At 37.8% G+C, this 72,089-nt stretch overlaps 5 protein-coding genes across 10 annotated transcripts; 3 read left to right on the forward strand and 2 right to left on the reverse strand.

Moving 5' to 3' along the window:
• Positions 1-10,367: 10,367 nt before the first annotated feature.
• Positions 10,368-29,883, reverse strand: LOC109168394 (probable polyol transporter 6). 3 transcript variants are annotated; one of them, XM_019317406.1, is made up of 3 exons: positions 29,525-29,698; positions 27,773-29,169; positions 10,368-10,378 (listed from the first exon to the last, which is right to left on the reverse strand). In XM_019317406.1, exons 1-2 carry the CDS (start codon positions 29,619-29,621, stop codon positions 27,791-27,793), a joined length of 1,476 nt encoding a protein of 491 aa, XP_019172951.1. In that variant the 5' UTR covers positions 29,622-29,698; the 3' UTR covers positions 10,368-10,378; positions 27,773-27,790. The 3 variants fall into 3 exon arrangements, with proteins under 3 accessions (XP_019172951.1, XP_019172950.1, XP_019172949.1); XM_019317405.1 differs by lacking the exon at positions 10,368-10,378 and adding an exon at positions 29,846-29,883 and having other exon boundaries at positions 27,570-29,169; positions 29,525-29,688; XM_019317404.1 differs by lacking the exon at positions 10,368-10,378 and having other exon boundaries at positions 27,570-29,169.
• On the forward strand, positions 17,737-21,114 carry LOC109168396. The gene is made up of 4 exons (XM_019317409.1): positions 17,737-18,077; positions 18,190-18,405; positions 20,643-20,783; positions 20,895-21,114. The coding sequence occupies exons 1-3, from the start codon at positions 17,817-17,819 to the stop codon at positions 20,706-20,708; spliced, it is 543 nt and encodes a 180-aa protein (XP_019172954.1). The 5' UTR covers positions 17,737-17,816; the 3' UTR covers positions 20,709-20,783; positions 20,895-21,114.
• A 5,657-nt stretch (positions 29,884-35,540) lies between the features above and the next one.
• LOC109168395 (probable polyol transporter 6) lies at positions 35,541-37,726 on the reverse strand. 2 transcript variants are annotated; one of them, XM_019317408.1, is made up of 3 exons: positions 37,712-37,726; positions 37,409-37,572; positions 35,541-37,073 (listed from the first exon to the last, which is right to left on the reverse strand). In XM_019317408.1, the coding sequence occupies exons 2-3, from the start codon at positions 37,503-37,505 to the stop codon at positions 35,695-35,697; spliced, it is 1,476 nt and encodes a 491-aa protein (XP_019172953.1). In that variant the 5' UTR covers positions 37,506-37,572; positions 37,712-37,726; the 3' UTR covers positions 35,541-35,694. The 2 variants fall into 2 exon arrangements, with proteins under 2 accessions (XP_019172953.1, XP_019172952.1); XM_019317407.1 differs by lacking the exon at positions 37,712-37,726 and having other exon boundaries at positions 37,409-37,578.
• A 15,475-nt stretch (positions 37,727-53,201) lies between these two features.
• Positions 53,202-54,536, forward strand: LOC109168404 (transcription repressor OFP7-like). Of its 3 annotated transcripts, none has more exons than XM_019317429.1 (2): positions 53,202-53,545; positions 53,666-54,536. In XM_019317429.1, exons 1-2 carry the CDS (start codon positions 53,275-53,277, stop codon positions 54,349-54,351), a joined length of 957 nt encoding a protein of 318 aa, XP_019172974.1. In that variant the 5' UTR covers positions 53,202-53,274; the 3' UTR covers positions 54,352-54,536. The 3 variants fall into 3 exon arrangements, with proteins under 3 accessions (XP_019172974.1, XP_019172973.1, XP_019172971.1); XM_019317428.1 differs by having other exon boundaries at positions 53,202-53,538; positions 53,659-54,536; XM_019317426.1 differs by having other exon boundaries at positions 53,202-54,536.
• Positions 54,537-63,502: 8,966 nt separating this feature from the next.
• LOC109168422 lies at positions 63,503-64,366 on the forward strand. Its single transcript, XM_019317447.1, has one exon. It carries the CDS (start codon positions 63,503-63,505, stop codon positions 64,364-64,366), a length of 864 nt encoding a protein of 287 aa, XP_019172992.1.
• The last annotated feature ends 7,723 nt before the right edge of the window (positions 64,367-72,089 follow it).

The following is a 72,089-nucleotide window of genomic DNA, read 5'->3' on the forward strand; positions in this document are numbered from 1 at the left end:
GGCCCAGTCTGCCCTTGCCTAGGGCCGGGCCTGTTTATGTGTTGCAAATATAGTGCAACTGTTAGTCTTTTAATACTCAATCTTCAGGATTAATTTGAGCAAATGTCACTCCCCCTGAAGATAACAATCTTCAAGTATTTCACCACTCTTCTAGAGTCTATGTGAGTAAAGAGATATTGGTACCATTGTTTTGAATGGTACCAAGTATGACAATATTTGCTAATAGACTTGCTGCTGTTACAATCCTTACCACTTCTTATTGGTGTCCATAATCATAAAACAAAAATATAGTAAGTAGAATGATAAAATGTAATAATGTGGTGTAACAATCTGTATAAAGCACATGGAATCAACACATATATTCATATGTTGCTTTTCTTACTTTCTCTAGAGTCACATTGACTCGCAATGACTCGCTTTCTCTCTTTACTTGTACTCGTGGGTGAGGTAGGAACTTCACCATAATGTGAAGGGACATATTTGGGCTCGACATCTAGCCGGCCTAATACTCATCTCGCCCACAGAACCACTCTCTTGGTTCTTTTCTCAAACTCTGTGGAATCAGGTATCGTACTTGTCAGTGTGCACACCCCCTAATCGGGATTTCAAGCCTGGCGGGTAGTATCCTACCTAGTAACTCGGGAATATCGACCTTGTTACTTCACATCAGATCGCAATGTCCGTTTCTTTCTTTACTTTCTCTTTTCTTCCGAAAGGACATAATCATAATGAGCCTCCAAAATCTTGGATTACTCACACTAAATACATACAGATATAACTCATGCATTTCAATCTTATGCAACAACTTTACCTATGCAAACTTATGCACATAGCTTCTCAACAACTGCTCTTTTCTCACAAATTGGAAATCAAATATCATGCAACTTCTCAATGCAACTAGATAATGATTTTCCAAAATAAATATAGGTTTTTGAAAGAATACTTAGGCTTACTTAGAGCCACTAATGCACTTTAGTTCATGATATGCTAAGCATGCTCTTTATTATAAAGAATATCACAATTTCTCTTTGATTATAAGTCAAGCAATTGTTATGCTACTTCATGCTCATCACTTTAATACTTAGCAAAACTTCTTGGCAACACATAGCAATAATGATCATGCTCTTTAAACTCAAAATTTACTTCATGAACTTATTTACAGTAAATGGAATTCAAGCCTGTACATTCTACAATCTCATTTTCTTGGCAAAACTTTTCAAATACTCACAATGGATACTTAGGCATGCTAATCAAGCAAACTTTGGCAAATAATGATCATACTTCTTAATCCAACAATCAAATAATTATCATACTTCTCATACAAATAAATGAGAGTAAATACTTCAAATTTTCAATCACTGTAAAAATATACACAGCATACTTCTAAGCATGAAACAACATACTTTTTACTATAATTTACTCATTTCTACTCCAAATTCAATGAAATCAAATTCCACTTGTGTGTCGTAACGATCCCGAGTGTCCGTGCCTCAAGGGCCCGCCGAGTTTCGATCCGAAACGACACGTAGCTGAGCCACAAGGGCCCGACCACTACATTGCTATAGACTGGCGGAGCTTGCGGCGGGGCTTGAGAAGCCCCGCCACTTGGCTTTCGCCAAGCAGCGGCCTAGGGCCATGGCTCATGCCATGAGCTGTGCCTCCACGGGGCTGGCCATCGGTCATTGTCTAGGACCGTTGGCTAGCTCCGTGACTTCATCTGGTGCACATTGTATGTGCACCAGTGAGGTCCTTCTTCATCTGTAATGCTATTTCAGGCAATCCAACACATCCAAATCCTCAACAACACATCATAGATCAACAATAGAACACTTAATAACTCAACCACATCAATAATCTAGCATTTCTACTTATTTCAACATCTATTTTGACTTCACAGAGTTTATAAAAAGAGGTGTGAGTCCATGGGTTATACCTTTGTTGTTTCATTTTCTTGTTGAGATTCCTCCTTCTTCCCAAGTCAGCTACAACCCCCTTCACCACCTATATTCCTCAAACAAACCATACAACAAGCTTTAAGAGCTAGATACTCAAAGATGGAAGCTAGAATTCAATGAAGCTAGAAGAGGAATGGATGAATGGTGGAGATAGGCTTAAAACTTATTGTGCTTTCTTTGGTTTCTTGCAGAGCTTCTAGGTAGGAAAGACAAAGAAAGGAATCAATAGGCAATGGCTGCAAACATTACATTTTATAGTGACACTAAACCCTATGAGAATCAACAATGATTGGTGGAGGGCAAAGTGGTTATTTGGCTTAGCTTCCAAAAATATCAGGCAATGAGATGGAGTTTAGTGGTTCACCAAGCTTCATGGACCATGATCTAGAATCATAGTTTAAAATAGTCTTCGGGTCAAAATGCATTTTTCCAAAAATACTTTATAGACCACCACTTAATTTAGGTTTTTCAGATTTCTCCCGGTTTCACTCAGATTGACTTTTGGATCAAAATCTTGGTACGCGATGTACCCGAAAATTTAGGATTTTAGATTTAAAATAAGTCCCGTTGTTGAATTTATTTAAAAGTGGCTCAAAATAATTTATTCAAACACCGATTTTATCGCAAAAATTTTATAGAGTGAAAAATGGCTATTTTGGAATTTCTTAAAATCGAATTTATAAAATTAAATTTTGGGTTGTCACAGTACTGGATCCAGATTGTCATATAATATAAGCAATTTGAAGGCAATTGCGTTGTCTACAAGTTATACCATTTTCGTAAAATCCCCCCCCCCCCCCACCACATATATATAGAGGGGTTATGGTGCGGTAATTTGCTTAGGTGCGGATGTGCAGTTTAATTTGAACCATTGATCAAATCAAGATCACCAGCTCAAATCACGCACATTAAGCACAAAATCCACGCACCTTATGTTTCAACAACTACTCAAATTAAGCACACAAACCACACACCTTAAGCACAAAAACCATGCACCTTAAATTTGACCTATATGCAAAAATTACCAAATTGCCACTGTTTGTGTGTGTGTGTGTGTGTGTTTTTTTTTTTTTTTAAATAAATTTTGTTAACCATATACGTTGATTTAAACAAGATCAATGACTCGGAATTAACCACACAACCGCACGGGAACTAGATTATATATATATATATATATATATGTTAGTGTTTTATTCTTTTGAAAAACCCCAATATGTAATTGGCAATATTATTATGGCAAATTTAGATAGGGTTTAGTATAGGGTCTGACTGTCTTCGAAGAGTCAAGAAGACTGATTGATCAGAAAAGTCAACAGAAGCGTCTCTGGATCAAGCCGTCAAAAACCTGTTAAAGGAAAGTTTCTATAAGCTGGCAGACGCGTTTATGAGGTGACTATTCTAAAAAGAATATCGGCGAATCATCTATAGGTATGGATGAAATCTCCTTAAAGAATCGAGATTGATTTGCTACATAGATCATACCTATTCCAACCAGAGATATTTATCGAGTGAAGCTAAGCCAAGAAGTATATATACTTATATACTTTCAGAAGTTAGGATTGAATTGATTGAAGTCGCAACTCTCGATATTACAAGATACACATCTCTGGTTTCTCATGCATATTCTCAAGACTGAAAGTTCATGGTGATTACGAAGATGAACTTGAGAAGAATCAACTGTGCATAAACAGTGGACGCGAAGATCACTCAGTTGTGGGAACAACGTGGGACTGCGTCAGTGAAGCGGATAACATCAGAGTTAGCTCTCCATTGAATGGATTTCATTAGACTTCTGGATGCATAGCTTTCCAACTTCAACAATCCACTAAACCTTTGTAGACTGGGTACTGACCTTGTGTGGGGCACTTGGGTGAGATTGTTCTTCTCTATCTTTGTACATTGGATTATGAAGTAGTGGATTGGACGCATCGGTGATCGTCTCCCAGTTGTAGATACACACTGTATCGAACTAGGTAAACAAACCTGTGTGTTGCTTTTACTTTCTGCCTTAGTCTTCCGCTTTACGATATCTGTTTATCTATTTGAATGAGTGTCTGATCGTAATACTGTATTAATCAGTCCACTATCCAGTTGGCAAGAAAGTAAACCAATTATCCTAGATTAAGAGAATATGCAAAATTACAATATAGGTTTAGGATCAAGTGCACATGCTCATTCCCGTGTGAAAATGCGATTGGTGCACTTGAAGGCTCAAAACCATGACTTGATGGTAAAAAATATGCACTTGAAGGCAAAAAAGTTGCATTTGAAGGCAAATAGATGTGCAATTTGATGCAATTTATGGTCCCAAAAAGGGAGGTTATTCAACTTAAGTGTTATTAAACCAATTACTTATACAAATCGTTTGTAAATCTCACAAATTTTATTGAAAATTTAGTAATATGTTATTGAAAAAAATGCACAATATATAACAAATACTCCCTAGAAGTTGTGCACTTGAAGGCAAAATGGTCCACTTGAATGCTAAGTTTTTTTTTGTTTTGTTTTGTTTTTTGTTTTGTTTTTTTTTTTGTTTTTTTTTGTTTTTTTTTGTTTTTTTGTTTTTTACACAATAGTAAGACACACATACACTTTTAGGCATTAACTTGAGCACTTGAAAGCATAAAGAGGATCACTAGAGGCAAGGGAGAAAAAAAAAGGACACTAAAAGGGAAAATTGGAATGAAATTAATTATGCACTCTTAGAATGGAAAACATGCACTTGAATGCTACAAAACGTGCACTTGAAAGCTAAAAGATTTGCACTCAAAGGCACAAAGATGTGCACTCAAAATAGAAACTAAGTACTGAAATAAAAGTGATGCACTCGAAGAAGAAAAAATATGCACTTGAAGAAGGGAAAATGTGCACTCGGAAACAAAACACAAGCTCAATTATTTGCTCAAAATTACAAGAATGCCACTGCGCGTTTTTTTTTAATTATCTTCAATCTGAACTGTTGATTTGGACTACATCTATGGTTAAGACTTAACCCTATTTTTTACCTAATGAGACTTTTTTTTATTTGATCCTTATATATCCTTTTATATATATATATATATATATATATATATATATATATATATATATATATATACACACACACACATATATATACCTTGTTCTATCATTTGTGTGATACTTTGCCTTTTCAAATTGCAGTATTTTTACTTATGTAATACTACACATACTTTCAATTTATATTACATTTTTTTTACTACTCTTTTTGTTTTGGAAAAATGGTCAGATAAGCTCTCGAACTTTAGCTGAAAAGTCAATTAGCCCCCTCAACTTTTTAAAGGTACAATGACACCCATCAACAATTTATTTTGATGTAATAAAGCTCAAAAATCAGTTAATGACTTGTTATCACAAGTCATTAATGATCCGACCATCCTTAGGTAAATTTTTTTGGCACAAAAAGTGATCGGCGACTCGGTCTCCGGTCACGGAAAAAGAAAAATTTCAGAATGTCAATCCAGAAGCGAAGCTCTTTTTGGAAATTTCATAAAGAGTTAATTCCACCAAATGTCCTTTGTCTTTAGTGACAATTTCAAATTTAGTCCGAGACTATCGTTTTTGCCAATTAACATCCCAAACTATTATTTTTTGGACACTTTTAGTCATTCTCATGACTTTTCATATTTTTAGTAAGGGCATTTTTGTTTCTTCATATTTTTCTTTTTGTTATTTTTCCAATTTTAAACGGTTTTATTGGTCTAGAACTTTATTGGTTTAGAACTTTACTAAAACCAGTTGAAAAATATGGTTACTAAAAATCAGAGGTTACCTAAAGTTCTAAACCAATTAAATTGATTAAAACTGGAAAAATAATAAAAGAAAAATATAAAAAGACAAACATAGCTTTACTAAAAATAGAATTTTTTTTAGAAGGACTAAAACTGTCCAAAAAAAATAGTATGAAGATGTTAAATAGCAAAAAGATAATCTAGGACAAAATTTAGAATTGACACAAAAAACACGGGACCTCTAATGAAATTAACTCTTTCATAAATTAGTGAATATATTTACCGTTCTCGTGCTACTATGCAATTCAAAGCAAAAACGTTAGCCGAATTTGAATTGAAAGTTTGAGATGGATAAGAAGAAGATGTACGGTATCTTTCATTTTCTTGCCATTAATTATAATTGTGTCCCGCGGAAGAGCTGGAGCTTCTCCATTGTAGCGGGGTGTAGAGCAACGACAGAGTTATCATTCTTAACCGCCTCGTCAACAACAAGCCTATTCGGTGCCTTCTTTCTCTCCAAAATTGCGTCTGGGTCGCTTTCTCCTTCTCCGTGATCGGCGAACGGTAGCCGATCACTTTTTTGCTTGAAAACTCACCGGAGGGTGGTCGGATCCCTAATGACATGTGATAGCAGATTATTAATCAATTTTTGAATTTCATTGCATCAAAATGAATTGTTAATGAGCGTAATTACACATTTAAAAAGTTGATAGAACTAATTAACAGCTAAAGTTTGAGAGCCTATTTGACCATTTTTCTTTTTATTTCCAATCAATAAATGCACACCATCAATTTTACTCTATAAGGGTCAACTGGTCAATATATAATTTTCTTCTTTACACCCTCAATGGGCATTTGTTAGTTAAATAAAATTGACAGTGTACTATTATTGTTATAATAATTGTATATGTATAGGAGGTTTGGATTGCAAGTGTAAAGACTAGATAACAAACTAAACAAAGACACAAGGGTCAGTACTCAGTAAGCTAGGGGCTATAGGGATATCAATTGTACCGGTATACAACGGGAAACCTGATTTTTAGTCCTTATAAAACATAAATGAGGACAAAAATAAGGAATTAGAGATGGGGATAAAGACAATTTTGAATTCTCGGGGACGGAGGGGGAGGGGGGATGATGAGTACTCTCCCGTCCCGTCCCATATATATATATATATATATATATATATATAGATTTTGGATCCAGTGAGACCACTGTTGTTAGGTGAGATCGTGAGATTCGATCCTGACCTTCTATTTGTATATTTTAATGGTTTAGATTTATAGTTTGTTTTATGTGTAAATGGCTGATATGGAATATTCTTAGGGGTAGTGATGTAATTGTACAAGGGCATTTATTGTGCGGTCATGGTCTAAATCAGACAAGATTTTTATTTCCTTGTATTATGTGTTCTTTTGCATTCTAAAATCTCTTCTTCGCATAATATTCTCGGTGAAAGCGCAGAAGAGGAGACGTCCCAGCATCGTGAAATCCTTCCCTCCGGTGGTCGTAGAAATCGAATCTCCATGGCCGACTCGTCAGTCACGCGGTCTAAGCGTCGAAGGTGTACTTCGTCCATCATTGGTGTTAGTAATAAAATTATAGTTATGTTATATTATAGTTTATATATTTGTGGCTGTAGATTAATTGGTTATTCTAATCTATTGTATAGGAGACTTTGGTGGTAGCTTTCCTATAGGACTCTAGCTTGTAATCTCTTTCTGGTTGATTTGAATTTGTTCTCTCATCTGGTATCAGTTAGCGTTAGGCGTTTTCCTATCCTAATTTTTCTCCTATACCCTACCATGTCGACGAATTCCTCCGAGCGTACGGTGACAACCACCACCATACCTGCTCAGGCCACCACAAATTCATTAACCGCTGCTCATCACTTCGTATCAATTAAACTAAACACTCGAAACTTTCTCTTCTGGCGTACGCAGATCGAACCCTTCTTACGTGGACAAGGCTTGATGGGCTTCATTGACGGCGGAATTCCTTGTCCTTTGGCGACCATTCCCGCAGCGATGCAACCAGGTGACTCCGGTGCCACCGCTGCCGGCTCCACGGTGGAAAATCCGGCATACACTGCCTGGGTTCAACATGACCAATCGATCCTTTCTCTCCTGATCTCGTCACTCTCCGACGAGGTCATGCATATAGCTGTTGGTCGGGATACCGCTCGCGACATATGGACCTCCATCACGGCGACACTAGCGTCATCCACGAGAGCCCGGTGCCTCAATCTGCTTGGTCAGTTCCAGACTCTCTGGCAAGGTAATAGCACAACGGCATATCTCGGTAAGGCGGAGATGACTCGCCGGTCGGCCTCTCTCCCTCGACGAGCAAATTCTGTATGTGCTTCGTGGCCTCAAACCGGAATTCCAGGCAATGGCCAGTTCCCTCACGGTGACAGAAACTCCGGTCAGCCTCTCTCAGCTTGCCGACCTTCTACAGGCGCAAGGACTTCATTCATGCCGACGAGTTCCCACCGTCTGATCACAATGGAGCAACCGGCTCCCCGATGGCCCTCTACGCCGGTCGCGGAAGTCAGTCCGGTGGCGGTTCTGGATCTGGCAGACGGCAGTCCTCGAACAACCGTGGTCGCGGAAGAGGGAAAGGCGGCTAGGGCCGTAGACGGGGCGGCAATCTTCTCTGTCAAATATGTCAGAGTCACGGGCATACCGCCGTGTACTGCTACAAGAGGTATTCAGAACCTGCTCCGCATGCGAACATGGCCATATATGTTGGCTCTCCGGCAGAAACTCAGGCGGACGCACAGTTCCCGGATACTGGCGCGTCGACACATGCTTCGCCGGACGAACAGATGATCGGACAGTCGGAGGCCTACACCGGCGGAGACGTCCTCAAAGTGGGCAATGGCGTAGGTTTGAATGTCTCTCGTGTTGGTCATACGGTTATCCCATCCAATTCTAAATTGTTAAATATGTCCAATATATCACTTGTCCCGAAATTGTCGTTATATCTTTTATCGGTTTATCGTTTTACTAACGAAAACGATGTCTATTTTGAGTTTCATAAAGATTCTTTTTTTGTGAAGGACTGCACTACCAGGGTAGTTCTTCTTAAGGGATCCACAATTGGCGGTTTATATAAATTGTTGGTGCCGCGGTCGCATTTTGCCTATCTCACCGCAAGAGCGTCGCCCTCAATTTGGCATCAACGGTTGGGTCACCCGCATAAACAAACCTTTCAACGAATCTTAAAACACTGTCCGGTCACGTCAAATAAAGCTTGTTCGTCAGAAGTTTATTCGGCATGTCAACTTGGTAAGTCGGCCCGTTTCCCACTAGATAGAGTTCCTACTTCAAGTTTAAATATTTTAGATTTGTTGTATACGGATATCTGGAGTCCGTCCCCCATTATTTCAGATTCTGGCTATCGCTACTTTGTTTTATTTGTAGATGACCGTACACATTTTTGCTGGTTTTACCCCTTACGGTTAAAATCAGATATATATAAAATTTTTGAATTGTTTCGGGTGATGGTTGAACGACGGTTTTTGCGTTCTATCAAAGCCATTCAGTCCGACCTAGGTGGCGAGTATCGTCGCCTTCATAAAGTGTTTGAATCCCTAGGCATTATACATAGACAGTCGTGTGCCTATACCCACTAACAAAATGAGCGAGTTGAATGCCGAAATAGACATATTGTCGAAACTGGTTTGGCCCTCTTAGCCGAAAGCTCAGCCCCACTAAAATGTTGGGATCATACTTTTGAAACAGCAACTCATTTAATTAATTGCTTACCTTCGTTGGCTATTTCATTCCAAAGTCCTTATTATCGTCTACACAAAACACCCCCCACCCGTCGATTTGAAGGTAAAGCTTTGTATGTTTTGGGCTTTGTTTGTTGAGCTTTGGGTCATCTCTTGCCATGCCTAGAAGATCAAGTTTGGCTAGGAAAGCGGAATGGGTGGATGCCCACTACCTTGTTCTTGAAGGTAAAGCTTTTGACCCGGAATCTTTTCCTAGTGCCCTGTTGGATATGCTTAGATTCCAAGGTTTGTTGGATGGGTTTCTCGCCATAAGGGCCGAGACATACCCGAGTCTGGTTAAAGAGTTTTATCGTCACATGGTTGTGACAAGGGAATGTGATAAGCTTGATATCACTTCTAAAGTGAGAGGTGTAAAATTGGTGCTTTCTGAGAAGAGGCTGGCTCAGCTTTTGAGTTTGTCTGCTACCGGAATTGCTCAGTACAGTGGTCATGCTTGGATTAGTACGGATACCATGGGGTACCGTGACTACTTGAGCTATTTGTTGGGCCGTACGAGTGGTTTCACTCAAGCCTCTAGGCCGGAGAAGAAGTGGTTGTCTACGGAGCAAAGGATTTTGGTAATGTTGGTATCGGATTGTTTGTTGCCTAATAACAACAAAAGCAGTTTGTTGGGAAAGTTGGAGTGCACCTTTGCCTTTTGTCTCAAGAATATGGTTAAGTTCAACTTGCCAGCTTTGATGTTGCAACACATGGTGTTTTGCCGGGATCACAATCGGAAGAGCTTACCGTACGGGATGGTGTTGAGTTGGATCTTGGTTAGGAAGGGTGTCAGTGTAGATGGGTTCCTCCCGAAGGCTGTGGGAAAGATGGTGTTGGATGCCGCCAACCTTCGGAGTTGTAATCTGTTTCAGATGGATGATGGTGAGTACATCACGCTGGAGGAAGTTGCAAGGAAATCACCCGAAGAAATGACCGAGTTGGCAGCTGAGCTTGGCATTCATGCCGGGAAGTTGAGCCTCGCCGTTCAGAGTTTGGGAGGTGATGAGGAAGCCGAGGATGAAGCCGATCGTGAGGATGTGGTGGGAGCACCGGAAGCTGCCGAAGCTGAAGAAAGTGATTCGGATAGTGAAGAGAACCGACGAAGAAGGGAAGCCCGCACGAAGAGGGAGCATGATGCCATGGCGCACGAGGAGTGCGTTGTCGCCTTGCTTCGCCAGCAGAACCGTTTGATCGAGGAGGGTTTCGCCTTTATGAAGACGCAGTTCGTTGCCGTGCATCAGAGGCTAGACCAGGTTGAGGCCAGTTCGAGCCACAGAGACGAAGATGAGGAGGAGTCTGAGGAGGCCGAGGAGTCTGAAGAGGCCGAGGAGTGGAGAGTGAGGAGTTCTAGCTAGTGTTGTGGTAATCCCGTTTCCTTTTTGCCGTTGTTAGCTTGGTGGTAGTTTGTTGTTTGCCTTGTGTGTTTGCTTGCTTTGCTTGCTGCCTTGTTGTTAGCTAGCTTAGAAGTTGGTGGTTGGAGTTGGTTGTCTAGTTCTTGATTGTTGTCTAGCAGTCGGTGTGAGTTTCAAATCTAGAGTTCGTGATGCTCAATTCAACCTTTGTAAACTCTTGACAATTCTTGATTTGATATAAGCCTTCCCTCTTGTTTGGAATTCTTGTGAAACCTTTTGAGTTTTGACCAAAGAGCTTGTTATTGAACCTCTTGTCACAATGTTGTTCCTATCACCGTTTGTTTTAATTCGTCGTACCCAAGCTTCGGGGACGAAGCTTCTTTGAAGGGGGAGAGGATGTGACACCCCAAAAATCCAAATTCGATTCATGGATTAATTGAGTAATTAATCCTATTTCAATTGAATAATTAATTTCTAAAATCCTGAAATTTAATAGTTGGGGACTTGTATTTGACTAGTCAACTCCAAAGTCAAGTTGTACCTTGAGCCTTGAAGGGAGTTCCCTTGTTCCTTACACTTTCTAAAGTTAGTAAGGGTATTCTTGACCTTTCACCAAGTGTTAGTATTGTAACCTAACCTAGAAGACATCTCCATTTCACTCCTTACACTTTCTAAAATATTAACTCTACCTTCTCTCTAGAAAGGTGAGTAGCTTTTCCTTCAAGCTAAGTTGAGACCTTGCCAAGACTTCAAGATTTGCTTCCAAGATTCAACCTTTTACCTATTTGGGCATCTAGGAGGGTAAGATCTAAGTCCATCTTGTGTTTTTGCGCAAATTATGCCCAGGAAATGTGTTCATCGTGAATGGTGAACACAAGTCCAAACGACGTCGTTTTTACGCAAAAAAAAAAAATCACGGATGTGGAGTTAACGGCGCCGTTTGATCAAATTATGAATTTTTTGTTATGAGATTATGAATGTAATGAAAATTCATAATCTCATAACAGAAAATTCATAATCGCATAAAAGTAAAATATTTATTAAATTATGAATTTTCTGTTATGAGATTATGAATTTTCTGTTATGATATTATGAATTTTCATTACATTCATAATCTCATAACAGAAAATTCATAATTTCATAACAGAAAATTCATAATCTCATAACAGAAAATTCATAATCTCATGGTTCCAAAGTGAATGTGTAGGCATTGTTCCAAAGTGAATGTGCAGGCATGGATTCATAATTTATGAATGTCCGTGATTTCGGACGGGAATGTGTAGGCATGGTTCCAAAGTGAATGTGCAGGCATGAATTCATAATTTATGAATGTCCGAAATCATTGCTCACCTCAAATTAAAGTGAAACCGCGAAATGTGAAAATGAAGAAGAAAAGTCACGCAATTAATTAAGGAAAAAAAAAGATAACGGTGTACTAACACCGTTGGAACCGTGGTGAACACGGTTCCATGGCATAACGATTGGTGTTTTTGGTTCCATCTTAGATGTCTTTTTCTTAAAAGTAGGATCTTTATGATCTTTTGGTTTGTTCTTGAAGTGGGTTTGGAAAGTGAGCCTTGTGGGGAGCTTGTTGAGGTGTAAAGTGAATTCTTTTAGTCTACAAGAGGTAACTCATGCTCTACAAAACCTATTTTGCTTACCTATATGTGATTTCTTGGATTCTACATGTGTTTTGCTATGAAATGTGAGTGTTTATGCATTTGTCTTGTGAAAATGCATATCTAGAGCTTGTGTTTAGGGTTCTTGTGTGCCATTGCTTGGCATTTTCTTTGATTCAAGTCATTTTGTTGTATTGGGTGAGATTTGGCATGTTTTGGACTTGAATTTGAGCTTGGAGTTAAAAATCTCCGAAGGGATTATTTTGGGCACATGGATGTACCCGCGGGCGGAACGGCGGGCAGAGCCCTACCCGTCGCCCCACCCGCGGGAATGTGGCTTGTGGGTGTTGGTACCCGTGGGTCCACCCGCGGGGTACATGTTGTGGTTGTTGGGGGATTTGTTCCCCGTGATCCTTTTGACTCGGTATTTGGTCTTTTGACTTCCCGTTGTTCTTTTGTGGAACTATTTGAGTGTCTTCTTGATGTTTCGTATGTCTAGAACTATATGGTAGGTATCCATGTAGGACTTTGGTGTCTTGAATCGTGCTAAGTGTTCAACATTGTGTTTCGTTGAACCGTGATGTGTCTTGTGTGTTCCTCGGAACTATCTTTGGTTTCCCCGTTGATAAGCATGCTAGTTTGGTGTCTAAATGCTAGCATGTGTGTTGTTTGTACCTTCCGTTTGGTTGATGATAACTTGTGTTATTCATCGTTGTTGGTGTTGGGCTGTGACCCATTCCTTGATTGAGTATGTTTCACACCTTCGTTGTAATCCGTTGATTGATTCCTGTTGAGGTGTGGTGTGTATGGCTTTACCTGGATTGCACGATTAGTGGTATAGGACACTAGTCACCAAGGTATTGCAGCGGTCCTCGTGGTGGCCGTGACATGATTATGGAGTTGTGGCCTGAGTGATGGGTCCACGTATTTCTTGGGAAGGCATGTGTTGCCGTGTGTGTGTACGGTACCTTGTGTACTATGAAATTGGTGGTCTCGTTGGTGGTCGTTGGTGGGGGATGACGGTCCCGGAGGGAAAAGGTTGGACTAAGAAGTACAGGGGTCCTGGAGGTAATGGTTGGAAAGAAGAAACAAGGTTGGTGGTAGCCATAAGGTTGGAACAGGGCATAAGGCAGGCATACCAACTCGTGATGGGTGATGTTGCGAGGGCTATTGTAGCCGGTGTTGTGTGTTCTTCTCTTGTGACGTGTGTAGTCACGGAGGCATGTGTTGCCTTGGCATGTGTTGCCGGGTGTGTAAGTCTTATTCTTTGGCGTTGTGCTTGTCGGGTTTTGATCTATTGAGTGATGATAGATCATGCCTTGACCCTTTTTTGAGTTGTGTTGTTCTTGTGGTCTTGGGATGTGTTCCCGTGTTGTTTGTTGAGAGTGTTGAGTCTTATGTTGGCTATTGATCTTGGTTTTGACTTATATACATATGTATTCCGTTTCAAAAATGTTTTTTTTTTTTTTTTTTTTTTTGTATATATACCATATCTATGTATGATACTTAACGGTATTGGTCGGTTACCAGCATTATTCGCTGACCGGGCGTCGTCCCAATGTTTATCTTTGTGTTCTTTCAGGTGATGTCTAGACGAGCGCGATGTCTAGTGGCCGGTAGCTTAGTACCTTTATCCTTGTTTTGTGGCCTGTGTGCCAATGTAGTTTTAGACTGATGTCTTTGGGATAGATGTATACACATTGCAGATTTGACCGTCGTAGCGTTTACCATGGTTGGTAGACGTGGCATAACACCCTGTTTGGATTCCTTTTATCCAGTTATCGTTTTATCTTCCGCTGTGCTAGTGTGTTGTTGTATGATCTGCATGTGTTAAGGCCTTTTTATATAGGTCATGTTTGGGGGGGTGTTACACCCCCGCCTTACACCTTCTTCCGTGTCTTCGGGTGTAGATGCTATCCATATCTTAGGCCTTATAATTGGCACAAGATAGAATACCGCTCTACACCCTGTGTCTTTCTAGGTTACCCAGTTTCATTTAGGGGATATCGCTGTATGGACGTAACCACGGGGAAGATATTCATCTGCCGTCATATTCGGTTTGATGAGTCGGTCTTCCCGTTTGCTTTGCAGACTTCTTTGCAGGTTGACTCCAGTCCAAACTCTGCTACTACACCCTGGAGAGCCGGGCCCGTGGTGGTGCGCCCCGGTAATCCATTCGTACTGGACAAAACTCCACTCGCACAGCAGCCAGAGCCTAGGGATATAGAGGCACCCCCATCGACTGTTGTGTCTCGTGCACAACCTCATGAAGGGGGACACACAATGCGCACACAGCGGAAAACTCGGGGTACAGGGGAACAATTCTTCGCCCTGAACACAACTGTGGACCCCACTTGTTACTCTCAAGCCGTAGGACACCCGTAATGGCGGGATGCCATGGATCAAGAGTTCAATGCCCTCTTTCATAACAACACGTGGCAACTAATACCGGCTACACCTCATATGAACATTATCGGCTGCAAGTGGGTTTACCGTACCAAGCGCAAGGCCGATGGGTCCATTGAGCGCTATAAAGCGCGTCTAGTAGCCAAGGGGTTCAACCAGGTAGGCGGTGAGGATTTCTTTGACACATTCAGTCCTGTAGTCAAACCGACTACGGTACGCATTTTATTTTCTCTTGCAGTTTCAAACAAATGGACTCTATGCCAGTTGGATGTCCACAATGCGTTTCTAAATGGGCACCTGTCCGAAACAGTATATATGAAACAACCGCCTGGCTACGAGGATCTCACACATCCGGATCACGTCTGTCACCTACAACGCTCTCTCTATGGGCTAAAGCAGGCGCCCCGTGCCTGGTTCAAGCGTTTGCACGAGTTCTTAACATCCACAGGGTTTGTGGCATCCAAAACCGATGTCTCGCTATTTTTTTACACAACGAAGGACTCTCGCGTTTATCTGCTGGTTTATGTCGACGGCATCATCATGATGGGTAACAACTCAGCATTGATTGATACTCTTCTGCTTCAGCTAGCAACGACTTTCAAGATTAGAGATCTGGGTACATCAAGTTTCTTTTTGGGAATTGAAACTCTATCCACTAAGAATGGGCTCATACTGTCACAGTGTAGGTACACATGAAGGATATCTTGACCAGAGCAGGCATGACCGACTGCAAAGCCCTGGCAACACCGGCCGTAGTCACACAACCAGCGACGCCGTCACTTGATCCTTTTGACAATCCAACACAATATCGTCGGATTGCGGGGCTCTTCAGTACCTGACTATCACTCGGCCAGATCTCTCCTATTCCGTTAACAGGCTATGTCAATTCATGCACTCTCCCACTCATGGTCACTAGGCGCTGCTCAAGCTAGTTCTTCGGTATATCAAGGGGACCCAGGACTACGGGCTACGGTTGACTCCGTCACCATCCTCCGATCTTCATGCTTTCACTAATTTCGACTGGGCCGGATGCCCAGTTGACCGCAAGTCCACCAGTGGATACGCAGTATTTCTTGGGGATAATCTTGTTTCATGGGTCTCTCGCAAGCAACGCACAGTGGCCAGGTCCTCCACAGAGGCTGAATACAAAGGGCTCGTCGACGTCTCTGCAGAGGTCACATGGGTCGTCTCGTTACTTCGTGAACTCGGGCTACACTCTGGCAAACCGGCCACACTGTGATGCGATAATCTAGGGGCCGCATACCTTGCGGCTAATCCAGTTTTCCACGCACGCACAAAACATGTTGAAATCGACTATCACTTCGTCCGGGACAAGGTCGCATCAGGGAATTTCATTGTTAACTTTGTCTCTACAAAAGACAAGCTGGCAGACATCTTCACCAAGCCGCTACCAGCTCCGCACTTTCAGACTCTCCGAGCCAAACTCAATGTTTTCATCCTCCAACCTTGTGCTTGAGAGGGTGTGTTAGTAATAATATTATAGTTATGTTATATTATAGTTTATATATTTGTGGCTGTAGATTAGTTGGTTATTCTAGTCTATTGTATAGGAGACTTTGGTGGTAGCTTTCCTATAGGACTCTAGCTTGTAATCTAAGTGTACATTCATACTTCCATAACTGTACATTCATAATTCCGTAACTGTACATTCATAATACAATAACTGTAAATTCATAATTTTCGAAGCTCTATGTTCACAATTTTAGAGCTCTATGTTCATAATTTTATCACTATATGTTCATATTGTAAGTTCATAATGTCAGAGCTCTGTGTTAATAATTCCATAACTGTACATTCATAATTTCATAACTGTACATTCATAATTTTCGAAGCTCTATGTTCACAATTTTAGAGCTCTATGTTCATAATTGTTATCACTATATGTTCATAATTGTAAGTTCATAATGTCAGAGCTCTGTGTTCATAATTCCATAACTTACATTCATAATTCCATAACTGTACATTCATAATTTCATAACTGTACATTCATAATTCTATAACTGTACATTCATAATGCCACAAACGAATAACGCCATTAACGCCGTTAACGGCGAGACAAAATCAATTTATTTATTTATTTTTAACTAAAATGCCGCGTTTTCCCTAAAAACGACGTCGTTTTGGACTCATGTCCACAATGCATTGTGGACACGAGTCCACAGCATAATTTGCGATCTTTCAATCGTTATATCCTACACCACGGCGCACATAGCACTGTGCGCCGCGCGCCTCCCAAAACGACGTCGTTTTGGGGTAGTGTTGGGAGGCGCGGTAGGAAGTTGCTGAGATTATGTGTATTTGTTCACAACGTTATGTGTATTTGTTCACAACGTTATGTGTATTGGTTCATACAGTTATGTGTATTTTTTATACAATTATGTACATTCTTTTTATACAATTATGTACATCCGAATCAGAAAATTTGTGTGTATTATGTTAAGAGTTGATGTGTATTATGTTAAAAGTTTATGTTTATTATGTATTATGTTAGATTATGTATTATCTTTTAAAAAGAGTATGTATATTTTGTTATATAATTATGTACATTCATGTATAGCATTATGTGTATTCTAGTATAACATTATGTACATTCTTGAACAGCGGGTTTTTTTTTTAAAGAAAAAACTACTGCCATTCGCTGGGGCGGGAAATTTCAAAAAAAAAAATAATTAAAACGACGTCGTTTTGCATCTGGGCGCATAGTGCAACGCGCGCCGTGGTGTAGGATATAAATTGCCGCGGTCTTTTATTTGTGGGCTTTTCCAGATATGGGCTTGGATTTGGATAGAGCCCATTAATTGTGGCGGCCCATTTTTACTTGATCAATCGTTTCGATGATACTACGTTACGCAAAATCTGGCTCTGGATCGGCTCATTCTTCCGCAGCCTAGTTTCTCAGGGTGATTGCCGGAATCAAATAACCGAAACGTAAAGCAATGAAGGGTGATAACTTTTTACCAGTATCATCGCCGGCGGCGCATTTAACATCATCGGCAACCGCGCACTCGAAGAAGGAGAGTCCCGGTTCGGTTGTATTTGGCCGATCCCGATACAAGTTTTGGGCTCTGGCGGCTATGTTACTGCTGTCCTTCTGGTCGATGTTAACCGGCACAGTGACTCTCCGGTGGTCGGCCGGCAATCTCAACAGTGTATCCCACGACATCGACATTGCTATCCACGAAGATCTAGACGTCATCGTGAGTACTCAGTACCCTATCTTAAGCTTCCTAGTAGAATTTTCATTCGTTTATGTTGGATATATTTGGAGTTCGTGTAATATTGACATTGGTGGGAAATTATTAACTCCAGGAGATGGAGGACCGAGAGAATATGGTGAAGCACATATGGTATGTCTACACTAACAGTCGTCGGATCACATTGCCGAAGTTCTGGCAGGAAGCATTCGAGGCCGCCTATGAGGATTTGATAAGTGAGGTCTCTGACGTCCGAGAGGCCGCCATTTCTGAGATAGCTAAGATGTCTATTCGCTACATACATGCAGAGCCCCCACCTCTCCACTCATCGGTTAGTGTCCTCTCGATTTTCAGTTCATTAATATGAATCTTTGAGCGACTATCGAATTTGTTGATTTATCTGGCAATGGTAGGAACTAGGAATGCATTATTGTGTTTTTGAAGGCCGAGTCTAGGAATCATAAGCCTTCCTTGCAGCAGAAATGTAAAATGCTGTGTATTTTAGTTATAAAGATGAAGGAATCATAAGCCTTCCTTGCAGCAGAAATGTAAAGTGCTGTGTATTTTAGTAAAGATGACTGCAACTTATTGACATTATGTGATAGGATAGAATGCAGAGAACTAAATGCTTTCTGTTCAGAGCATATTAAATGATGACTGGTACAAGTATGTTGGTGCATCATTAATTATATATCAAAACACGACATGTGGAAATATAGCCAAGAAATCTTGACTTCCTTTATGTTTTATCATAATTATTTAGATGACTAGTTGTGGCTTTAATTGAATCTCTTGCCTATAATTATTGCATATTACTATCACTTAATAGTAGAATGCACTTGACAATTTATTTGTGAAGAAATTTTACAAAAAAAAAAAAAAAGGAACTTGATAAGGAATTTGGGGGTAATTAGAACTAGTAAGTTGCATTTGCGGTGTTGTGCCATCTTTTTCTTATGAATCATCATACTCCCTAACAGAATCTCTAATATCAAAGCAACTATGCCTTGTTATAATTTTCTGAAACATGAATGTGTAATAATCAATCTAGAATCTAGGCAATGTTCTTCTGTATGGCTCAGTGGAAGTATTTATTTAGATTATTGTTTCATTCATTTACCTTCTATATGATAGAAGATGGCTATTGCTTTCATATTTCGCCTTCGGCATTATATCCCTATGCCTGTTCTATTGGAATGAACTAGACGGCCATGCCTAACTTTCTTATCTTGATAATGTTAAAAAACGTGTAATGCATTGTCAACTTTCATCACTCTAGAAACGTATAGATCCACACCACACCTTCAGCTTGACAACCACAGCCATCTCTGTCATTTGTGCTCAGTTGAACCCATTGCAACCTAAACATCACCAATCACAACACGGATGACAGAACCACATACATATTTATAAAATACATTAATGAAGAAAGGTGCACAGGAGGGAAGTGGGGGTAGAAGATATGAAAGGATATTGGAGCAAGTTAATATTTGATATTTCTCAACGACAAGAGTCCATCATCTTGCACCAATATCCTAATGATGAAGTTCTCCTAAATTCCTTTCATTGTTTTATTATCATGACTATTGAATTTGATATTGGAGCAAGTCAATATTTGATATTTCTCAACGACTAGAGTCCATCATCTTGCACCAATATCCTAATGATGAAGTTCTCCTAAATTCCTTTCATTGTTTTATTATCATGACTATTGAATTTGACAGCTAACATTTTAATGCCTTTACCCTTTATGTATTTATCTATCCTCTGGCTACTCTTTTTTGGGTCTTCTCTTTGATAATGCTCTCTATCCTGAACATTTGAAACTTTTCTATGGTATTCTTTATATAATTTCATATATAAAAATGTAAATAGTACATCTGTACATTGGAGAATAGCATGCCTTCTCTCCAATGTAAATCTAGCTGGAAAATCACCCTCTTCCTATCCTGTTAAATTCTATAAGTTTGGAATTTCTTTGAGGAATTTAGTTGTTTTATTTTCCCTCTAGCTCTTCTGATACAAGAAGTAGATTTCTTAGCTAAGTTGCTTCTTCTGATTGTGACTTGTACTTAATGATGCATGTTTTCCATATTCCTAGATTCCTTGTACATGCATGCACACAGTGTTTTGCTTATTAGTGCAGTAGTGGAGAAAAGTTTACATATCATTGTCATGATGAGAGTGCTTAAACTAACGGTGAAGAGAGTGCATATTAGTGTCAACTTTCCACAGTTTTAACCACTTTGGTGTTCTCAGCAAAAGTGATCATCCGTCATTGATGTTGGAACAATTGCCTTGCACACTCATCTTTCTTGATAGCAGAGTACTAGGTTGTAGGTTGTTGAATTCAGACCATAGCATCACTGAAAGACTTTATTTCTGTGGTTCTTAAGTATGACAAAGTTTTGGGCATTGCTATATTGTGAATGTAGCTTCCTTGGAGGCGGCAGGTCTTCTCTAACTCTGGGATGGCCAACGACTGAAATTTTGATGCTGTTTGTACTGCTTTTCTACGTGTATTCTCCTATTCTTATGTTATTCTCGTATGGAGTTATATCATTTCAGGCATTACACAAATCAAGTCTAACGAAAGAAGAAAGAAGAGAATTTGAGGCAGTGTGGAGAATTTGAGGCGGAGTGTTGTTGAGGTGCAAAAAAAATTTCATTAATATCTATAGGCCTTCTCTGATTTATGATAAAGTGCAGGTATGTTTGGGAAAAATAATAATAATAATAATAATAGGTCCTTCCTTTTTACAACAGGAGCATAACAGACACTAAAAAATATTTTCCTGTCCTTTTCTTGTCTTGCTGCAGGACATGTACGAGGGAAAGTGAAACAGTGCTTTGATTTTAATTAATTCATGAAATAGAAATTTTTGATATAGCAATAGTATTTAGCAGTAATAATATTTTTTTTTTGGGTGCGCACCGGTAATAATATTATTGTTGATTATTATGAATTCTTGATGATATAATCTATAGCCAGTACAAAATACAAAGTCTTGGAAAGTGAATGCACATCTATATGGGATTATATTGATGGATCTTAGCATGCATTATGTTCACTTCCCAGTTGGTCACCCTTATCTCACATTCTCACCTATGCTTAATCTTGATTGCCTTACATTAATCATTTAACCACATCTCTTTATTCTTTTATGGTAAGTCACAATTTCACGAATCAAGCAAAGACTGTCAGACTGAATTAAATAGAGTATGAAATTTTGTGCATAAATGAAAACATGTTTTCCTATTCATGGTAAAACAAAATGAAAGGAAAAAGGAAAACATGTTTACTACCTATACATTGAAAAAAAATGAAAAACAAAAAAAGAAGAGAGAAAATTTGGTCACGTCCAAGACTTAGCTTATACCGAGTAGCATATTTTGAATTACAAAGAAGTTATATGGTAAAATGTGGAGAGTCTAAGGGAGGTCAGAGGTGTATTCTATCATGACTGACTTTTGTATACTTATTATAAAATGATTGATTTTAATAAATTTTGATTGACTTTCACAGAGATGTTCAAATTTTTTTAAAACTTTATAAAACTCTATAAAAATCTATATAAAAAATATTGATAAACTTTTTATTTTAAAAAGTCTACAGAATTCATTGAAATTCTAAATTAAATATATCCTTACAAACTTTCAATGATTTTGATTCTTATCATTTATAATTTTCTTAAAACATCCACACTAGATGTGGGGAGGAGTTATTTCAAAAATATTTCTCCTGCAAAGTATGGTATATTTGTGGGCCCAGTAGGTAAGAGAAATAATTAAAATATAGTGGGTTAAATGGTGGGTCCATAAAAAATTGATAAATAACTCAAAACTGATGTTGAGAAGGGTTTTTTTGTGATTGAATAAGATGGTGGAGGATGAGGTGGATGCTGGGATCCACAAATAACTGAGAAACAACCTCAACTGATAAGGATGCTCTTACAAAACATGTTATAATATATCATAAAATTCTTCTTATTATATAGTTTTCACCCACATCAACATTTTCAACAGTATTATTTTTATCCATAGTATTCTGAGACTTCGCTAATTACTTATATATTATTAATAAGCATCAATAAAAAGAAACTATTTAATTATAAATTCATAACAATATTGAACACTAAAATTTATAGTAAAAGAACTGATCAAATAAAAATATTTAAAAATATAATTAGAAGTTGCATAAAAAATATATATAGTATTAATATATATATATATATATATATATATATATATATATATATATATATCAACAGGTTATTATGAATAGTGAACTTACTATTCACAATAACAATTTGGGGCTACAAACATTAACACCTTGTTGTTGTTCACAATTTCAAATTGCTATTATTGCAAATAATAGTTCTATGCTTATGCCTAAGAGCATCCACATTTGTTGGGGAGAATAGGGGATAATGTAAGAGTGATTAGGAAAGAGAAGATGGGAGGGGAGAGAAAAAAAAAAAGGAAAATTAATTTTTTTTTAAAAAAAAAAAATTCAGACTGTCAGGCGCGCGCGGTGCGCACTGGTGACAGCCACGCGTGGCTGTCACCAGTGGTGGTTTTTGTGGTGGGTCCCACCATTTCTGCATTATCTCTTCATTTGCAGAACAATTCTTTTTCAATTATCTCCCCTCCACACTAGTTATTATCTCATGTAGGGAAGAATTAATGCTGAAATCTCCCCACAATATGCACAAGTGTGGATGCTCTAACAATCTATCAAGTGTGTGTGTGTGTGTATATATATATATATATATATATATATATATATATATATATATATATATATTAGTTGATGAGAGATAAAAAAAAATTGGTAGAGTTTAGGTATGAAGAAAATATAGGATAATGAAGAAAAAAATAATTTTATTGAATTTAGATAGATTTATAAAGTTTAAATAGGGAGAAAAAATAGAGTTTAAATATTGGTGCCCTCATTTAAATATATATATATATATATATATATATATATATATATATATATATATATATAAACATAATAAGCCTCAATGAAAGTTATGTCATTGATTTATGTCCCTCTTTTTGTATGCAAATAAATGTGTACATTTTAGTTTAAATGTTGTACATTCCAATGTTATTAGACAAAACTACCATTACACCGTTATAACACCGTTAATTTTTAATTCTAACTTTAATAACACATCATTATTACCATACACCTATATCTATCATATCTTTTTCTTATTTTTAATTATCATTTTATTAAAATCATTATATATTAATTTAATACTTAATTATATTTTAATTAAATTTCTATGAATGATAAATTATATATGTGTGTGTACAAAATACATATATTATTTGTATATATATAATTCAAATTATAATTTTTAATTATTTGTATTTATCAATGTTTTAATATTGGGCATGAATTTTTCGCGCATCGCGCGTACACAATACTAGTATATATATATATATATGTGGCAAAAACGACGCCATATCATAGCATAGCATATCAAACTTAACCCTAATAAGTATACACAACCCTATCTCAAAATAAAAATATCAAATGAATTATGAATCCAAGTAAAAGTCAAGGGAAACCCCACAACTCTTTCGAGTGTGAGTAAACCCTGCCTTGTTATCCTAGTCGACAAAGAAGGTAAACCAGCCTAGGTTATCCATAGCTGACCAGCTCAAACCAAGAAGGCAAAAATTCGAACTCATGACCTTATAATTACAAGTGTGGATAACTTGCCATCTTGACTGGGGTTACCCCAAGTAAAAGTCAATTATTAATTGTATAGTTTGTGTTGCAGTAACGCATTCTTTCAATTTCTACCAAAAAAATATATATATAAAACGCATTCTTTAAATTGCAATTAATTATATCAAATAATCTTCTTTAATTCTAATCGCAATCTAGCTGCCCTTAACCCCAATTTAAATTTCAACTGATATTATATTGCAGCTAGCATAAAGTAGAATAAACAATTAATAAATTAATTAAGTCAACAACCACTATGTGGGACGGCCCGTGTAAAACGTTCATAAGACTTCATTGTAATTTTATCAGTCATTATATCGGTGTGGTCAAAGCGGCGCCGTTTCTTTAAGTAAAGAAACGGTGCACCCTTAGTGTTAATGAAACGCGCATTTTTTGTATGTTAATTACCCACTGACACTACAGTATATCTAAACCGATACTGCTTCACGTATTTTTTATATTATCAAATGCAACTGCAGTTATATCAAAATGATACTATAGTTATGGTGAAATGAAACTGAATAACATTTCACATATTTGAGTGCATATTGTACAATGAAGTTATAATTATATCAAAATGATCATGTAGTTGTGTTTTAATAAAACTATAGTTTATATAAAATAAAATTAAATAACATATTCACATATTTGAGTCTATAAATATTGAATGAAACTGTAGTTATATTGAAATGAAATTGTAATTGTGTTGAACTGAAACTGCAGTGTATACAAAATGAAGTTGAATAACAGAGTTACTTTTTGCGAAAAGGTGCAGAACGGCGGGAAACGGATGCCGTTTCTTTTCATTAATCAAAACGACGTCGTTTTGATACGCGGTGCATAATCAAGTATGCACCGCGGTGCACAATATAATTTGGTCAGATTATGAGGACAATATACTCAAGTTCTCCCATTTATTGTATGTCTCATATATTGGATAAACTTAGTCTTTGAGATATTAATAATGTGTCAATCACACCTCCGTGATTATCCTTGAAGAATGGAAAATACTACATGTAATATCATATTTTACTCTCAAAACTTTTATTTCTATACATAAAATCTTGACGTAAACACTTATATTGGGATTTACATGAAAAAAGTAGTTTGCCCGCCCCATCAGGGAGTAAAATTTAAGAAGTATTATCAATGACCTTGTGATCCAATGGTACCATATTGTTCTTCTATGTGGGAGGTGAGGAGTACGTTCAAAAACATTAATGGCCCGTTTGGTTCACGGAATAGGCAGTGAATGGCATAGCATTCCCAGTAATAGGCCTATTCCTTTGTTTGGCAATCGTTATGCCTTGGACCCGTGTCCAGCATGCTTGCTGGACACGGGTAACAGTGCCGTTAGGCACTGTTATCTCCTTCTTTTTTTTTTTTTTTTTTTTTATAATTTCAGATCACTTTGTTATAGAAGTATATGTTCATAATTTTATTACTATATGTTAATAACTATACATTCATAACTCCATAACTGTACGTTCATAACTCTATAACTGTACATTCATAACTCTATAACTGTACATTCATAACGTCATAACTGTACATTCATAACTCCATAATTGTACATTCATAATTTTTGAAGCTCTATGTTCACAATTTTAGAGCTCTATGTTCATAATTTTATCACTATATGTTCATAATTGTAAGTTCATAATGTTAGAGCTCTTTGTTCATAATTCGATCAATAACTGTACATTCATAATTCCATAACTGTAGATTCATAATCTCATAACTGTAGATTCATAACTCCATAACTGTAGATTCATAACTCTATAACTGTACATTCATAATCTTCGAAGCTCTATATTCACAATTTTAAAGCTCCATGGTCATAATTTTATCACTATATATGTTCATAATTGTAAGTTCATAATGTTAGAGCTCTGTGTTCATAATTTTATAATTGCATAACTGTACATTCATAACGGCATAACTGTACATTCATAATCAAAAAAAAAAAATAACGCCGTTAACGGCAAAACGCGCGCGATTTTTTTTTTTTTTTAACTAAATGGCGCGTTTTTTTTTAAAAACGATGTCGTTTTGGGCCCGTGTCCAGGGCATAATTTGCCTTTGTTTGGTAACCATTTCTATTACCAGGAATAATATTCCTGGTAATAGCCTATTACCTCAAATAAGGTAATAGCTATTACTAGGGCCCCCCTGGTATTAGCCTATTACTGAACGCTCAAGAATAGATTTTAGAATCTATTTTATTTTTTACCCCTTTCTTTAACCTAATTTTTTTATCCTATATATAAATTTATTCTATTTCACCACCGTCGTCGCCACCACCACCACCACCACCATCGCCGTCGCAACCACCACCACCATCGCCGCCGCCACCAGAACCACCACCTAGCAGCACCACCGCCACAACCATCGCCGCCCCAACCACCACTGCCACAACCGTCACCGTCACCACCACCATCGTCGGCCCCACCACTGTCACCGCCACCACCACCACTACCACCCCAGCAGCACCACCACCGCCACCGCCACCATCACCACCACCGCCACCACCATCGCCACCACCACCACCGCCGCCGCCACCATCATCGCCACCACCATCACATATTTTTATAAGGGTATTTATGTCTTTTAAAACATATTTCATTTCTATTCCTTAAATCAATCAAATACTGTAATATAATTCCTAAAGTCTATTCCTTCCGCGAACCAAACAATAGAATACAATTCCTATTCTATTTCTTGCATATTCCATTCCTTATGGAATAGCATTCCTATTACCTCAAAATTCATTCCGTGAACCAAACGTGCTGTAAGAGTGGGTAGAAAGAACATTCTGAAATATTGAGGTTTATGGTTGGATTTCAACTATTTATACACCCCCATAAATGTCTTTTCCAAACACTTTAACTAAATCAATTACGGAGCAACTTATTAGTCAATCATTATTGTGTGGACCATGGTCCGCACAACTGTGTGAATCGTATTATCAAATAACGTATATTTAGTACACAATTAATGTACTTTTAGTATTAATAATGGCGTGCCATGCCTCAATGTTGATGGAAGCGTCAATGAGGAGGTTGCGGGCTAGGGTGGCGTGCTGAGAGACCACACAGGAAGTTGGCAAGGAGGCTTCAGCAGGTCCTGCAAAAGTAAGCAGGCCAGTGTGATTGAAACTGAAGCTATTCTTAAAGGGCTAATTTGGGCGTGGAAAAGAGGCATCCGTAAACTCCAAGTCCAGAGCGATTGCCTAGAAGCTGTGAAGTGGATTAATGGGGAATTGGAGATGAGAGGTACTACAAGGAACCTAGTCAAAGCATGCCAAAGCTGGCTACGAAAAACATGTGACATCAACATTATTCATGTGCTAAGGGAGCAAAACCAAACGGCAGATGGACTCGCTAAAATGGGCAAGAAAAATACGGGGACATGGAGAGATTTTGAGACACCTCATAGGGAAATTATGGAGACAATTGAGGAGGACAGGCTAGGCTGCTGTTGGGCTAGACATGAAGCTTGAGGAACCTCTGCTGAGGTTCTGGGGATATCTCAGCTCCCTCCTTTCTTGATAAAAAAAAAAAAAAACATTATTTGAGTATTGAAAGGTGTCATTATTTTGTATACTTTAATTTTAATATACAAATAATGTACTTTTAGTATATTAAAAATATAAATTTTGTTATGGTCTGCATAGCACTATGTAAACTATGATCTACACAATAATTTGTCCTTATTAGTTAGGTGTGTCGAACATTGACGAAAAGTAATTAATAAACAAGAATGTCATTACTGAAAGACAAAGGAGATTACATAATGAGCTCGGTACTAGTATCTCGATCACTCACCACTCTGGAGCTACACTTATTTTCCCATTCTCTTTACACACTACTAGTCTAGGTGTTGAGTCATACACTATACATGCATAACTTACCACTTTGCAAGCTAGAGTAGTGAAGTAATAGTAGTTGACAAGTTTAGATGTAGCCAACTATTTGGAATTGTTTTTGTTAATTGAGGAGGATTTTGGAGTGAAAAGGATTTCCATTTCTTCCAAAGACTTGCCCTTAGTCTCGGGACAGAAGACGAAAAAGAAGAGCCAAGCGATGACCGAAATCCCAGCAAACATGTAAAAAGCTCCTCCAATTGTGATGGTATCGGAGATTGTCAAGAAAGTCATGGAAACCGTTGCATTCATCAACCTATTCACCGCCACGCCGATGGAGGCGCCTTGGGCCCTGAGTTTCATCGGAAAAATCTCGGCACTGTACACCCAGGTGATCGGCCCAAGGCCAATGTTGAAGGACATGACAAAAGCATAAGTGGTGATGATGCTTAGTACCAATGCCCAAATGATCCTTTCGCCAGGGTGTTGGTGGACTATAGTGAGGAAAGTCCCGAGCCCAAACAGTGAGATAACCATTCCACCCACGCTGGTTAAGAGGAGCTTTCTCCTGCCCACTCTATCCACCAAGAAAGTTGCGGTGACGACGAAAATGAACTTGGTGAGACCGACTCCGACGGTGAAGAGGATCTTTTTTCTTTTATCCTCGATTCCGGCCCCCTCCACGATCTTATGGCTGTAGAGGATGACGGCCTCGATCCCGGTGGCGTGTTCGAAGAAATGAATCCCGACGGCCGCCATCAACATCCACCGCACGGTCGGGGTGGGCTTGATTAGCAGCTCATGCCACGCGCCTTTGCCTTGAGAATCTTTCTCGATCTTCACAACGTCGTCTTTGCACTTTTCGTCGATTCCGGCGATTAGTTTCATGTCCGACAACCGAGCCTCCGCTTCTTCCGCGCCGTTGGAAACCTTGTACATGATTTTCGTGGCTTCCCCGAGCCGGCCCTGCAAGATCAGCCACCGCGGCGACTCGGGCATTTTCAGGACTCCGATGGCTAAGAATAACGACGGGATTGCGGGAATCCCCAGCATCACTCTCCATCCTATCTTTAGTGGCAGTCCGGAGAAGATGAAGTTCGAGAGATATCCCAGCAATATCCCTATGCTTATCCCAAGCTCCGGGAGGCCTGTGAGGAAGCCACGCGTGGACGGAGACGACACTTCCGCGGAGTAAACCGGGCCGATCATCAGCGCGAAGCCGACGCCGATTCCCGCCGTGCATCTTCCCGCTATCAACACGCCGTAGTTTGGGCCGTAGCCCATCAGAACTGAGCCCAGCAAAAAGATGACGGCGGCCAGAACGATGGTGTAACGCCGCCCAATAGCATCGGAGGTTCTTCCCGCACAAAGTGACCCAACCAAAGCGCAGAGGTTAAGTATTCCGGCCAGAATCTCCGTTTTCCCGTTGCCGATGTGGAACTCGTCCTTCACATAGATCATTGCTCCACTCATCACACCAGTATCTGCAAGTACAAATTAAACAAAGAAGCCTTAGCAGAAATTAAAAGCTCTCATGAAATTATTAAAAAACAGTTAGTTTCTAAACAAAAAATACTGAAATAGAAATTAACAAGTTAGAAACATAAAATTTTAACATATTTATTTACTTAAAATTATATACTCCTACAAACACCATACAATAAGGACAATATATTGTCTTGGTTTGAGCCAGTCAAATTAAAACAACTCATTTACCTTCTGACTTTGTTCCTTTAATTTGTTTGTTAGATCATAAGGTGAGATTTAGTATAATAGAGGATTTTTCTTTATTCAGAAAAATAAATTAGATAAAATCAAAAGAGTAAACGATGGATTCACCATAGCCGAAGATGATTGATATCATGGAAGCAACCAGGGAACAACCCAGGGCATATTTGTTGAGCCCTCCATGGCCTTCTCCTACACCTTTCTCCATTGGATCCAATACAATCAATTCAACCAACCTCCCTCTGACTTATTAGTTTCTCTGATCTTCCTATATTCTGATGGAAATCAAGAAAACTAGTGTTACCATTCTCAATCTGAAACCATGGTATATATATATACACACAAATACAGGTAGATACAGAAGACAAAATCTATATTGCAAGAGACAAAACTGCAAAGACAAAACTGCAATATTTTCTGCATGCACAGCACCTGTGGAACCCACACGCCCTCAAGTGGACATTACACAAACCCGAACTGTAAAGATGTTTTTTCACCAGATTTACCTCAACACTTAGAATGGGTGTGAAGCATTATACACTACTTCCGTTCATACATAGAAAATTAAGGGAAAAAAACGACGTAAAATGCGTGGGATCAGAGAAGGAAAGTAGATTTTCTGGATAAGAGGAGTCCAAGTCAATTGAATGGAGCAAAATTTGCTGACTTCTGTTATTATGTGTCTTGCTTTATTTAGGAAAGCTTCTGTTATTATGTGTCTTGCTTTATTTAGGAACGCTTCTGTTATTGCAAAAATGTGTTTTATGTCACTTCCCTACGTAGAAACCTGATTTCTGGAGGCCTATTCAATAAGGTTGGAATAAAAATGGTTTTTGAGTCTGACTGTCAGGTTCTGACTCACTGTGGAAAATATCTTGGAAATGGATATTTGTGTGGAGGTCTTTTTTGTGTTAGATGCTTCTGTAGCTAGAAATTATATTGCTTTAGATGGTTCAACTACTTGTGATTTCATTTCAAACAATGCTAATAATAAAGCTTCATCTTCTGCTTACATAGTTGTTCGTTAAATCTCTGGCATAATAGATTAGGACATGTTGGTACAAAGTGCTTAAATAGACTAAAAAACATGAATATGTTGCCAAAATTGTCTAATGATGCATGCACACAATGTGAAATTTGCGTTGAAGCTAAGTTTGCTAGAAGTTCGTTCTCAAAAGTGAATAATCGAACATCATCTATTTTAGAACTAATTCACACCGATTTAGCAGACTTCAAAACCACTGAAAGTAGAGGTGGAAAATGTTACTACATTACGTTTATTGATGACTTTTCACGTTTCACAAAATTTTATTTATTGAGATCAAAAGACGAAGCCGAACATAAATTTGTGGTTTTTAAAAATGAAGTAGAAAACCAGTTAGACAAAAAGATTAAAAGGCTTCGATCCGATAGAAGAGGAGAATATGAATCAAAAACTCTTAAAATTCTGTCTGAAAATTCTGGCATTATTCATGAAGTAACAACACCGTATACTCCCCAACAAAATGGCGTTGCTGAGAGGAAAAATAGAACTCTCAAAGAGATGATTAATGCAATGCTGATTACTTCAGGTGCTCCGGACTCTTTGTGGGGGGAAGCTACTCTAACAACAAATCACATTTTGAATAGAGTACCACACAAAGGGTTTGAGAAAACCCCCTATGAACTGTGGAAGGGGCATGCCCCTAACCTTAATTACTTTAGGGTGTAGGGCTACTTAGCAAAAGTAGGACTACCATCCTTCAAGAGGCCCAACCTGGGACCTAAAACTCTGGATGCCATTTTTGTTGGGTATGCTGAAAACAGTGCTGCATATAGATTCATGTACTTAGAAAATCATGCAATGTGTGAATCTAGAGATGCCATTTTCTTTGAAACAATTTTTCCTATGAAAAAAGGCTTATACTTCACCTGATGTTAGCTTACACCAAAATTCTCCTACTATATTTCCTAGTTTCACAAGTAACTTTGAGGAGCCTAGAAGAAGTAAAAGTCCTAGAATAGAGAAAAACTTTGGTTCTGATTTCATAACATACATGTCAGAATTGAAAGACTTGAGTTAAATTTGTGATCAATTCATATGTCAATTAGTCCTAGAAGAAGAACTAAAAACCTTTCAAGACGCTATGTGCTCGGTAGATTCCACATTGTGGAAAGAAGTTGTTAAAAGTGAATTAGACTATATACAGTCAAATCACACATGGGAATTGGTTAATCTACCAAAGGGCTGTAAACCTATTGGTTGTACATGGATCTTTAAAAGGAAATTAAGACCAGATGGTTCGATTGAAAGGTTCAAGGCCAGGCTAGTGGCCAAAGACTACACTCAAAGATTCGGTGAGGACTAATTTTATACATACTCAACAGTAACAAAGATAGCAACCATTTGTGTTCTATTTGCTTTGGCATCTTCACACAGGTTGACAGTTCACCAAATAGATGTAAAAACCGCATTTCTCAATGGTGAACTAGACGAAGAAATCTATATGGAGCAACCTCCCGGATGCGTGGATCCAGGTCAAGAAGGGAAAATATGCAGACTCAAAAGATCTCTATATGGCTTGAAACAAGCTCCTAAGCAGTGGTATGAGAAATTTCATAAAACCTTATTAGATTTGAGTTATACAACTAACCGGTCAGATGCCTGCTTATATACTAATGAGATAAAGTCTAGCATTGTGATTATATGTCTTTATGTAGATGATATGTTAATCTTTATCTCTAATGTCGAGGCTATAAAAGATACTAAAAGAACTCTATGTGACAATTTTGACATGAAAGATCTAGGGGAAGCCGATGTAATACTTGGGATAAAAGTCACAAAAACTGAGAGAGGTTACCTTTTATCTCAAAGTCATTATACGGAGAAACTTCTGAAGAAGTTTGCAAGTTATGAGGTAACTCCGGCCAAGACTCCTTTCGATCCTAGTGTAAAATTGTCAAAAAACGTAGAGGCTAGTGTGTCACAAGAAGAATATGCAAAAATAATCAGAAGTCTGATGTTTCTCATGAACTATACTAGACCCGACATTGCATACGCAGTGAACAAACTCAGTCGCTACACACACAACCCTAGTGCTCCACATTGGGATGCACTGAAACGGGTACTATGATATCTAAGAGGCACAGTGGACTGGGGCCTTGATTACAAAGGGTCTCCAGCCGTGCTAGAAAGGTATTGTGATGCGAATTGAGTAAACGACAGCGATGATGCAAGCTCAACTAGTGGATATGTATTCACTATGTGTGGAGTCAACCAAACAATCGTGCATTGCCAGATCAACTATGGAAGCTGGCAAGCCAAGAAGCAGAGTGGCTAAGAAACCTACTGGCAGACGTGCCATTGTGGGGGTGTCCAGCACTTGTTGTTCCTATACATTGTGATTAGCAAAGTGCCATCTGTGTTGCGCAAAATAGTGTCTATAATGGCAAAAGAAGACACATAAGAGTCAGGCATGAGTCTGTATGACAGTTGATACTAAATGGGATAATCACAATGGAGTTTGTGAGATCTGAAAAGAATATTGCAGATCCTTTCACAAAATGTCTAAATCGGAAGACCATCCTTGATACTTCAAGGAAGATGAGTTTGAAACCCAATGAGGTAAGAAATTCGTGATGGACCACCTATGTGGGCAAACGAAATCACGGAAAGACTTACACCAAAGGACTGTTGAGAACAGTGCCAAATCTGTAGCCTACTATGGGTGGTTTATGTTGAGATAGACTTGACAGATTAAAAGTCTATATAGAGATAGACTGAACAGGAAATTTTATAGAGTTAATGAGTGCAATTAAGTTCAAAACTCGACTAACTAATGAGTTCAAGATCCAATCCACTACGTGTTAGTTCAAGTATCATACACTGATATTGAAATTCTATCTCAGAATAAAAATATCAAATGAATTATGAATCCAAGTAAAAATCTATTATTAATTGTATAGTTTGTGTTGCAGTAACGCATTCTTTCAATTTCTACCAGAAAAAAAAAAAAAAAAAAAAAAAAAAAAAACGCATTCTTTAAATTGCAATTAATTATATCAAATAATCTTCTTCAATTCTAATCGCAATTTAGTTACCCATAAGGCCATAACCCCAATTTAAATTTCAACTGATATTATATTACAGCTAGCATAAAGTAGAATAAACAATTAATAAATTAATAAAGTCAACAACCACTATGTGGGACGGCCCGTGTAAAACGTTCGTAAGACTTCATTTCAATTTTAGGCAAATTATGATGTGCATCCGTATGCATCATGCAAAAACGACATCGTTTTGCATCAAAACGCGCGTTCTACTTAACAAAAAATCAGTTTCGATTACCAACAACATCATTATGTTATTCATTTTTTACTTTTTTAGTTCATTCATTCTAGATTTTTAGTTATGAAATTCTGAATGTATAGTTATACAATTCTGAATGTATAGTTATGCAATTCTGGATGTGTAGTTATGAAGTTATGGATGTGTAGTTATGTAATTCTGGATTTATAGTTATGAAGTTATGGATGTGTAGTTATACAATTCTGGATGTATAGTTATGAAGTTATGAATGTATATTTATGCAATTCTGGATTTATAGTTATGAATTATGGATGTGATGAAATTATGGATGTGTAGCTATGCAATTCTGAATTTTTTTAATTTTTTTTTTTTAAAGTTAGACGTCAAAACGACGTCGTTTTTGCATTCGGATGCACCATGTATGGTACATACAGATGCACAACATAACGATTTTCAATTTTATTGGTCAGGTTACGAAGACAATATACTCAAGTTCTCCCATTTATTGTCTGTCTCATATATTAGATAAACTTAGTCTTCTGAGATATTTTTTTGGTAGAAGGAAGGGGCCTAAGGCCCTAAGATATTAATAATGTGTTAATCACACCTATGTGATTATCCTTGAAGAAAGGAAAATACTACATGTACTATCATATTTTACTCTCAACTTTTATTCTTACCCATAAAATCTTGATGTAAACACTTATATTAGGTGGTCTAATGGTATCCGGGTTGGACTTCCATTTGGAAAATTGTGAGTTCGAGCCTCAGGTGTATATTACATTGTGAGGAGTTCAAAAACATTAAAGGGGCGTTTGGTTCACAAAATGTTAGATTTCTTTGTTTGGAAAGTAACATAACCTAAACCAAACGCCCCCTAAGAGTTGGGGGGCGTTTGGTTCACAAAATGTAATGTTAGATTTCTGTGTTTGGAAAGTAACATAACCTGAACCAAACGCCCCCTAAGAGTTGGTAGAAAAAACATTTTGAAGGGCAGGGGCTGCTCTACAAGTAGGGTTCACGGGTGGGAGAAGGGTGGAAAGTAACATAACCTGAACCAAACGCCCCCTAAGAGTTGGTAGAAAGAAGGGTGGAAAGTAACATAACCTGAACCAAACGCCCCCTAAGAGTTGGTAGAAAGAAGGGTGGAAAGTAACATAACCTGAACCAAACGCCCCCTAAGAGTTGGTAGAAAGAACATTTTGAAGGGCAGGGGCTGCTCTACAGGTAGGGTTCGGTGGTTCACGGGTGGGAGAAGGGAGAAAGGGTTTGGGAATTTGGGGAAAATTGGTTCACGGGTGGGAGAAGGGAGAAAGGGTTTGGGAATTTGGGGAAAATTGGGAAGGAAAAATCTACAAAAGTCCTAAAATTAAAAAGTCTACAAATACCGCCGTTTGACTTTTAAAGACTCAAGTTCATAAAAGTCTTTAAAATTCTATGAAAGTCATGATTAAATACATTCCCATAAATGTCTTTTCCAAACACTTTAACTTAATCAATTACGGAGCAACTTATTAGTCAATCATTATGGTCCGCACAACTGTGTGAATTGTACTATCAAATAATGTACATTTAGTACATACATAATATACTTTAGTATATATTAAAAATATACATTATTTGAGTATTGAAAGTTCATTATTTCGTTTATTTTAATATACAAATAATGTAATTTTTTAATATATTAAAAAAGATACATTTTGTTATGGTTCGCATAGCACTGTGTAAACCATGATCTACCCAATATATAATTTGGCCTTATTAGTTAGGTGTGTCGATCATTGACGAAAAGTAATTAATAAACAAGAATGTCATTACTCATTACTGAAAGACAAAGGAGATTACATAATGAGCTCGGTACTAGTATCTCACTCACTGCACCCCTCTGGAGCCACACTTATTTTCCCCATCTGTTTACACACTATACATGCATAACTTCGCACTTTGCAAGCTAGAGTAGTGAAGTAGTAGTTGACAAGTTTAGACGTCCCAACTATTTGGAATTGTTAGCGTTAGTCGAGGATGATTTTGGAGTGAAAAGCTGTTCCATTTCTTCCAAAGACTTGCCCTTAGTCTCGGGACAGAAGACGAAAAAGAAGAGCCAAGCCATGACCGAAATCCCAGCAAACATGTAAAAAGCTCCTCCAATTGTGATGGCGTTGGAGATTGTCAAGAAAGTCATGGAAACCATTGCATTCATCAACCTATTCACCGCCACCCCAATGGAGGCTCCTTGGGCCCTGAGTTTCATCGGGAAAATCTCGGCACTGTACACCCAGGTGATCGGTCCAAGGCCAATGTTAAAGGACATGACAAAAGTGTAAGTGGTTATGATACTTAGTACCAATGCCCAAACGATCCTTTCGCCAGGGTGTTGGTGGACTATAGTGAGGAAAGTCCCGAGTCCAAACAGTGAGATAACCATTCCACCCACGCTGGTTAAGAGGAGCTTTCTTCTGCCCACTCTATCCACCAAGAAAGTTGCGGTGACCACGAAAATGAACTTGGTGAGACCGACTCCGACGGTGAAGAGGATCTGTTTTCTTTTATCCTCGATTCCGGCTGCCTCCACGATCCTGTGGCTGTAGAGGACGACGGCCTCGATCCCGGTGGCGTGTTCGAAGAAATGAATCCCGACGGCCGCCATCAGCATCCACCGCACCGTCGGGGTGGGCTTGATTAGCAGCTCACGCCACACGCCTTTGCCTTGAGTGGCTGTCTCGATCTTCACAACGTCGTCTTTGCACTTGTCGTCGATTCCGGCGATTCGTTTCATGTCCGACAACCGAGCATCCGCTTCCTCCGCGCCGTTGGAAACCTTGTACATGATTTTCGTGGCTTCCCCGAGTCGGCCCTGCAAGATCAGCCACCGCGGCGACTCGGGCATTTTCAGGACTCCGATGGCTAAGAATAACGACGGGATTGCGGGAATCCCCAGCATCACTCTCCACCCCAGCTTTAGAGGCAGTCCGGAGAAGATGTAGTTGGAGAGATATCCCAGCAATATCCCTATGCTTATCCCAAGCTCCGGGAGGCCCGTGAGGAAGCCACGCGTGGACGGAGACGACAATTCCGCGGAGTAAACCGGGCCGATCATCAGCGCGAAGCCGACGCCGATTCCCGCCGTGCATCTTCCCGCTATCAACATGCCGTAGTTGGGGCCGTAGCCCATCAGAACTGAGCCCATCAAAAAGATGACGGCGGCCAGAACGATGGTGTAACGCCGCCCAATAGCATCGGAGGTTCTTCCCGCACAAAGCGACCCAACCAAAGCGCAGAGGTTAAGTATTCCGGCCAGGATCTCCGTTTTCCCGTCGCCGATGTGGAACTCGTCCTTCACATAGATCATTGCTCCACTCATCACACCAGTGTCTGTAAGTCCAAATTAAACAAAGAAACTTAGCAGAAATTAAAAGGTCTTATGAAATTATTAAAGAAAAAAATACTAAAATAGAAATTAACAAGTTAGAAACATAAAATTTTAACATATTTATTTAAAATTATATATTCCTACAAACACCCAGCAACACAATAACAACTATTGTCTTGGTTTGAGCCAATTAAATTAAAACAATCCATTTACCTTCCGACCTGTTCCTTTAATTTGTTGGCTAAGTCATAAGGTGGGATTTAGTGATCAGACAGTTTTTCGTCATTAAAAAAAAAAACAAATTAGATAAAGTTAAAAGAGTAAACGATGGATTCACCATAGCCGAAGATGATTGATATCATGGAAGCAACCAGGGAACAACCCAGGGCATATTTGTTGAGCCCTCCATGGCCTTCTCCTACACCTTTCTCCATTGGATCCAATACAATCAATTCAAGGAACCTCCCTTTGACTTATTAGTTTCTCTGATCTTCCTATAATCTGATGGAAATCAAGAAAACTAGTGTTACCCTTCTCAATCCGAAACCATGCTATATATATATACACAAATACAGTTGGATACAGAAGACAAAATCTATTGCAAAAGACAAAACTGCAAATTTTTCTGCATGCACAGCACCTGTGGAACCCACACGCTCTCAAGTGGATATTACACAAATCCGAGCTGTTAAGATACTTTTTCACCAGATTTACCTCAACACTTAGAATGGGTGTGAAGCATTATATACTACTTCCGTTCATATATAGAAAATTAAGGGGATAAAAACGACGTAAAATTCTTGGGATCAGAGAAGGAAAGTAGATTTTCTGGATAAGAGGAGTCCAAGTCAATTGAATGGAGCAAAATTTGCTGACTTGGTCATTATGTGTCAATGCACTGCAGTTTCTATGTTTAATTTGTTGACAAAATTCACAATTACTCTTATTACTTATTAGTCATAACCGTCTACCTCCGGATCTTTTCGGATAATCCCACCCCACCAAAAAATAAAAAATAAAAAATTACATTCCAAATTTATTTCATATTTTTTGTTGAGTGATGAAAGAAACTTATCATCAATATCCGGGAGAGTATGCACGGAGTAAATCTTGTTGATCTTATTTGGCAAAGAATTACATAGAAGATATATGCTTTAGATAAACTCATCTTATGATTTTAGCTGGCAAAGGACCACATTATCGTTGGGAATCAAACTTGTAATATTATGATTACTAAATTAATAATCTTGGTTAAGATGCCCCCTATTTCAAACAATTTTTTTCCTAACTTATGAATTGACCGATATTATCCAAAGTTAAAATAAATGTGTATGTAATAAATCGCATACAAATGGGAATGCTAATTACAGTAATATATTAATGTTTGGACATGGTTACGGAGATCATGACTCATTATTTTATTATTATTTTTTAAATAAATATTATCGACTCTATTATAAGATAGTATCTATTTAATATATATTTTTAATGAATTAGTTTCATTTTTGGTCCTAGATTTATAGGTGCCAGTCCACTTTTAGTTATTTTTATCCGAACATCCACATTTGGTTTTAGTATTATTGTGACATGACCATTTTTTGTCCTCTATCAACAAAACAGTTTTAACGCGGTTAAATACAAATGCATTTTGCTCTTCAATTACAGTTTTTTTTTTTAAATATAAACATAAAAATATAGCAGGGTCAACTCACTTTGTATAAAAATGAGACATTTTAACGATTTTGTTGACGGGAGACCAAAAATGATCATGCTACAATAATACTATGACTAAATGTAAATGTTATGATAAAAAAAGAACTAAAAGTGAATTACCACTTATAAATCTAGGATAAAAAATAAAATTAACTCTTTTTCTAATTGTTATAACTCAAAAATTTAATACCTCACCATCAAGATTTTAATTCTGTAATTTCCCATCAAAGATAATCACAAAAGTGTCATGACACATTAGGACATCCCCACAGGAACTTTTACTTGGATTTTAGAATAGTAAAATTTAGATCTTGAGTTTTTAACAAATGTGGTGGGTGAATTTTAACTTGCATTTTTCTCCTGTTATTGTAGTATTTTTGTGAGCCCCTCAATGGGTGAGAAAAGGGAAAACGCAAATGATTTCTCCCTCATGACAGATTTTGGTAGATTTTGGCCAATTTTGGCAAATTTTATTTTTCTTTTTTTCCTTTTTCCTTTTTCTTTTTCTCTATTTTTTATTTCTTCTCATTTTCACTTTCCTAATTACACCTACAAAAACTCTTCAAAAACTACACCAAAATTTTCACTATTAAAGATGCCCTTATTAATATGTCAGAAGACTAAGTTTATCCAATATATGAGACGGACAATAAATGGAAAAACTTGAGTATATTGTTCTCGTGATCTGACCAATAAAATTACAATAAAGTCTTATGAACGTTTTACACGGGCCGTCCCACATAGTGGCTGTTTACTTAATCAATTTATTAATTGTTTATTCTACTTTATGCTAGCTGCAATATCAGTTGAAATTTAAATTGGAGTCAAGGGCAACTAAATTGCGATTAGAATTAAAGAAGATTAATTGATATAATTAACTGCAATTAAAAGAATGCGTTTTTTTTTTTTGGATAGAAATTAAAAGAATGCGTTACGGCAACACAAACTATACAATTAATAACAGACTTTACTTGGATTCATAATTCATTTGATATTTTTATTTTCGGATAGGGCTGTGCATAACTTAGCCGACTTGAAAACCCGCCCGGCCCGAAGTTCAAAACATGCCATTCGACCAGCCATATTCGAACTGCAAGCCAATACGATGCCCCATAAGGGATCCGGGTGGGGTAGGATATTTTCAATTCCGACCCGTCCAATATCTGAAATATATTAGGGTTAGGTTTGATATGATGTGATACGGCGTCGTTTTAGCCAAGTATGTATATATATATATATATATATATATATATATATATATATGGGGAAGGGTTCATGTGCGGGTATAGCTTCTCGTGCGGTTGTGCGGTTAGATTTGAGTCGTTGATCAAATCTAGATCAACGGCTCAAATCAATGAAAATTTAAAAACGCGCGTCTGGAAGAAAGCCACGCACCTTTAAGTGTTATATCTTAAGCACAAACTCACGCACATTACGTACAAAACCCACACACATTAAGCACAATCTCACGCACATTAAGCACAAAACCCACGCATTTAAGTATTAACTCACAGACCTTAAATTTCAACAACTACTGATATTAAGCACAAACTCACGCACATTAAATAAAAAAACTCATGCACATTAAGCACAATCTCACACACATTAAGCACAAAATCCACACACTTTAAGTATTAACTCACAGACTTTAAGTTTCAACAATTACTGACATTAATCATTAACCTCACACACATTAAGCACAAACCCTACGCAAATTAAGCACAAACTCGACTCACATTCAGAACAAATTTCACGCACCTTAAACACAAAAGCCCACACTTTAAGTTTTACCAACTACTCACATTAAGCACAACCCAACGCACATTAAGCACAAAACTCACGCACCTTATGCACAAGCTAGACTCACGCATCTTATATACAAAACTCACGCACATTAATTACATAACCGCTCACATTAATTTTGACCTAGATTCAAAAATTACAAAATTGCCACCTACTGCGTTTTTTTTTTTTTTTAATTTTGGTAATCCTGGACGTTGATTTAAGCGAGATGAATGGCCCGATTAAACCGCACAATCGCACCTGAACACTCTAACTACACCAGAACCTAATTATATATATATATATATATTATTGAAGAAGAAGAAGAAGTTAAGAAAATATATGGTAGATGCATGTGCATGGTAAAAATAATGGAAAAGATAACGGAAGTTATAACGGTAGGGTGTGTTTGTCTAAAATATTGTGTAGTACAACTCTTATAGCATAATGCATTAAAAAAATGTAACGGAAAAATGTACATAAATGAAGAATATAATCTTCATTCACACTTATTAGTTCTTAGATTAGAATTCACACTAATTAGTTTTAGATAATTTAAATGACACATGATTGATCGGGAGATGATCGATTTAATAGCACTTACTTTGTCCATGGGTGGAAAGAGCCATGCTTATCTTAAGAGTAAATACTCAAAATGGTCCCTCGACTATAGTTAAATTCACAAATTGGTCTTCGACTTTCAATTTCAACCAATTAAGTTCTTAACTTTATAATTTTGACACGATTTGGTCCTCCATCTATTTGACCGTTTGCTGACCATGATCGACGATCTCCAGAAGAACCTTCAGCTCTCGTCGGAGCACGTGGAGGCCTCCAGGATGACGTTGCACTGGTTCGGAAACAGGCCGTCTTCTCGCTCTGGTACGAACTCAACTACATTGAATCCAAAGGGAGGATGAAGAAAGGCGACCGAATTTGGTAGATTGCTTTCGACAGTGGATTCAAATGCAACAGTGCGGTCTGAAAATGCAACTGGAACCTTAAAAAATCGACTATGGACCATGAAATTACATATATATCCTCAAAAATCACAGTCAACAAACGGTCAAATAGACAGATGACCAAATTGTGTTAAAATTACAAAGTTAAGGACTTATTGGTTGAAATTGAAAGTCGATGACTAATTCGTGAATTTAGCTATAATCGAGGGACATTTTAGGTATTTACTCTTATTTTAATTTAGAGGCCCGCATGGGCGAGAAACAAGTCGTTTAACAAAGTTTTTACCCAATTATATTCAAGTATTGATATAATTGGATAAAAGTTAACCCAATTAGAATGTATGTACGCTTTTGTAGACATGTTGGAGTAGTAATCCATTATAAGGTGCACAATGAAAAATAAAATAATTTGCTTATAAGAAGATAGATTCAATTCCATTGTTAATTAGTAATTATCATCTTTCACTTTAATTATGACTTTACTATTGACGGTCCATATGGATAATGTACACTTTATTCCATATATTATATCCTAAAAATACATTATAATTCCATCATTACTTCATTACCAACTCGGCAAAAAGCGCACGGGCAAATTATGTTGTGTATCTGTGTGCACCATGCATTGTGCATACGGATGCAAAAACGACGTCGTTTATTAAAAATGTGCGTCCCACTTAAAAAAAAAAGTCAGTTTCGATTCCCGGCAACAGTATTTTGTTGTGCATAATTTGAACTATATATCCAGAATCAATAAACTAAAAATCCAGAATCAATGAACTAAAAATCCAGAATCTATGAACTAAAAATACAGAATGAATGAACTAAAAATATAGGATGAATGAATTAAAAATCCATAATGAATGAACTAAATATCCATAATGAATGAACTAAATATCCAGCATGAATGAAAAAAAAATAGTTTCGATTTACGTCTAAATATCCAGAATCAATGAACTAAAAATCCAGAATCAATGAACTAAAAATCCAGAATCTATGAACTAAAAATCCAGAATGAATGAACAACATAATGTTGTTGATGAGAATCGAAACTGAATTTTTTTTAAAGTGAAACACGCATTTTTAATCAAAACGACGTCGTTTTTGCATCCGTATGCACCATGCATGGTGCACGCAGATGCACAACATAACGATCCAAGGGCACGTTAATGGTTTGAAATAAAGGCAATTAGCCATCATAACCAACGAAGAAATACTCCCTTAAAAAAATAAAAAGTAAATAACACATTTTTCCAATACAACCTATACGTCAAAGTTGAATGGAAAATGACGAAATAGTTGGAAAATTGTTTATTCGTTTGGCCATCACATATTGACGGCCCCATTGTTAAAAAAATCATTAGGCACTCCTTAATTAGGCGCTCAGAATGCCTAGCATTTAAGTATCTGTGTATTTTTTATTTTTTTTTATTTTTTATTTTTTTATTTTTTTATTTTTTTATTTTTTTAAGACTTGATAATTATAAACTATTTAATACTTTAATAGTTAATACTAAAATACTAAAATATTAAATATTAACCTTAAAAACATCTAGAGTTTGAACAATTTAGAATTATTTTGCTAAAAACGATATCGTTTTGCATGGTATTAAATAACTCATTTGAAAAGAAGAGAACAATAGTTAATCAGTCGACTAGGCGACCTAGTCGGTGCCTAGTTAGACCGCCTAGGAGGCCTAGTCGACTAGATGTCTAGAGCACCGATTTTTATGATACGCTAGGCGGTTAGCCAACGCCTAGCGCCTAGGCGCCAATTAATCGATGTCTAGGCGGGAAATTATTGAGCATCAATAGAGTTAATTAGGGACCCAAGTTGATCAAATAGTCAATTTAGTGATTATAATATTTTAAATTTGATTATAAATAATCTAAATTAATTTATCTTTTTATAATATTTTACCGACTAAAGTTATAAGGCGAACTTTACTTAAAACTTGTATTTAAATAAATTCCTATATTATTCTCACGTCGATTTGTTAGGTAGCAGTATTTGAGTTTTTATTAATTATTTCAATAACTTACTCTCCTAAAGTAAACAATGGAATTAATATTTTGAAGCCATTATTTTTTACAATTTTTTTTATTAATTATTTCAATAACTTACTCTCCTAAAGTAAAAGTGGAATTAATATTTTAAAGCAATTATTCTTTACAAAATTTAAAATTGATTTATTTTCATTTGGGAAAATGGCACTTTTTCTCCTTAAGTTATATACTTATAGCACTTTTTTTTCCTAAATTATTTAAGTGGCTCTTTTTCTCTCTGAAATGTTAAATTGACACATTTGCCCTTAAAATAAATATTTAAAGTAAATATTTCATTTATTTTTATTCTCCAACAAATTATTACTATAAGTTGGTTCAAACCAAACAGATACTATAGCAACCAAACCAAAATATTTCAATTACAATTTATAATCAAAACGCGATATTTAGAGTTTATTAAAATCGTGGACCGGAATGACCGGTTCATGTTCCGAACTGAAAAAATAAAATACATTTATTGTTGAATTTAGACTATTTTAAAATAAAAAATAAAATTTTAAAATAAAGACGGTTCAAAATCGCGAACTGGATCCGGAATCGCCGGTTCACGGTTCATGATCCAGTTTTTTTTATTCTTAAATTTAATAAATTGAAATTCAAATATTGAGTTCTAGATCTGAATCATAACTGAAAACTTTTAATTCGATTGCTATAGTGTCTGGTTCAGTTCAAACCGAACCGTGGTAATCGCTACATATACGCAATAATTTGTTGAAGAAGTAAAATAAATAAAATGTTACTTTAACAGTGGAAATATCAATTTAATATATTAGGGGAAAAAACCACCACTTTTAAAATAATTGAGGGGTTAATATGCTTACATAAATAATTGAGGGAAAAAAAGTGCTATAAGTATATAACTTAGGAGGAAAAAGTGTCCATTTTCCCTTTTCATTTTGTTTCTCGAACCAGTTGACGGGTAAGTCAAATACTACTATACTAGGCTACTAGCAGCCGGGTGGTGGATACTGGCTAGTGGGTTGTGCCGCACAACCAAGAAATGGAACATAATTGATTAGCTTTATTATATAGAGTAGTCAACATCGATAGGCAATACTGGATGCTATTTTCAGAGTATATCATTCCTAGTTAGGGGTCTTAACCAACAGAGTTTTCGATAAATTACTCGTTTTTGTGTTTGGTAAACATTCGTTTATATTCGTTTATTAAGATAAATGAATATTAACAAACAAAATTTAGAGCTCGATTTATAAACGAACAGTCTGAACAGTTGTAAACTCGTTTGCTAAGAGATCGTGAACAAGTTCGTTTGTGTTCATTTAATATTTGTTTGTATTCTTTTTGTAGTTGTGTTATTTGTTTGATTATTTTTTGTGAACATATATTATTGTTTGTTCACGAACGAATTGTGATCGTGAACATGTTCATATGTTAGGTTATTAAGCAATCACAAACGTGTTTATGAACGTGAACGAACATGTTCACAAATATTAATGAACATGTTCATGAACGTGCTTGTTAACAAACATGTTCACGAACGTGTTCGTTAATGTTATGTTATTAAACAATCACAAAGGTGTTTATGAACGTGAGCGAACATGTTCACAAATATTAATGAACATGCTTTCTAACAAACATGTTCGTGAACGTGTTCGCGAACGTTAACAACTACTGATGAACGCTTAACAAACGAACACGAACATGATTTTCAAAAATCTTAACAAACGAACACGAACACTTTACTCCAAAAATCTTAACAAACGAACACGAACAATCTCTGTTCGTTTATGTTCGATTTGTTAAAAATTCTATTCATAATCAGGGCAGATCCAGAAACTTTCTTTAATAAAACAAAAAAAAAATGAAATACTCAGAGGTAAGTCATAAATATTGTTAACTAGAGATTAAAAAAAACATTAAAACGCGAAACAAAAATATAGTTCAAATAGAAATTACATTATAAATCCATCATCTCACTATTAATATTTAAAAGAAAACCCCAATATTGTTACATATAAAGAGTCCAATTAAAATTAAAAATTAATCTCATAAATCACAATTATAATCTCACTTTTTGAAATTTAAAAGAAAACCGCAATATTGTTACATATAAATTAAATAATCCAATTAGAATTAAATATTAATCTCATAAATCACAATTATAATCTCACTTTTCAAAAAAAAAAAGTAAAATTATAATTGTGATTTACGAGATTAATTTTTAATTCTAATTGTATTCTTTATATGTAACAACGTTGAGATTTTCTTTTAATATTCAAAAAGGTCAAAAAATAAAATGTAGATAATCAATGCCCTTACAGATTTGAACCTAAAAATACTTCACAGTTCACACACTAACACAAATCTAACTATCTAAGTTAACACATCCTTTGGTTCAACTTTTATACATCTAGTATTTAAATACGTTTAGTCTATATATATATATATATATATATATATATATATATATAAAGGGGATGGGGTGAGGAAGGGGGCAGCTGCTCCCTGTTCATAATTATATATTCTGCTATATATATTTATTTTCTTTTTGATTCTATATATATATATATATATATATATATATATATATATATATATATATATATATATATATATATTATCAATATGCAAGTCATTAACGATTTGAAAGTGTGTTAATGTTAAGACTTTATTAGTGTTAGGGTAAGTTTGGTGTGAGATCATCTCATATGAGCGTGTAGTATTATTTAATTAAAATATAATACTAATAGTTTTTATGAGTTGATTGAATAATATAATATAATACTTATGGGGTACATGTTGAATAATTGTCTAAAAATTAAGCAATGTTGCAAAAATTCCGCCTAGGCACCAATTAATCGACGCATAGTGATCGCCTAGTGTATCACCGTATATAATCGGTGGTCTAGGTAGATGGCCGGTTAGGCGTTGACCGCCTAGGCCTCCTATGCCAGCTTCTTAAGCACTGACTAGGTTGCCTAGTCGACCGATTAGCTATTGTTCCATTCGTTTTTAATGGGTTATTTCACTCAAAACAACATCATTTTGAATGAAATAACCCAAAATTGTTTAAACTTTAGATGTTTGTTAGATTAATATTTAATATTTTAATATTAACTATTAAAGTATTAAATAGTTTATAATTATCAAGTCTTAAATTTTCTTTTTTAAAAAAACAATTTTTTAAAAAATAAAAAATACACGGGCGCCTAGGCGCTGATTAATCACCACCTAGACGGTCTAGGCACTAGGCGCCTCCCGAACACCTAGCGATTTTTTAACCATGGAATTAAGTGATAATTATTCCAACAAATCTTATATGAAAATTTCTTTAAACAATGCGTGCTACTGTACTCTAATTATAAAGTTTAAATTCATATGGAACTGTCTATTGACGACTTTTTTAATTTGAATACTCAATTATAAATAATCTAAACTAATTTATTTTATTGTAGTAATTTTTTTTATTAAGGTCACAAGAGTGTACATTTAAATAATTGTTATACATTTTTTTGTAAATCAAAGTTACAATAGTTGGTCTACTTTTTGGTGCTTTTGTACAATGCCTGTAGCAATTGCAGGTTCATATTTCAAGGACATCAAATAATAATAGGATAACTCTAGTAAATTAGTTACATCGTTAATTACTTTCAAAAAAAAAAAGTTACATCGTTAATTTGTAATTAACAAAGTATTCCTTTATTTATTAGTTGAGATCACAAAAGATTTCACTCAAAGCCCATTTTAAATAGTATTTACGGTGTACTTTCTCTTAAATCAAATACACCAAACAACATAGAGTTGCCGCCTGCAGCCTTTAAAATGTAGGTCATGCTTAGGTACAAATTTGGTTACATGTATCCGACATATATTCCATATTATAGTTTACAGATTTCTCTTTTATCATACCCAAATTCCAACACGATATATATCAGGTATATGGCGGTAGGGGATACAAAAGATTTCCTTTCAGATCAGCGGAATACTCGAGCAGCTCGACAGCCAATGTCGGCGGGTTTAAAATTTTCAAAGATTATGTTAACGTTGACATATATGGGTAGGCAATTTATATCCTACACCACGGCGTACATTGCATTATACGCCCAGATATAAAATAACGTCGTTTTAATTAATTTTTTTTTTGAAATTTTCCGCCCCAGTGAATGGCAGTAGGTTTTTCTTTAAAAAAAAAAAATCGCTGTTCAAGAATGTACATAATGTTATACTTGAATACACATAATGTTATACATGAATACACATAATGTTATAACAAAATATACATACTCTTTTTAAAAGATAATACACATAATCTAACATAATACATAATAAACATAAATTTTTAACATAATACACATCAACTCTTAACATAATACACACAAATTTTCTGATTCGGATATACATAATTGTATAAAAACAATGTACATAATTGTATAAAAAATACACATAACTGTATGAACCAATACACATAACGTTGTGAACGAATACACATAACGTTGTGAACGAATACACATAATCTTAGTAACTTCCTACCGCGCCTCCCAACACGACCCCAAAACGACGTCGTTTTGGGAGGCGCGCGGCGCACAGTGCTATGTGCGCCGTGGTGTAGGATATAACGATTGATATGGGTAACTGAATCGCCATGCTACCCAAAGTTGACCAAAGAAAGAGGTGTGAGATAAGACAGCCACCCAGACACCTCAAATGGACGTGTATGGGTTAATTTTAAAACATTTGTATCATTTGCCGTTATAATCAAGTGTTTATCATTACACCATAATAAATAATGTAATTATATTTTTTATCAGCTTCTGTTCAATAATCATCACGTCAACCTATATAAACAATTTTCTTAAATATTCTTTTCTTCCCTAATCTCCTCCAATTACCTAAATAACTTTATATTTCCTAAATCACCTCTACATTTCAAAATATTCCACTCTAACATATAAATATCCGATTACCATAAACATATTAGTTACCAAATGTAATACTATTCTTCTACTATAAAAGACAATAGCCAAGAACAAAGAAGGGGGGCTAGGGGGAGAGATCGAAATTGTACATGTATAAAACTACCTACAAAAATAATAAATTTTAACTTGAAACAGTCGAAAAAGACCTGTAATTTTCACCATTTAATTTTCACTTTAAAATTATTGTGCCTATTTACTTTTTCCAATTTACTTATATTCTGCTCCCTTATATTTTCAGTTATGTTGGCTCGCCAACTAACTATCCCATTTGACTATTGATTGTTTGGGACTGATGACTTACCAAGATTTATATAGTTTAATTTGTTATTTTTTCCTTATTTTCCTCTATTGATTCCCAAAAAAAAAAAAAAAAAAAATGAAGCTTATTATATTGTCAATTGTGTAGGTAGTTATGTTGACATAAATTATGGGAATACTACAAAATATCAGTATTATTGTTAGCATGAAAGATTAATGTTTTATACCGTCACCTACAAAAATATTATTATTATATTTGAATTATTTTGTATTAGATAATTACGTCAACTCTTTAATAATTTATAATGCGACCGATTAATTCACAAATATTTAATGAAATTAAGAATTTTTCCTTTTTAATATTTATAGATCATGTCAAGGATTGAATGTTATGTAACGTAGTTCATCGTTTGAGTTGTCCCAATTACTGCACAAATTGAGTTTAACTTATTGCTATTTACTGCAAAGGATTAAAGGATGCATGGTGGTAAAATAATAAGACAAGTTTTACATAAAAATTACTCCGTAAATCGATAAATTCACAAACCTTGTTTTGTTAAGTCAAGTCAAACTCTACTCTTTATGAGTTTGTGTGTACATGAGAATGTGCTTTGAGTGTTTGATATAATTCAATTAATTCCACAATAGATTAATATATGAATGACACATAAACTTGAGTGGTTCTCCCACTTATTGGATTGGTTTTTCCTGGACAAATCTTTTGTGTAGACAATATGATGTCAACATTTTGAGTCGATCAGTTAACACCTCGTACTTTTTTTTTCTTTTTTTTTTTTTTTTGTTTTAATAAGGAAGGGGATACCCTACATATACACACTATTTGCCTCAACTGCGGTTCGAACCTTACACCTCCCACTTAGGGGAGCAACCCGATACCAGTGGACTACAATCCACCCGATACACCTCTTACTTGATTATTGTTTTGATTATTCTCAACAAGAGTCATTGATCAAATACATAATAACAATTAGTTAAATACATGAAATCATACTATCCCCATTAGTAAAGATTGAAGCATGTACTCTCATGAAGAAAAATGCTATTATCCCCATCTAGGGGAGGGCAAATTATTCTGTGAATCCAGGTCCACCTTGTAAGGTAGACTCGGGTTTAAAAATACATAATTTACACACTAAATGTTTATAATCTTACATACTAAATGTTCACAATTTACATACTGAATGTTTAGAATTCTAAACATTCAGTATGTAAATTGTGTATTTTAGACCTGGATTCACATTACAAGGTGAACTTGGGTCCATGGTATAGCTGTTGCTATGGGAGAACGTGGGCCGTCTTGCAGGCCGATGATGAGTTTACAAAATGCAAGATTTTAGTGTAGGCTAATACAAGATTTTGGGCGCAAGATTTGAGTGTAGTCTAACGGACCCAAACATCAAATCGGAGAGCGGATTTTCAAAAAACTAGCCTCGTTACGTTGCAGTGACCAAACACACTTAGCTTGTTGTAAAGTAGTAAAGTGGATAACCTTAGTCAAACCAACAACGTCAAAAAGCAAGGCAAAGTGGCATTAATGACTATTATTCTGTTCCCTGCTGGCTTAGGATCCTCTCTATAACTCTATTATGTTGATTACTTATATTGACTTCGAAGGCCTGTTCAAGCCCCCAAGAATCGAATCAAGATCACCTTCCTACGGAGTAAAAAATGGTCTGGCAAAGAATCAATCTGTGTACGCCAGATACGCTTTGGATAAAAAGTCACTTTTCTTTTTTTTTTTTTTTATGCATTTTTGTTTCTCCGTGAATGAATGACTTGACTGTCTGTAAAAGTTAATGCATGCCCGCCCGGTAAACTTTTAAACTTGTCCTTTTTAATCTCCATAAACTTATAACTTGTCCTTGTATCGAAGCGTTACTAATTCCGGATCCACCAGTCTAATTTCGGTTTATTGCTGATTACACGAGAGTTGATCCAAGAAGAATTGTCATTTGTAAGAATCGAACCTAGGTTATTCTTCGGATCGTCCCTATAAAAAAATTCATTTGTCATTTGAACTACTCCTTTAGATTATAGTTTCCATTGATATTCATGACTTGTAAATATAAGATATCCAAAAGATACAAAGCAATACATCATTCTTCTTCGTTCTCGAGTTCTCTACTATTTTCATAATTTTTTGAGGTATTATGTTTGTCTCTCCTTTAGTTGCTAGACCATAAAATCACCATTTTATTTTTATCACATCATTGATGAGAAACACGTAAGAAAAGTATTACTTTATACATCACATTTTTCGTTTAATTATATACAAATTACAATGATCTTTTAAGGTGGCTCCACTACAAGTTACATGCTAGGCTAAATGTACGACAAATACACATGCTTTTGTACTAAAAATGTTATATGCTTTTCTATATATTGTTTGTATTGAGATAGTTCCAAATTGAGAATATTACAATGTTTCCTTGTGTGAGTTGAAGATATCCTCAATTCCTCATATAAATGATGACAAATCAGACAAACCTAAGTAATTTTTGCTCAATTATGCAGGTACTCATATATCTTAAAGGTATTAAATATTTATTCATACATGTGGTAAACTAGATGCACAAATAAATACAACACGAATAAAATTACAATGCAGCTATCAAACTCTTTTATGAAGAAAAAAATATCAGTCCAATCTATCTAACTGAAGTACTAGCTTACACTAGCACATATAATAAAAATAAACATTGATCTTAGTTGAATCTGCAACACATGGTTGTCTCATGTGTAGTTTGTGGGCTATTATACAAGAGTGAAATTTATCTAATGTAAACTATCTGGTAGTGAATGCAAATTTATTTATATATTTACTTATTTGTATTGATGTCATTTAAATAAATTATACAACATAGCCCAAAATATAACATCAAAGAACTAAAAATATTAATGTTATATCCCAACAATTTCAACTAAACACACAAATTTTAATTTATGTTCCCATAATCCCTCAATACTCTCAATAGTTCTATGGACTAAGGAATCCCTACAGGGCGTTTGGTTGGAAGGGGGAAATTACGTGGGAAAGAAATTGTAATTTCATGGGAGATGAATTACTGGGAATAAAATGATAATTTAAATTCCAGTATTTGGTTTACAGGAATAGAATTACTCTGAATTTCAATTCCAATGTTTGGTATACATGGGAATTGAAAGGGAATAATAAGTAGTATAAAGTCTAAAATGCCAATTGTTGTTGTGGTATTAATTTTAGGTTAAAAAAAAATGAGGGATAATTTTGTTTCATCACTAGCTTTTTTTCTTCTTAAAATCCCATGAATCAAAATCTCAGGGGGACATGGGATTTTAATTCCATGAAAATGGGAGAATTACAATTCCATGGAATTGCAATTCCTTCCAACCAAACTAAGAAATTTTATGACCTTTGAAATTAGGTGGGAAGGGAATTTAAATTCCCTCCAACCAAACGCCCTGTAAAGGGTTGTGTATATGTATATGGAGACATATATATGGATTTACTCATTAAGAGAGGATTAATACTACATATAATTATAAACTCTACTATATTTTTACTCAAATGTTTATGTGGCATGTTGTGATTCATCCAGAAAAAAGAGTTACAGTTTTTATTACTTTTCTATCATTTATCAATAAAATCACGATACATGACGAGAGTTTTACTTTATAATAGTCTCATTTTACTTATGGGAGGCTTGGATTTACAAACCTTTAAATACCTCATAGGCTCATAGTGTATATATCTGATGGAACTATTTGATCCTGAATGTGTAGTGTATGGATCAATAAGTTCACATAAATAATAAAGGTAAAAGGGTAAGATAAAATAAATGTAGCAATTATTAGCAAATTATAAAATAAATGTAGCAATTATTCGCAAATTAATGCTTGATTATTCTAAATAATGTTGTGTGATAAGAGCGAACATAATTTTGTAATGCTAAGCCATAATTTATACAAAGAGGAATGCCGCCCAACAACCCCTTAAAATCGTGGTGGGCAAGGAGACCATGTTACGACCCACCACTCAGGCCCGAAGACGGGCTTTGGAGAAGGATGCATCCCGAGGCCGGCCCTGGAGACCCTTGCCCACTGCTCGGGGTCTGGTCCTTCTGCTTGAAGCATCCTTCCCTCTTAGCCCCCGAGTCATGAGGTCTCAGATCGTGGACTCTTGGGCCCCCGTCGAGGACTCTAGCTCTTTGAATTCTCGAGTTAAAAACTCCTTAAAGCATGTCATTTTAATATCCCTCAATATATTTAAAAAATCTTTTAATTTCAAGTTCAAACATCCTATTTTATGGACATAAAATAACTTATTTTATCTCTAGAAATCCCCAAACTGCACGGCCTACGCAAAGAGGGAAACTTTTGGACGCTCCTTCGTAGTGCTCTATATATAAAGCTATACACTATCTCTCATTATCTCATAACAGTTTTACACTTTCATGTCATTTTGACTGCAGCCGCTGTGAACAATGGCAAAGCCCTTCAAGCTTCGAATATCCAGAGTCATCACTTCCCTACAATCTTGCAATTCCAAGGACACTTCCACTCTCCCAGAAGATCCCGTCCCTTCATTCCTCAGACAATCCTCATCACCCAACAACTCCACCAAACTCATCACCGCCGTTGATTTCCCCGTCACTGCACCCTCTAACACCCACCGCTCTTCCTCCGCCCTCAGACGCCACGTTTCATCCGCCCTTATATCCGTCGGCTGCGGGTTGACCTCCCGCAATTCCGGCGGTAGATCACGGCCGCAGCAGGAGTTCAAGTGGCGGAAAGAGGAGAACTGGCACGTGGTTGCGAATATTTACGACGAAACGAAACCGCGTCAGAAAATCTATAGCTCCTCCGTCTCCGGCGACGACAACGACGAGGTTTTGGCCTTGCCTCCGCCGCCGCCTCCACCGTCCACGGCGGAGAGAAAGAAACGCCGGGGTAGAAAAAAGAAATCAGCGGCGGCGGCGGCGGCGCTTCGAAGAATCAGCACCTCATCTGCCGACGAAAGCGGGCTGTTTAGCAACGACGAGGGAGAGACCGAAACTCTAGTCTCAAGCCTCTCGACCGATTCGTCCTTCGAGTTCAACCCAAAAACGGATCACAACAATAGGATCATCAGGAGGAGAAGCAAACGAAGGCCCAAGAAACGCGCCGCGAAACGCGGAACAACACCAACGACCAGAAGGCCGTCGGTGTCGTCGTCGGAGGGCGAGGTGCCGGCGAGGCTGTCGGTGTTCAAGAAGCTTATCCCATGCAGCGTCGACGGGAAAGTGAAGGAGAGCTTCGCCGTCGTGAAGAAATCGCGCGACCCTCACGAGGACTTCAAGAGGTCGATGATGGAGATGATTACGGAGAAGCAAATGTTCGAGAAGGATGATTTGGAGCAGCTGTTGCAGTGCTTTCTGTCTTTGAATGCGAGGCAGTACCACGGGATTATCGTCGGCGCTTTCTCGGAGATTTGGGCGGAATTGTTCTTTGCTGCTAATAACGTTAGTTCCAGTCCTAGAATGTCTGCCTTTGGCCGACGTAGTACGCCGTCATGTTCCTAGCTTAGAAGAAGCAAGCCTGTATGTAAATTAAAGCTACATCCATGGCGATATCATCATTTCGATGTACGGTTCTACCAACAAGAATTTGACTATTCTAGGATTATATTCGAGCTAGTTATTATGTTTGTTGTAATAATTAATTAGGAGCGAGTTTAACTATATATGTAGTAATTTTTTCTTTTTCACCTAACCCTCCATAGTGTCAAGCTTATCTACCGATTTGTCCTCCGTTTTCATCCTACAACTCAAATTGACTATCATTCTACCGCTCAAATTAATAGGGAGAATGAAATTGGATAAAATTTTTAAGGTTAAATACTTAATTTGGTAAGAATGATAGTCAATGATCAAATTAATAATTTCACAATAGTCAACAGACTAAATCGATCATTAGCTCTTTATTATTTCTACCACGGTAATACTAATCTGATTTCGATTCAACCCTCCTAAAATTTGACTTTCCATTAATTAAAGCATGCATGAAGAAAAAAGTATATGTTTAATTAGTGGTAATGTCTCGTATTAATGTTAGCTAATTGAACAACATGTTTTATATATAGAAGGGCTCAATTAATTTGTTGTCATCTCGAGTTTTCAACCAACCTAAGGTGTGATTGAGTAGAAGGGACCAATCTATCTTTAGCCAAATGTCAAGAGTTATTCGATTTTTGGCTTTGAGTATGAAGCAGTTTTAAAAAAATCTCGAGTTTTCATCCAATTTATATCTTCGACCCGTTATTAGACTTGTGTGCTAACGCCTTATTGTCACGAATCCCATAATATCATTGATTTTTTTTTATAAAGATAATAATTATATCCAAAGTAGTTTTTCAATTATCTCATAATTTTCAATCTGGTCTTCAACTATTAATGTATCCAAAATAGTTCATCAATCATGCAAAAATTTACTCAATTTAATCTTCAATATAAGCAACGAAAGACTAAAATGAGTAAAATTTTGCATAATTAAGGAACAAACCATTTTGTATAACTTAATAATTTATGACCATTTTACAAATTTTGACATATTTAGAGATCATTTTTGGTATAAACTCTTTTCTTTTCACTTGATAATTTACGAGCACTAGCCGGGCCGATAGAACACGTTAAAAGCATTTCTAAAACAAAAAGGACTACATGGAGTCCTATTTCTTATTCTCAACTCTCACTCCCTTTTACAAATATTTGATGTATAGTAGACACATTTTTCTAAGACCTACATAAAAATATTCCATCATTATTTGTGATGTTATGGAGTAAAATAGAATAGAATTTAGAGTTACATGAGAACTCTTTCAAAATTACACTTATAGCTTTTATTTAAATCTAACATAGTCCAACTCTCCAAATGAGAATACCATGATGGAGATGTGTATATCAGATCAATTATATATCCAAGTTGATGTATAGATGGAGGGGCTAATAATCTCAGTTGTGAGTGCCTGATCTTGATTCTTGACCAATTGTACGCAGATGGATGTGACATTTCGGCGGAGTAGAGTACAGTGCGATTGGAGACCTAACCTAAACGTGCGTGAGCGAAGCGAGCCAAAACCCACACAAACACGCAACCACGCACAATCCAGATAAGGCTAGCTGGCTAGTGGCTATCTACACCGCCACTCTGTTCTGCATGCATGCATGCTAGCTAGGCTGCAGTTAAGCCCAGCGTTTACGTGCCGTACCGTCGCGAGGGGGATTGAAACCGGGAACGGAATATATATGATATTAATGGCGAGGAGGCGAGGTGACGTGAGGTTCCGCGATAAACAGGGAACGAACATGTTGATTAATGTGCGTAATGATTTTGGAAGACCAACATAATTATGATGACGACCACCTTAATCTTTTATCAACGACAACACTGCATCATTATATTACCGGCCGTTTCCCTCGTCGCACATGAGCGAGAATTATTCGGCTCGGTCCACTTGCTTGCCTGTTTTCCCCTTCTTTATTATCACTCCATTGATGGTGACTCGCTTCCTAGCTAGGTTTGTTTAATTTGGTCCATGGAGTTATTTGTTTTATTTTTATTTTTATTTTTTAAAAATAATATACTTGCTTTATCCATAACCTACCACAAAAGTAAAATTTGTGTCTCCGGACCCCTTCATAGACCCTATAGTGAAGGGTAAATCGATGTTACTTAATTATTCAACACTATAACTATGTCGTCTGTCCGAGCTCAATTATGTGTTATTAGGTATAATTTATTAGGTTATTACTCCCTCTGTCTCATTTTATGTGTATGGTTTAGTTGATGTGGTTCGATTGTAATTATATATATTTAATTTAATTTTTTATAATATTAAATTTAGTATTAATATACAAATTTTATATATTTAGAAATTACACTAAAAATACTATTAAACACGAACCAAAAAATTAAAATATTTAAAATAATAAACAAATAATAAAGAATTAATTTGATCAATAAATAATAATATGATATGTAAAATGGGATAGAATGAGTACTATTTAAAAACCAGTTGAATTATTTGTTTGGGGCAATGGTTTTACACTTTTCACCCGCAATGATGGACTTACGTTTGTTTGCTATTCATGATTTATTGTTAATAAATCAAAGTTTAAAATATGTTTATATATGCAATCAATAGCTAGCATATATACTTGTTTTTTTTTTTTTTTTTTTTTTTTTTTTTTTTTTGTGTTTCCTTTTTGGTAGTATAGTCTATCCTAGGCTCCTAGCCTGCCCATATAGAATGCAGAACGAAGGCTAGCTAGCTACCTTATCCACGGCAGATAGATGTTTATATGCATGGCCTCTAGCTACCTAAAGTCTTCACAAAACCCTATAATTATGCCAATTGAACCCAATTAATATTTGAGAATGTACCTTTGATAAACTCTGCATTATAACATTAGTCAATAAATGATTATAAATTAATTCATTTAAATTGCCCATAATTTAAATTAAAAAAAGTCAATAAATTATTTCAATTGACTTAACTATCTTGGTTGGGACTATTTTTAGAATAGTAAATTTGTATGAGTCCTCATATCCCGTCACAATAATGAAAAAAAATAAGGGTGTGTTTGGTTGGTGGGTTTTGTCCATAGAAATGAGTATGAAAGTGATTGTTGTTGTTTGGTTGATAGGTTTTTAGAACAATACTATGAGTTTCGAATACCCCATCAATTGAAAAACACATACTCAAATACAATAAGGGGGCGTTTGGTTCACGGAATCTTGGATTACCCCAGGTAATAGGATTACCTCCTAGAAGGTAATGTGAGATTTTGAGAATGTAAGATTACCTTGTGTGTTTGGTTTGGATGGTGTAATATAATATTACCTTGTTTGGTTCAGAGTTATATTTTAGGTTATATGAATCAATTTACAATAATGCCCTCAATAATATATATATATATATATATATATATATATATATATATATATATATATATTATGTGTGTGTATTTATTTATTTATATCTATGAATGTATATCAAAATTTAAATATTAAAAAAAAACTAAATATATAAATATACACATATGTATATTTGATTATATAAACATATATTAATTTCATTATATTACTATTATTATTATTATTATTATTATTATTATTATTATTATTAGTTAACAAGGGCAAAGTTGGAATAATTCAAGGTAATCTAAGATTACCTAAAAAAATGGGGGTAATCACATTACCTTGAAACATTACCGCCACATCAGCTTTCAGGTAATATAACATTACCTAGTAATCTCATAACTTGAACCAAACAATGTAATATAACATTATCAGACTCAGATTACCTAGGTAATCCAAGATTCCGTGAACCAAACGCCCCCTTAAGGGTTTCATTCCCCTATTCATTCTCAAGTACTAGTATTAGTAACCATTTCCACTCTACTACCAAACATGTTAAATATTTTTATCAAAACTCATTACCATTACCAAATATTTGATACTTATTTTGATTCCGATTCCTATTTGCGAACTAAACACACCATAAATAAATAAAAGAAGGATAAAAGATGGTGGGAAGCATCAATAAAAGATCCAGTGGCGAAACGCTAGTGGTTGTCATGTATACAAAGGGCTGAGAGATTCTCCACTCCCTCTTTTTCAAGAAAACGGATAAAATGGGAGCACAACTTTTGACATGAACCCAGATCCTGATTTTGTATAATCTCTGTCATCTTTCACTCCACATTTCTTCAATTCGTGGGTGTATTTAGTGCAGTGGGAGTCTGAACTCTGAACCCCCAGTCCTCTTCAATTCTGATCTGCAAAAATATGCAGTCCTGTCTCGAGATCAGCAGCGGGAAACGGCGTCGTTGGATCGACTCAGCCTTTCTCATTCACTCTTCGCGCATTGAATTGCGATTCCGGGTGAGATTTCAAGGATTGAGTTGAGGGACTCATACATAAACTTGTACTGTATAGCATGGGTCAATCAGATTGTTGGTAAAACAGTTAATATATTGTTTGCAAGCAGACAAATATAAGCAGACACTGAATTAGATCAGACTCTATCAGAGGGGTTCAAGATTTGTATATTAATAATGCAATTTTGTCCTTTCTTGCCTTTCATTAGCAGCCATTTTGTTTGTGGGGAAATGCCATTCATTTCATCAAATATTAGTGCTCCTGAATGGGGCTGACTAATTGGTTATAACTTCATTGGATAAGTCTTATTTTAAGTGTGAAAATATTTCATAGTTCACATTATAATTATCCGACGAGAGAAACCTTAGCTTATGTTAGAGAGTTGAATTTATAATTCTGTGGTTACAAGGTTCATAATTTGATCAATTTTATTAAGGTTTTTTTCATAGAGGTTCAACTTTAGTATACTAAATGTTCATTTTTAATCTACTAAAAGTTTATTTTTTGAATGTCATTTATAGTATATTATCTTTTAAAAAAAATGAATATATATTATATTAAAAATTAATATTCAATATACTAAAATTCTACATCCACAATGTAGTATAGTACTTCTCCTGTCCTATTTTACCTATCATGTTCACTATTAAACAAACTCTTTCTTCTTTATTGATTTTCTTAAGTAATTTTTAATTATCTTTAAATTTAATTTTTTATTTTTAATAGTGCTTTTAATATAGTTTCTAAATATATAAATTTTATATACTTATACTAAACTTAATATTACGAAAAAATTAAATAAAAAATCATTTCAATAAAATCTGATTAATTGAACCAGATAAATAAAATGTGACAAATGAAGTACTATTTTTTTTGTACACAAATTATGCCGTGGAAACGTGTTCACCATGCTTGGTGAACACGGTCCCAAACGGCATCGTTTTTACCGAAAAAAAAATTAGTTAATGTGCTGTTAACGGCGGTTTGCACTCTATGTTCAGATTATGAGTTTACATTTATTAAATTATGAATTTTCTGTTGTGAGATTATGAATTTACAGTTATGTAATTATGAATTTTTTGTACATCCATAATCTCATAACAGAAAATTCATAATCTCATAACAGAAAATTCATAATTTCATAATAGAAAATTCATAATCTCATAAAAGAAAAACATTTATTAAATTATGAATTTTCTGTTATGAGATTATGAATTTACAGTTATGTAATTATGAATTTTTTGTACATTCATAATCTCATAACAGAAAATTCATAATTTTATAACAGAAAATTCATAATTTTATAACAGAAAATTAATAATCTCATGAAAGAAAATTCATAATTTCATAATTGTTTTATAAATCCATGCCTGCACATTCATAATTTATGAGTGTTGAAGAAACTTGCGCGAAGAGAAAGTGAAATCGCAAAATGTGAATATGAAGAAGAAAAGTCGCGCTGTTAATTAAAAACAAAATTGACGGAAGATAATGATACCTGTAAGCACCGTTACCGTTTGGGACCGTATTTACCATGGATAGTGAACACGGTTCCATAGCATAACGATTGTTTTTTTGTATGTCTTGGCTAGTTGGATCAATCACAACATGTTATTGCGCCAGTAATTAACAAGCGATAGTACTCTAATGTTAGCCTTCTATTAAGGGCCTAGGCCTGGGCCCATTAATGAACAATCACAACTACTATTGGCCTAAGTGGGGGCCGACAGCAATAGCTATGTTGTGCAACCGAATGCACCATGCATGATGCAAATAATGCAAAACGATGTCGTTTTGATTAAAAATGCGCGTTTCACTTAAAAATAAAAAATTAGGTTCGATTCTCGGCAATAGCATTATTGTGGATATATAGTTATGAATTTCTGGATATATAGTTATGAATTTCTGGATATTTAGTTCATTCATTGTGAATATTTAGTTCATTCATTGTAGATATTTACTTCATTCATTCACTGTGGATATATAGTTATGAATTTATGGATATATAGTTATGAATTTCTGGATATATAGTTATGAATTTCTGGATATTTAGTTCATTCATTGTGGATATTTAGTTCATTCATTGTGGATATTTAGTTCAATCATTGTGGATATTTAGTTCATTCATTGTGGATTTTTACTTCATTCATTCACTGTGGATATATAGTTATGAATTTATGGATATATAAAAATGCTATTGCCGGGAATCGAACTTGATTTCTTTTTTAAGTGGGACGCGCGTTTTTTAACCAAAACGACGTCGTTATTGCATCCGTATGCACCATGCATGCATGGTGCATACGGATGCACAACATAATTTGCGGGGCCGACAGGGCAAATTATCAATCGTTATGCTATGGACCCGTGTCCAGCATGCATTGTGGACACGGTAACGGTGCCGTTAGTGGCACCGTTATCTTCCTTTTTTTTTTTTTTTTTTGTTTAAAAAAAAAATTTCAGACAGCTTCGTTATAGGAGTATATGTTCATAATTTTATCATTATATGTTCATAATGTCAGAGCTCTGTGTTCACAATTCCATAACTGTATTCATACTTCCATAACTGTACATTCATAATTCCGTAACTGTACATTAATAATTCAATAACTGTAAATTCATAATTTTCGAAGCTCTATGTTAACAATTTTAGAGCTTTATGTTCATAATTTTATCACTATATGTTCATATTGTAAGTTCATAATGTCAGAGCTCTGTGTTCATAATTCCATAACTGTACATTCATAATTTCATAACTTTACATTCATACTTCCATAACTGTACATTCATAATTCCGTAACTGTACATTCATAATTCAATAACTGTAAATTCATAATTTTCGAAGCTCTATGTTCACAATTTTAGAGCTCTATGTTCATAATTTTATCACTATATGTTCATATTGTAAGTTCATAATGTCAGAGCTCTGTGTTCATAATTCATAATTCTATAACTGTGCATTCATAATTCCCTAACTGCACATTCATAATTCCATAACTGTACATTCATAATTTAATAACTGTACATTCATAATTTTCGAAGCTCTATGTTCACAATTTTAGAGCTCTATGTTCATAATTTTGTCACTATATGTTCATAATTGTAAGTTCATAATGTCAGAGCTCTGTGTTCATAATTCCATAACTTACATTCATAATTCCATAACTGTACATTCATAATGACACAAACGAATAACGCCGTTAACGGCGAGACAAAATCATTTTTTTTTTTAAAAAACTGGAATGTCGCATTTTCCCTGAAAACGACGCCGTTTTGGACTCGTGTCCACAATGCATTGTGAACACAAGTCCACATCATAATTTTCGACAAATTATTGTGTAGATCATGAATATCAAGTACATTTTTAATATATTAAAAGTACATTATTTTTGATATTTTTTGTATTGAAAGTACATTATTTTTGTACTGAAGATACATTATATAAAATAATGTACCCTTAGTATATTAAAAATGTACTTTCAAAAATGTATCTTACGTACTTAAATAATATACCTGATGGGGTGTGGACCCCGGCCCAAGAAGAATGGGGGAATCCCAAAGAGAATAATATGCGGCCCAAGGGAAAAGGAGCGGAAGCCCAGAAAGCAATAAAACTCGAAAGAAGATCAGACCGAGTCCAGGAGTCGAGCCGACTCCAAGGTCGGGGCGAGGACTCGGCGAAAGCGATAAGGAGCCGTTGAAGGGCATTTAAGGAAGCATTGAAGAAGCCGGTCAAAGAGCCGTTGGGAGGTCCAGTAACGGCAGCCCAACGGCTCTCCGGCATAATTAGCAATCAAAGTCCAATTTAATGTATTTAAGCCCAAATTTAAGGAGGGCCTACTATATAAAGGCCCCTCCCAGATGTAAAACAAGCGGGTCCATGCCCAGAATATAGAGAGACACGTTTACTAAAATTATCCATTCCCTTCTATTTTTGAATAAGCTTTATTGAAAGGTGTATCCACCAACCAAGGTTGTGTTGGACCTCCCTCGGCCCAAAAATCCTAAAACCAACACTGGCGTCGTCCGTGGGGATCGAAACAAAGAGTCACGTCCATTCTTGAGCATCAAAATTCGCAGAGGAAAAGAGGCGAGCGAGCAGGAAGAGGAAAACTTTACAACATGTCCGAAGGGCGAAGCCGTGCCTCCAACCGTAACCGCGAGTCGGAAGCCGATTTGAGAGAGCAGCTGAACCAGCGGAATTCACAGAGTCAGGAAAATGACTCGGCACCCCGAAACTGACCCCCGACAATGATACCTCTTACCCCCGAGCAGATTCGGGCCATTGGTCGAGCGATCGTAGCCGAGACCCGAGTAAGAGGAGAACCGTCGACATCTCGGCCGCCGAACGCACAGCCACGCAATCGGCAATTGCCTCAAAGGTCGGACGGAAACAGACGAGAAGACCGACGAGCGGAAGACCCGCCGGTGCGGTCAGTACATTCGAGGCTAGGCCCGAATGTGACGCGCCAATCGGCGAGAGAGCGATTAGGGGGAGGAGAACCCAGTCGCGCACCGACGAGTCAGCGAAATCGAGAGGCCACCCGAGAAAGAACTCGTACCAGAAGAAAGCGAACTCGGGCGCGCCAGGCCGAGCGACCTACTCGCAATGAGGAGCGGCAGGCCGAGTCACGGGTCGGCAAAAGTACAGAGTCCACAGGAAACCACACTCGAAACGCTGGAGATGTGGCCCACTTGGCCCAAGATCTACAGAATCTGAAGGAGCAAGTGGAAGGTAGAACCAAGTCCCCAGGTCGGACGTTGCTCACCGCCTTGTCCTTCTCGGCTGAGATTATGGCGTACAAGATACCCGGCGACTTTAAGTTCCCGGAGCAAGCCACCTTCGACGGATCCGGCGACCCGCGCGAACATCTTCTGAGTTACCAAGCCAAAATGCAGGTCATGGGGGTCCGGGATCCCGTCATGTGTCGCGCCTTCCTACCGACACTGAAGGGCTCAGCACAGAGATGGCTGGTAGCTTTGCCCCCAGGCTCGATTCACAGCTTTGAAGAATTGGCCGATCGCTTCATGAGTCATTACGCGGCTAACATCAAGCCCCAAAAAGATTTAACGCATCTGGGAGACATCCATCAAGAGGAGGGCGAGTCCCTCAAAACCTACCTAGCCTGGTGGCAAAAAGAGATCCAATCCATCGAGGAAGTTGAGGACCAGACTGCCCTCACCTTCTTCATTGAGTCGTTACGATCCGGGCAACTGTATCGCGACTTACGGGACAACCGACCCGCCACCTATGCGGAGGCCATAAACATGGCCAACAAGCGAGCCAATACGGAACAAGCTATGAAACACAAGCGACAGCAGGAAGTCGGAGGATCCTCTGGTGGAAAACGAACCCGAACAGAGGTAAAGGAGAGACGTTCGGATTCAGGTAGGCGACCCGAAGCCCGACGCATATACGATAGGCCTAGCATTCAGCCTTACCGGCCGACCTCCCAGCACCCGGTACACGAAGTACAAGCGCTCGCACCGCCTCCGCCTCTTCCGACCGGGGAGCACGCAATAAATGAGGACCCGGGTAAGACGTCTAAGTATTGTCGATACCACAAATCATACACCCACAACACAGAGGAATGTTATTACCTGAAGATCATGGAGGGGATCATCCAGCAAGGGACGCCGCCTCCCAACCAATGGTGAAGAAGATCCGCGGCTAAGGAGGATGGCGACCCTTCGGAGGTGGTCGAAGGCGATCACGCTAAGCAGCGGTGACTGATGAAGGTGAAGCCCAGTGGAGGCAGAAGTCGGTTATCAACATGATAGTCGGCGGACCTGAAGGAGGCGACTCTGCCAACACTAGGAAAGCCTGGGCTCGGCAGCTGTACGTAGGGACTGTGTACGGACGAGAATGTGGCTCGAAGAAAATATGCCGGGAGCCTATCGTCTTTACGGACAAAGATTTGCCTACAGGAGAAACACCGCATCGCGACGCCCTAGTCATTGCCATGGATGTAAACGGGGTGGTCGTCTGGCGGATCCTGGTAGACACTGGGAGCAACGTCAATATCTTATATCTCGAAACCTTCACCAAAATGGGGTTGGCACGAGAACAACTGACCTTAGTCAAGACGCCACTGGCCGATTTCACGGGCGACTCCATGGAAGCTGAAGGATCCATCATTCTACTCGTTGAGGTTGGTACTTATCCTGACGTACAGAAGCTAGACATGAAGTTTATTGTTGTCGACCTGACATGCTCTCACAATGCAATCCTTTGCCATCCTGGTTTGGAAGATCTGGGAGCTCTGATCTCCATTGAACACCTTTGCTTAAAGTTCTGCACACCGAGCGGAGTAGGTATGGTGCGCTGCGATAGGAGGGCCGCCCACGACTGCTACTTACAATCCTGCCGGGGTATGGGCAAACGTGAGATGCAAGTTCACAAGATCACAGAGCGACCCCCAAAGAAGACGATGCCACCTCGCCCCGAGCCGGCCGTGGAACTGGAAGAAATCGAGATTGATCCGGCTCGACCAGAAAGACGCGTGAGGATTGGAGTCGGCCTCCGAAAGGAGGTGCGAGAGGAAGTCATCAGGGTACTCCGAGAAAACCGCCTAGTTTTTGCGTGGGGTCCCGAAGATATGCCTGGAGTGGACAGGTCAATAATCTCTCATCGGCTCGTCGTCGACCCTGGCCACCGACCTGTGATCCAGAAAAAGCGGTACCTGGCCAATGATTGTAGAGGATTCGTCAAGCAGGAAGTAAACACACTGTTAGTCGCCGGCACTGTTGCAAAAATCGCGCCTAGGCGCCGATTAATCGGCGCCCGGCCTCCTAGGCGGCCTAGGCGCCCGGCTAGGCGCTCTAGGCGCCCTAGGCGGGCCCCAAGCGCCTAGAGGGTGCCTAGCGATTTTTTCAACATTGGTTGCCGGCCATATCCGGGAAGTCAAATACCCGGAATGGTTAGCCAATGTGGTGCTTGTGCCAAAACCACCAGCCTGGAGGATGTGCGTGGATTACACTGACCTCAACAAAGTTTGCCCAAAGGATCATTTTCCTTTGCCCAGGATTGATCAGCTGGTCGACGAGACAGCAATGTCGGTGTTATTGAGCTTCATGGATGCCTTCCGACCAAATCTACATGCACAAGGCCGATGAGGAGAAAACAGCCTTCCTGACCTCGGATGGCGTGTACTGTTATCAAGTCATGCCCTTCGGACTCAAAAATGCGGGAGCCACATATACCCGGATGGTCGCTCGGCTGTTTCAGGACCTGTTAGGAAAATACATGGCGGCTTACGTGGACGATATGCTGGTGAAAAGCCGAGAGGAAGCTGGTCACGCCGGGGACCTGGTCGATTGCTTCCAGGTAATGCTTAAATATAACCTATGACTCAATCCCAAAAAATGCGCTTTTGCCGTACAAGGGGGTAAATTTTTGGGATATATGGTGACCAAGAGGGGCATTGAGCCAAACCCGGTGAAGGTACAGGCCATAATGGATATGCAGCCTCCTAGCACCGTTAAAGATTTACAGAGATTGACTGACCGATTGGCCGCCCTGAGTCGCTTCCTAAGTAAGTCGGCAGATAAGACTGTACCTTTCTTCGAAGCTATGAAGAAGAAGGAGGGGTTCGCATGGATGGCCGAGTGCCAGCATTCCTTCGAAGAATTGAAAATATACCTTTCCACACCTTCGGTGCTATCTACCCCCAAGGTCGGCGAACCCTTATTTTTATATCTGGCGACCTCTCCCAAGGCCGTGAGCTCGGTACTCGTCTGAGAAGAGGAACGGACGCAACACCCGGTGTATTATGTGAGTCGTTCCTTGAAATCAGCCGAAACTCGGTACACATCCCTGGAAAAAATAGTCTATGCCTTGGTGATCACGGTGCGGAAGCTGGCACCTTATTTCCAAGCCCATACCGTTCGAGTCCTGACAGAACAACCTCTGGGAAGTGTGTTGCGGAATCCCACGTCATCCGATCGACTCGTGAAATGGGCAGTATAATTGACCCAATATGGAATCGAGTACCAGCCTCGCCCTTCGATTAAGGGGCAGGCCCTGGCCGACTTCTTGGTCGAATGCACCTCGGGAGAAGATGACAAGATCTCGGCCTCGGAGGAAGACCCCAGCGAATGGTGGGAGATACAAGCGGATGGAGCAGCGAGTCGCCAACACTGTGGCGACGGAATCATGCTAATCACCCCCGAAGGGTTCAGGCTCTACTATGCTTTGAGTTATTTATTTCAGACATCCAATAATGAGGCCGAGTACGAGGCAGTACTGGGAGGTCTGGGACTTGCCAAGACGTTAGGGGCGGATCGCCTGTGGATCAAGACTGACTCTCGCTTGGTGGTGGGACAAGTGTCCGGAACCTGCGAAGCAAAAAATGCCCGAATGGCCCAATATAAAGAGAAGACAGTGGAACTATTGAAGGGATTTGTTGCCCACGAGATAGAGTACATCGCACGGGCCGACAACACGAAGGCAGATATACTATCGAAGATCGCCTTGGAAGGCGTGCCGGACCATCTGGTAAGAATTTGCCAGAAGGAGGAATTGCTTCGACCCAGCATAGAGGAAGCAATCAGTGAGGTTCAACAGGTGATAACTCCGGGATGGGATCGCGACAGGAACCCCGAGATGTTTTGGATAGAAGATATCCGCCGCTAAAAGGAAAAGTGGGAACTGCCAGACGACCCCGGGGTCGCCGCTCGAGTTCGCCGCAAAGCTCCTTCATTTGAGATCATAGATGGACAGTTGTATAAGCGATCATTTGGGGGTCTTCTCCTCAAATGCCTGCTCAGAACGGATGCAGAAAAGATAATGGACGAAGCTCACCGTGGAATATGCGCGGCCCACCAAGGCGCACACACACTCGCTCGAAAGTTAGTCGTTCAGGGCTACTATTGGCCTACTATGATGAGAAATTGCATAGAGTGGATAGCCAAGTGCGTGGTATGTCAAGCATTCGCACGGAAGGATACGCGACCAGCTACATTCTACACGCCGGTCAACACGGCCATCCCATTCGCAAAATGGGGTATCGACCTGCTAGGTCTTTTACCGGTCGCCCCAGGACGTCTAAAGTTTTGTGTGGTAGCTATCGATTACTTCACCAAGTGGATTGAAGCCGAGCCACTGGCTAACATCACCTGAGTATCAATGCCGACGTTTTCCGTGGAAGAAGGTGATTTGTTGTTTTGGACTACCCGAACATATAGTTAGCGACAACGGTCGACAGTTCGACTGCCGGCCCTTCGCCGATTTCTGCCGACGGCACAGCATACGACACACAAAAGTGTCGGTCGCCTACCCCCAGGGTAATGGGCAAGTTGAAAATGCGAATCGACGATCGTGGATGGTATCCGAAAGAAGTTAGAAGACGTCGGATGGAATTGAGCGGATGAACTCGACCGAGTCCTATGGGCATACCGAACTACCCAGAGACGGGCAACCGGCGAGAGCCCGTTCTCTTTAGCATACGGCTTCGATGCCAAGGTACCCGTAGAGGTCGTTGAGCCCACTCATAGGGTCAGCAATTATTCGGACGAAGGAAACGAAGAAAGCCTTAGGATCGAAAAGAACTTCTTGGAGGAACGAAGGGAGGCCGCGCATGCCCGCATGGTGGAATATCAGCAGACTGTTAAGAGGTACAGAGATCATAGAATTTGACCATGAACCTTCCAGGTAGGCGACTTCGTGCTACGAGATCGACAGGCCAGTCAACCCACGGAAGGGGGAAAGTTCGCTGCCAAGTGGGAGGGGCCCTACCGCATCGCCGCAGTGGTCCAAGCTGGCACATACAAGCTAGAAACCTTAGAAGGAAGGCCCATCGATCGGATCTAGAATGTAATCCACTTAAAGAAATACTACCAGTGAAAGGTCAGCCGTGTTGAAACACAAAAGTTGTGTCTGTAGAAATATAGCTGTTGAAGTTGTGTAGGGTTGTGTCTATTAGGATTGTGTCTCTTAGTCTGTATATATTTATCTATTGTCTCCTCATTGAGAAGAGCAAGTAATAAAAACTTCTTCTACATCTTCTTTCTCAACATGGTATCAAGAGCCAAAGTCAAAATTTGAAATTTTTTTTTCCGGTGAACAGTACATGTAACTGTTCATTCGAAATTAATTTTTCAAATTACTTGCTATTGGTGAGATATTTTATCAAATTAGTACTACAGCCGCCTTACCCATCCTCCGGCGACCATTACCCATTAATTCCGGTCGCCGGAATCTCCTCCACGCGCCACCGCGTCGCCGGCGCTCCGACACCACGCGCCGGCGCGTGAGGCCATCTCCGGCGGCCTTTTCCGGCGATATTCTCCAGATCGTATCGTCGGCTCTCCTCCTTTCCTTCCGTGCAATCAGATTTATTTTTGGTCACGATGTCTTCCGACGGAAATTCTGATAATTCGGGTACTATTTCTCCTGCCAATAATTTACCTACTTCTTCAAGCTCTGTTTATGTGCCTAATCTGTCTGGAAACCCGGTAATCACTTCTGAAAGATTATGTGGTTCTCAAAATTACCACTCTTGGTCGGATGCCGTAGAATTATGGTTTATGGGCCAAGGTGTTGTTGACCACTTGCAAAAAGAAGTGGATATGATACCGGAAAAAGAAAAGACAGTTTGGCAAAGGTTAGATGCTCAACTTTGTAGTCTCCTTTGGCAGTCTCTTTCTCCACAATTGTTGCCTTTATTCCGGCCCTTTAAGACATGTGTCGGGGTGTGGAGTCTAGCTCAATCTCTGTACACTAATGATGTCTCTCAATTCTATAATGTTGTTGACAATTTGGTTAACTTGAAGAAAGATGGTATTGATATGGAAACTTTTCTTGGCAAAGCCCAAAGTTTGATTGCTGAGTTTGGTACACTCATGCCTATTGGTGGTACACCCGCAGAGCAACTTACCCAACGAGAGAAATTCTTTGTCATACTTCTCTTAACCAAATTAGGTCCAGAATTTGAAAGCATCCGGAATCAAGTTCTTGGAAGCAACATTGTCCCGGGGACCACCGAGTTGTTCAAACGGCTCTTGCAGGTCACCTCCATTTCGGGTACTCACACATCCACTACCGAACAATCTGCACTAGTCACACAAGGAGGTCGTGGACGAACTAACAATCGTGGTGGACAGAAAAACACTAGAGTGTGTGATTATTGTAATAGAACTGGGCACACACGAGATCAGTGTTGGAAACTTCATGGGAGACCGATACGTACGCAAGCAAGTGTTGCTCAATCTCAACCTGGGGAACCAAATTCTCGAACCATTTCCGCTGCTGAGTATGAAGAGTTTGTTCGATTTAAAGCCACTCCCAAAGCTTCTGGTTTAACTCCTGCAGCCTACACTGATGGAACTCATACTGCCCTTGTATCACAATCTGGCCTGAGCGGACCATGGGTTATCGATTCAGGTGCCTCTGAGCATATCTCTAGTAACTCATCTTTATTTTCTCATTTCACCAAGTCTAAGTCCCTTCCATCTATTGTTTTCGGTAATGGGTCCAAGAGTACGGCTACTGCAATTGGAAAGGCTTCCCCCCTTCCTACTTTGCCTCTCTCTTCAATTCTTTATATACCTAACTGTCCTTTCAATTTAATTTCTGTTCATCAACTTACAAAATCTTTAGACTGTACGGTCACTTTTTCTTCTGATTCTGTCATTATGCAGGACCGTCGTTCGGGGAAGATGATTGGCTCGGGGTATGAATCAGAAGGACTTTATCGATTATCTACCCCAAACCCTTCTACAGTTTGCACTGCTACCATTCCTCCTTCCCTTGCCCATGACCGACTAGGACATCCTAGCCTTAAAAAATTACGGCGACTTGTCCCTAGTTTGTCTCACTTATCTACCCTAGAGTGTGAAGCCTGTCAGCTTGGCAAACATTCTAGAACATCGTTTCCTAATCGTGTTAATAAAAGAGCTGCTTTCCCTTTTTCCTTAGTTCATACTGATGTTTGGGGACCTTTTCGTTATAATTCAATTCTTGGTTTTAAATATTTTGTTACCTTCACTGATGATTTTTCTCGTTGTACATGGGTCTTTTTAATGCAAAACCGTTCTGAAGTACATAATGTTCTTCAAAAATTTGTTAATGAGATAAAAAATCAGTTTGGGGTGTCTATTAAAACTTTACGAAGTGATAATGCTGGAGAATACTTTACAACTCCTTTATCTAACTTTCTTGATTCAGCGGGCATCCTCCATGAGTCATCTTGTCCCGATACTCCACAACAAAATGGGGTATCTGAACGTAAAAACCGGCATCTCGTTGAAACAGCCCGCACCATGATTATCCACTATAAAGTCCCTCCAGAATTCTGGGCAGATGCTATCCTTCATTCCTGTTATTTAATAAATCGTATGCCTTCATCTGTTTTACATGGTAAGATACCTTATAATATTTTATTTCCCGATAAGCCTCTTCATACTTTTCCTTTAAAAATTTTTGGGTGCACTTGTTTTGTCCGGGACACTACCCCATGGCGTGATAAATTTTCTCCAAAATCCTTAAAATGCATGTTTGTTGGGTACTCTAGGTTGCAAAAGGATTTCAGATGTTATTCCCCTGATAAGCATCGATTTTATGTATCTTCTGATGTTACTTTCTTTGAATCAACACCTTTCTTTTCGTCTAGTTTACCGACCTCCATCTCTCATTTTCCTGATGTTCTTCCTGTTCCTACTTTTCAAGGAGGGACCGAGGTACATTTACCTCAAGATCCGTCATCACCTAGAAATCCTAGTCCCTCACCTACTAAACCTCCTTTACAAAACAACGTTGTTACCCCCTTTCCTTACACTTATCATCGCCGCTCTCGACCACCCGCGACAGTTCAAATCGATGAAATCCCAACTGATTCATCTCTCGAGCTATCTATGCCCTCGAACCCGGTTCCGGCAACAAGCTCTCCTATTGCAAGTCGTGTAGGTAACAGGTCATCACGAAATCCATTTCCCATATACAACTTTATTTCATATGATCGTCTCTCACCTTCATATAATGCTTTTATCACATGTTTATCTTCTGTTTCTGCCCCTAAATCTGTTAAAGAAGCCCTTTCCCACCCTGGTTGGCGTCAGGCTATGGTTGATGAAATGGCTGCTCTTCATTCATCGGGAACTTGGGAGTTAGTTCCATTACCCGAAGGTAAAACAACTGTTGGTTGCTGATGGATCTATACTGTGAAAGTTGGGCCCAATGGACAGGTTGATAGACTTAAAGCTCGACTGGTAGCTAAAGGATATACACAGGTTTTTGGGATTGATTACACTGACACCTTTTCACCAGTAGCTAAAATTGCTTCGGTCAGAATCTTTCTTTCTATGGCTGCCGTTCATCATTGGCCCTTGCATCAGTTAGATATTAAAAATGCCTTTCTGCATGGAGATTTAGAGGAAGAAGTCT

This window comes from Ipomoea nil, unplaced genomic scaffold (assembly GCF_001879475.1).
Source record: "Ipomoea nil cultivar Tokyo-kokei standard unplaced genomic scaffold, Asagao_1.1 scaffold3199, whole genome shotgun sequence".
NCBI lineage: Eukaryota > Viridiplantae > Streptophyta > Magnoliopsida > Solanales > Convolvulaceae > Ipomoea > Ipomoea nil.

Excerpts from the sequence above, each read along its gene's own strand:
- LOC109168396 (XM_019317409.1), top strand. The coding sequence starts at position 17,817 with ATGAAGGGTGATAACTTTTTACCAGTATCATCGCCGGCGGCGCATTTA. Across the intron at positions 18,078-18,189 it reads ACGAAGATCTAGACGTCATC|GAGATGGAGGACCGAGAGAA; the intron begins GTGAGTACTCAG and ends TATTAACTCCAG. Across the intron at positions 18,406-20,642 it reads CCCCACCTCTCCACTCATCG|GCATTACACAAATCAAGTCT; the intron begins GTTAGTGTCCTC and ends ATATCATTTCAG.
- LOC109168404 (XM_019317426.1), top strand. The coding sequence starts at position 53,275 with ATGGCAAAGCCCTTCAAGCTTCGAATATCCAGAGTCATCACTTCCCTA.
- LOC109168422 (XM_019317447.1), top strand. The coding sequence starts at position 63,503 with ATGGCGTACAAGATACCCGGCGACTTTAAGTTCCCGGAGCAAGCCACC.
- LOC109168395 (XM_019317408.1), bottom strand. The coding sequence starts at position 37,505 with ATGGAGAAAGGTGTAGGAGAAGGCCATGGAGGGCTCAACAAATATGCC. Across the intron at positions 37,074-37,408 it reads ATCAATCATCTTCGGCTATG|ACACTGGTGTGATGAGTGGA; the intron begins GTGAATCCATCG and ends TTGGACTTACAG.
- LOC109168394 (XM_019317406.1), bottom strand. The coding sequence starts at position 29,621 with ATGGAGAAAGGTGTAGGAGAAGGCCATGGAGGGCTCAACAAATATGCC. Across the intron at positions 29,170-29,524 it reads ATCAATCATCTTCGGCTATG|ATACTGGTGTGATGAGTGGA; the intron begins GTGAATCCATCG and ends TTGTACTTGCAG.